We start from the raw sequence: 72,089 nt of genomic DNA on the forward strand, positions 1-72,089 counted from the left end.
CATGATCATCAGTAACATTAATGATCCTTACGCAGGTTTCATTGTACTCGATCTCTGCACAGCATCTGACAGTGGATCACTGCCTTCCTAAGACTCTGCTTTCATAGTCTCTCCTCCACCAAACCAACTGTTATCTCACTTTTCTTTAAGAGTTTCTCCTTAGCTATCCAGCTTTAAATTCCAAAAATATGATGATGACCACTATACACATCTTTCTCATGAATTCTAGGCTCCTATGCCACACCTGGCATCCTATGCCACTGCCACCGCTCTACTTAAATGTCTTGGTCACCTCACACACAGCATTCCAGATTGACTCTTTATCTTCATCACCCCCTCTCCCCACCCTACAACCAATCTCTGAATTATAACTTCATCCTCCCGGTCTCTGGTACAAAACACCAGATTCATAACATTTTGGAAACATTTTCTCTCATATTTACATCCAATCTGTTAACAAATCTGGATTAGCTCTGCCATCATAAAATTGCTAGATTAGATCATCTCTCCTTCAACTTTTACCACCCAGGCCCAAATCACCATCTTTTGTTTATGCTATGACTCTAGCCTCTTTACTAGTCTCAGTTCTGTTCTTGTCCCATTTTAATTTATTTTTAACTGATTATCCAGAATTGTCTGGTTAAAATACAGTCATCATTACCATCCTCTTCTCATAACCCTCAATAACTTCCATTTTACTTAAAGTAAGAGCTATAGTTTTTCCTTGTTATCTATAAAGATCCACACAACCATCTCTATATGCCCCAACTCCTCCCCTCTTCTCCCTCTGATCTCTTATCCTGTTACATCCCATCTCACTCACTCAGTCCTACTGGCCCCTTGACCGTAGAATATGTCAAGTTGCCCCACCCCTCCCAGGACCTTTGATTTGCTATTTCCTCTGTCTGGAATGTGCTTTCCCAAGATATTGATTGGCATGACTCACTTTATAATTTGTTTCAGTCCTTTCCTCAAATGTCACCTTCTATATGAGACCTTTTCTGACCACACTACTAAAATTTGCAACCCACTCCCACAATACTCCATATCACCCTTCCCTACATTACTTTTGTCCATTTCCATCACCTATTAACATGATGCATATTCCACATATTTATTTATTGCCTTTTTCCACTATGGCATATAGTATTCGTGAAAGCAGGGAGTAGTTTGTTTTGTCTACTCTCTGGCACAAAGCAGATGCTCATAAATACTTATTAAATAAATGAATTAAAGAGTACTGTGAGGCCCTGGCAGGCTGGCTCAGTGGTAGAGCATTGGCCCAGTGTGTGAAAGTCCCGGATTCAATTCCCAGCCAGGGCACACAGGAGAAGCACCCATCTGTTCTCTACCCTTCCCCCTTTCCTTCCTGTCTATCTCTCTCTTCCCATCCTGCAGCTGTATAATTTTCTACACTTTGAACTCTGCATTTTTGATGCAACTCCTGCCGGGTCCATGTCCTTTCATTTGGTGCCGAAACCTGGGAGACCTGTGGTAGTGGATTGGGTGGCGATTACAGGCCCCCAGACTCCATCCAGGTCTCCTTTGAACTGGGCAAGAAGACCTTCAATCGCTGGATACTGGGACTTTAGTCTCTCCCTCTCATCTTCCCGCATCCCATCAACAGTGGTCACTAATTCAGAAGGTGAGTCTCTCTCTTCCCAACACCTTCCATTTGGGCAGCTCTGCCTTTTCAGGACCAGGTCCCCTATCACTTCCCGTGACTCCAAAAATCCAGCGCTGGTCAGAGCAAGCCCTCCGGAAGCCAGGCTCCCTCAGCACATTCTGCATTTGGGGACTCCTGGTGCAGATGAGTTACCCCACCCTTTGCACCTACTTTAGGAACAAAGGTGCTCTTTGAGCAAGGTGCTCTGTTCAAGGAGGGGAAGAAGCTTAGACTCTCCTCACCATGGGGAATGGTCCATCTGCTATTCCCCAAACTACACCCTTGGGCTGTCTCCTTAAAAACTTATAAACCCTTGGGTTGGCCCAAGACCTCCAGTCTAAAGGCCTAATTTTTTTATTGCAGTACAGCTTGGCTGCAATATAAATTAGACAGTGGGTCCCAGCGGCCAGAGAATGGGACTTTTGATTTAAACATTCTAATTGACCTTGACAACTTTTGCAGATGAGAATAAAAATGATCTGAGGTCCCCTACATCCAGGCCTTTTTTACACTCAGATCACAACTCACCTCCTTTGTTTCTTCCTTTGATCCAGCAGACCACCCACCACTCACAGCCCCTCCTCCTGTCTCTTCTGGAGGGCCACCATCATACTCTCTTTCTCCTCCTCCTCCTCCTCCTCCTCCTCTTCCTCCTCCTCCTCTCTTCTTCCTCCTCCTTCTTCTTCTTCTTCTACTTCTTCCACCATACTCCCTTTCTTCTCTTCCTCCTCCTCCTCCTCTTCTTTTCCTCCCCCAGTCTCCACCCAGGCCACTCCCTCACACACTAGGTTAGGAACCATTTTTGGTCCCTATCCCTCTTCCACTTCTGCCCCAGTCCTAGAGTGCCCTCTTAGGAAAGTAGCCAGAGTAGAAGGGATTGTACGAGTACATGTCCCCTTCTCCTTATCTGATCTATCTCAAATAAACAAAAGGCTAGATTCCTTCATGGAAGACCCACCACCCATATCAAGGAATCTGAATACTTCACCCAGTCATAGGAGCTAACCTGGAATGACTTACATGTAATCCTATCCTCAACCCTACAGCCAAAGGAAAAGGATTATGTCTGGAGACATGCTCAGGCTCATGCCAATGCCATGTGCCAACATACTCCTAATAACCCAGTCAGTGACGAAACTGTCCCCATTAGGATTGCCCAGTGGAATTATCAGGATGACAGCATTGGTTGCCAAGCAAGGGATCACATGATCCCTGTCTCACTGAGGGCCTTAAGTAGTCCTTGCATAAAATGATCAATTGTGAAAGCTCTCAGAAATCATCCAAGAATGCCACAAAAACCCAGTCGCCTTCCCATCCCACCTAACGGGAGTCATGAGAAAATACACTAACCTTGATCCTTCTAGCCCAGAGGGTTCAGTAATTCTAAATCTTAGATTCATCACTCAGTCTTCCCCTGACATCAGGCAAAAGTTACAAAAGTTAGAAGACAACCCTCAAACTCCACAACAGGAACTCCTTAACCTGGCCTTCAAGGTCTTTAATAACTGGGATGAGGAAGTCAAAAAGCTGTGCATAGCTGAATACCAAATGCTTGCCTCTGCCATCCTGGGTCCTCAAAAAGGCTCACAGAGCTCTTGAAAGGGGCAGAAGAAGGGCATGCAACAAAAAAACACCAGTGGGACCACCCAGTCCCAGCTTCAAGTGTAATCAGCCTGGCCACTGAGCAAATAGTGTCCTAACCCTTGACCTCCACCTAAGCCATGCCCCCAATGTGGGGGCCATATTGGAAATTAGACTGCAGACAGGTCACACAGGGCCAGTCCTCATCCCTTGCACAGGTTGGCAAAGGAGAGAACCTTGGCCCTGACCTCATTGGTCTAGCAGCTGAAGACTGAAGATGCCCAGGAACAGACACTCCAACCATCATCACTACTTCCACACCACAGGTAACCCTGATAGTGGCAGGTAGGCCATTTCAGTCCTTACTGACAAATGGGCAACCTACTCTTTCCTCTTCAAATATTGGGTTTCACTCCCGTCGTTGGGGATCTCAGTTGTGGGGACTGATGGCTGCATTTCCCAACCCCAGGTCATCCATCCCCTGGCTTGAACACTCAGTGCTCACACTTTTCTACATGCCTTTTTAGTGCTCCCTACTTGCCCAACCTCCCTACTAGGTCATGATATCTTGTCCAAGGTATAAACCACCTTCTCTTTCACCCTGTCAATTAATTCCAATGCATTGACAGCTCCTCTCACCTACTCTGCCAGTCATGAGGAGGAGTCCCTCCCAGTATCCCCTGAACTTGTGAATCCCCTCGTATAGGACACCATCTCCATCTCCCTCTCCCTTGCCACTCATCACAAACTCATCCAAAAACAGCTTAAGAACCCTTCCCAATATCTTGACCCAAAGCAGTATTCAATTCATATAGAGGCCCAGCATGGTCAGCCTGTGATTTCTCACCTTATGCAGAAAGGGTTACTGTGTCCTACTAATTTCTCTTACAATACATCCATTCTCCCTGTCTGTAAGTCAGATGAAACCTACAACTAGTGCAAGACCTTTGCATCATTAATCAGGCTGTAAGGCCCATTCACCCAGGTGTTCCTAACCCTTATATTATGTTATCCCAAATCCCCCCAAACACTACTCATTTCACAGTACTAGACCTCAAGGATGCATTCTTTACTATCGCTCTGCATCCCAGTTTCCAAGACCTCTGTCAGTTCATCTCCTCAGGTATACAAGCAGTACTACCAAAGCTCACTTGGCTTTTACCCTTTATTGAGCCCATGTTCTGTGCCTTCCTACTCCTCTTCTTCGGGCACTGCATCCTACGATTACTTACAGGGTTCCTACAGGATAGTGTAGGAGCCCTAATCAATCAAACTGTAGGCCAGTTTGTCCTCATGCAGACTCAAGGAGGATATCAGCCAAAGCCACAACAGGATTAGAGTTCTGTCCAGGTTGTCCACAAGGCCTGATGTCCTGCAGGAAGTAGCAAAAGAGAAACTCTGCCCCCTTTCTTTCTTTTTTTTTTATTATAACCAACAAAACAGGAATGTTAGGGCAAGATGTAGCCTCAGGGCTCAAAACTGCTTCCTCCCAACCCTTCCTCAGTCAGAATGTGATAAATTGTACTGAGCCTTGAAGTTGACCAAACAGGAGCCCTTTACCAATGGAGACAGAAGGCAAAAGAGCAGAAGGAGCCTATTACCAATGGAGGCGGGAACCAAAATAGAAGAAGACCACAAGCCCAGGCCGTTGCCTGGTAACCAGCATCCACAGAAACTGCCAGAAAGAGGCAGCAGGGTATAAAATTCACCCTCTCACCCCTGCTTGGGGCTGATTCCCTTATTGAAGTCAGTCCACCTGCACCCAAGTGCTTACAATAATATCTCTTTTCTACACTTTGGGCTCTGCGTTGTTGATGCACTTCCTGCCAGGTCTGGGATCTTTCAGGTTTTACTTGCTAATTTTATAACTAACCACTGTACTGAATTAATTACCTGGTTTTGCTTTTTAAAACTCTACCTTATAAATTATCTTAAAGTAAAATTAATATGGGTTTGTTTTTTTTTGTTTTTTTTTTTGGTATGCAGTTCTATAAATTTTTGCACATGTATAAATTCATGTAAGCACCACCACAACCAAGTTTAGAACATTTTCAGCCCTGGCCTGTTGGCTTAGCGGTAGAGCGTCGGCCTAGCGTGCGGAGGACCAGGGTTCGATTCCCAGCCAGGGCACACGGGAGAAGCGCACATTTGCTTCTCCACCCCTCCGCCGCGCCTTCCTCTCTGTCTCTCTCTTCCCCTCCTGCAGCCAAGGCTCCATTGGAGCAAAGATGGCCCGGGTGCTGGGGATGGCTCTGTGGCCTCTGCCTCAGGCGCTAGAGTGGCTCTGGTCGCAACATGGCGACGCCCAGGATGGGCAGAGCATCGCCCCCTGGTGGGCAGAGCGTCGCCCCATGGTGGGCGTGCCGGGTGGATCCCGGTCGGGCGCATGCGGGAGTCTGTCTGACTGTCTCTCCCTGTTTCCAGCTTCAGAAAAATGCAAAAAAAAAAGAACATTTTCATAATATCCCAAAACTCCTTCTGCTCTTTCTTTCTGAATCATCTTTTATTTCTATTATTTTTCTGTTAATTTGCTTGCCTTTACCATAACTCCAGTAATATCAAAATCATATACACTTCTTTTGTTTTAAACCAGGAAAAATACTTTAGAACTTTAGATTTACCAAATCTTTGTGTGTATTGATTGGCTTTTCTATTTTTTTTTTTTGTCATACCTTTCTGTTCAACAGATGAGATTTTTTTAAAAAAAAAATCTTAAAAACAAAGTTCCTTATTTTCTTATTTCAAAGCTGTAAAGGAGTGCAGTCAGCTGGGGGAGAATTTCCTGGGCTCCATTGCTAGTCCTGTGGGGAATACAGAGTAGGTATGGTAGTTGTAAAGAGTTTAAATCTCTGAGCTATTTGGGAAGAAAGCTAGGTTTGGAGAGCAAGCCAGAGATAAAAGATTGGCCTTCAAGTAAATATGGCAAGATTCTCAGTTATGGTTTTAGGTGTAGAATCCACATCTAATATATTCCTGGATAATGTGTCATGGATATTTTTAAAAATAATGTTAATAATTATAACCACCTCTCCTCGTGCTTCTACTATATTTTATTCAGCAGTTTCTCTGTACCAGGCATTGTGTTGAATGCTTTACATTTATTTATATAATTTAATTCTTATACCATTCCTCTAGGGCAGTGGTCCCCAACCTTTTTTGGGGCCACGGACCGGTTTAATGTCAGAAAATATTTTCACAGACCAGCCTTTAGGGTGGGACGGATAAATGTATCACGTGACCAAGACAAGTGTCAAGAGTGAGTCTTAGATGTAACAGAGAGAATCTGGTCATTTTAAAAAAATAAAACATCGTTCAGACTTAAATATAAATAAAACAGAAATAATGTAAGTTATTTATTCTTTCTCTGTGGACCAGTACCAAATGGTCCACGGACCAGTACCTGTCCGCGGCCCAGGGGTTGGGGACCACTGCTCTAGGGTACTTGCCTAGTAACGGTCTTCACTTCTTCCAGTTACTTTGGGCTTTTCAACTTCCCCTTCCCTAGATTTCATCTACCTGTGGCAGCAGCTATCATTATACCTATTAGCCTAATTTTTAGTGTCCTGTAAGACAGTTTAATGCATGATTCTTCCTTTATATGATTCTTTCAGCAAGCAAGAATTTGCTGGTGCCAAAGTACCTTAACCTAAGTGAGTACTTTTCCAACTTTGGAACATAGAACACTGGGATGTAAAGTTCCATATTCAAAGGAGCAATTTTCTTTGCATTTTATATAACTTCTCATAGTTCTCCTTCTCCTAGGCCAGTCCCAGTTGTGCTCTTTCTGTAATAAACACTGTTTCTTCCTTTTTTTAAAAAAAAATCTTAAAGATTTTATTTATTGATTTTAGAGAAGGGAAAAGTAGCAAGTAGCATCAACTTGTAGTAGTTGCTTCTCGTATGTGCCTTGACCAGGCAAGCCTCAGCAAGGTGATTTGATGGCAACCTCAGTATTCTAGGTCAACACGTATCCACTGCACCACGATAGGTTAGGCAACACTGTTTCAACATAAATGTGCATCCTCATTTTATTAAACACTTATTTTTTTTAATAATTTTATTTTTTTAATGGGGCAACATCAATAAATCAGGATACATATATTTAAAGATAACAAGTCCAGGTTATCTTGTCGTTCACTTATGTTGCATACCCATCACCCAAAGTCAGATTGTCCTCTGTCACCTTCTATCTAGTTTTCTTGGTGCCCCTCCCCCTCCCCCTTTCTCTCTCCCCCTCCCCCCTCCCTCCCGTAACCACCACACTCTTATCAATGTCTCTTAGTTTCACTTTTATGTCTCACCTACATATGGAATAATGCAGTTCCTGGTTTTTCCTGATTTACTTATTTCACTTCGTATAATGTTATCAAGATCCCACCATTTTGCTGTAAATGATCTGATGTCATCATTTCTTATGGCTGAGTAGTATTCCATAGTGTATATGTGCCACATCTTCTTTATCCAATCATCTATTGACGGGCTTTTTGGTTGTTTCCATGTCCTGGCCACTGTGAACAATGCTGCAATGAACATGGGGCTGCATGTGTCTTTACGTATCAATGTTTCTGAGTTTTGGGAGTATATACCCAGTAGAGGGATTGCTGGGTCATAAGGTAGTTCTATTTTCAGTTTTTTGAGGAACCACCATACTTTCTTCCATAATGGTTGTACTACTTTACATTCCCACCAACAGTGTATGAGGGTTCCTTTTTCTCCACAGTCTCTCCAACATTTGCTATTACCTGTCTTGTTATTAATAGCTAATCGAACAGGTGTGAAGTGGTATCTCATTGCAGTTTTGATTTGCATTTCTCTAATAGCTAAAGAAGATGAGCATCTTTTCATATATCTGTTGGCCATTTGTATTTCTTCCTGGGAGAAGTGTCTGTTCATGTCCTCTTCCCATTTTTTTATTGGATTGTTTAAACACTTATTTTAATTTATTAATTTTAGAGAGAGAGAGAAAAATCATCAATTTATTATTTACTTATTTATGCATTCTTGTGTGTGCCCTGATGAGAACAGAATTCACAACCTTTATGCATTTGGATTATGTCCCAACCAATTAAGCCACCCTGCTGAGATGTATCCTCACTTTATATAGCAAAGGCACAGCTCAGTATTCTTCTTGAAACTTTGGGAAAAGTAGCCCAATATTTTAATAACTCCCACTGCAAATAGACTGTAGTGTCTAATCCCTGATCTAAATGCCTCTGTCTTTGAGAGGTTTTTATACCAAGATGAGGGAAAATATTTATATATATACAAACTCCACACTTGTACTGCTAGCTAAGGTCTGTGGTGATTTCAGTAGGTTTGTGAATCTTGAAGGATATGATGTTTTTGATTACTGACAAGTAACTGGTAGGTTAACACCTGGAAATAATACTAAAGATATTGAGAAGCAATTGTAGTGTGTTTTCTTCAGGTAGCAAAAATTTTATCAAATAATTATATAAAACAAAAATAATAAAAGAGTAGTAAAAATATGTGTATGTAAATTAAAGACATAAGGATGAGTAATTCAATTAAATAGGTATTAGAGATGCCCTTCTGGAAATAAAAGGAGTAAAAAACCTGACAGCTGTTTATTCACTGAAAATGAATACATAATATATTAATTATATATATGTAAATTAGGTATAGTAATAGTTTTATTAATGACTACATTATTAAGTCAGGAAAATAGAAGAAATATTCAAATATATAAGGCTTAGAATTTTCAATGCATTTCAGCATATTAATATTTAATATATTAAGGTACTTATATAATTTTCATATGATAAGTAATTTAACTTCAAAGAGGTAAAATAATTTTGTAGCATTTGTCTGTTTCTAAACCCTGAATTGAAACTATTAGAATATTTTTACTGCAACTAATATTATTACTACTACTATTAATAAAATAAAAGTTATTTTTGAAGAGTATTCTTAAATTTGTATTGTGAAATCTAGAGAGTTCTTAAATGTTATCCAGAAAATATTTTTAGTGCTGTATATAGACCATCTATATGCAGGCAAAGAGGTCAAATCTTAGAGAGATTATTGAGCAATGATCAAGGTCACTCAGTAAGACAAGAACACTTTAACCTCTTAACCATTTTGCCACAGTTCAGTTTTGTTTTTAAAGATTTGATTTATTCATTTTTAGAGAGGGGAGACAGAGAAAAGGTGGGAGGAGGTGAAAGGAAGCATCAACTCCCACATGTGCCTTGACCAGGCAAGCCCAAGATTTTCATACAGGCAACTTCAACATACCAGGTCAATGCCTTATCCACTGTGCCACCACAGGTCAGGTCCACAGATTTCTAGAATATTGTTCTTTGACAAATTTTAAAAATATTTATCAATGTTGACTAGAACAATTTGTATAAGTAAATGAGAGTGGAGTCATATTTTTTTCCAAATGGAAAAACAAGAGGTCACTTAGAGGAAAAACATCATAGGAGATATTTTCAGAACTTGAAATGTGCTATAAATTGAAAAATCAATTATGAAAAATTGGTCCTTAAATTATCTTCAGTTGGCTCTGGGTGTCACTTTGACATACCACCAACAATGTGAGTTTTTTGTTTGCTTTATTTTATTTTGAGCATCTTATACTCTGTACTGCAAAATACCCAGCACCCACTTTGTATATTTCCTGGACCAGTCTTAAAATCTTTTTTTCCTATTCAATAAAAATAGATGTTTGAATAATGAGGAGAGATAAAAGAGGGATTTTCTCTCTTTTCTAAATGTTTCTATGAGATTATAAAATAACAAGGTTGAGAATAACTCTCATATGTTACAGGTATATCATTTGATCATCAGTATTCTTATGAAACTAAGAAAATTAATTTATTATTTATATATTAATAGTTAAAATAGTACTTATCAATACTGACAAAACAATTTGAAAGTATGCAAGTAAAATGAGGATGAAACTGGCCTTTTCTATAGCTGAAAATGTTGGGAGTTCACTTAAATGAAATATTATTTATCACCCTTATAAGGTACTAAGTGGATGTTCTGAAATTATGTTAAAGTGTTAGTTAAATTCAGTGTTCAACAATAGTGGATTCAACATAATTGTATTTATTTTTGGTTTAACAGAAACCTTTAAGATTTCAACCCTTAGTTAATTTTTTTATTTACCTGACTTATTAAGTAGAACACTTTAAGTTAGTGTAATATTCCTTTCTATAAAGATGGATTATGTAACTCCTTAGCATTCAGAACAAGAACATTACTTTATATGATGTGATGGGTATTGCATGCGATTGTACATGATGAATATAGCCAAACATGTACTGATTCAGGTCAAAACCAACAAGTGGCTCATTTAAGTGATATCGCATAGTAATTGTTAAGTGATTCCAAAAAGAAAAATTGTTACTGAGATAGTTATTATTTGGATTTTAGGTAATCAATGTTATAGTAATTTATTAACTGATATTATAAGTCCTTCATATGTACTTTCTAGCTCTATCATTCTGCTCCATTTTGTCATTATAGAACAAAGTCTGCAGCCCAATGGAGGGGTTCAATCATTCCAGACTGTTTGAATTTGTGTTACTTGGACTTACTGATTCTCCTGAGCTCCAAATTTTCTTCTTTGTTATTTTTTTCATTTTATATTTAATGACCATGTTGGGCAACTGCCTGATTTTGCTCACAGTCCTGTCCACTCCACACCTTTACTCCCCCATGTACTTCCTGCTCAGCAATCTGTCTCTCATTGACATGTGCCTGTCCTCCTTTGCCACTCCAAAGATGATCATGGACTTCTTTGCTCAGTGCAAGACCATCTCCTTCGAGGGCTGCATTTCTCAGATCTTCTTATTGCACCTCTTCACTGGGACTGAGATTGTGCTGCTGATCTCCATGTCTTTTGACAGGTACATTGCCATATGCAAGCCTCTCCATTATTCAACAATTATAAGCCAATGAGTATGTATTGGGCTTGTGGTAATTTCTTGGACAGTGGGCTTCCTGCATACAATGAGTCAGTTAGCTTTTACACTTTATTTACCCTTCTGTGGTCCCAATGTTATAGACAGTTTCTTCTGTAACCTTCCTTTGGTCATCCAGCTGGCTTGTAAAAATATATATGTCCTTGGAATCTTTATGACATCAACCAGTGGTGTGATTGCTCTTATAAGTTTTCTGCTTTTGCTTACCTCCTATATCATTGTCCTTGTTACTATCAAGGACTACTCTTCCACAGGATCATCCAAGGCTTTTTCTACCTGCACTGCACATTTCATTGTTGTGTTAATGTTCTTTGGGCCATGTATTTTCATCTATGTGTGGCCTTTCACTGACTTCCTGGTGGACAAAGTTCTCTCTGTTTTCTATACCATCTTCACCCCCTTTTGAATCCACTTATTTATACTTTGAGAAATCAGAAAATGATAACAGCTGTGATGAAGAAACTAAGTAATCAGTATTTAAATCTTGAGAAAACTACTCCAAGATATTCAATGCACTGAACAGAGACCTCCTGTCTGAGATTTAGTATCATCAGTTTTGTTCTTAGTGCAATAGAAAATTAAACTTAGTAGCTGCCTTTCAAATCATTTAGTCTAAATTCATGAAAATAAAAAGCCATCATTGAGAGATATGAAATATCTTTCCTAAAAGTCAGTGCAGTGTTTACAATCCTTTTGAGATTATTAATCCATTTAAAAATCTGTGGAAATCTGTAAGTTATTTTCACAGAAAAAAATATATATCATCCAATTTGTAAACATAAACTAAGGACTTTATAGATCGAATCTTATAAACATACCTTAGATTAAGATTACTTGGAGATCCTGTGATAAAATATTGTTCACTTGTCTTCTAACCCAGAACATATCACTCAGCTGCACAACCTTGTGGTACTCTGATGGTATCCACGTGTAGAACTTTAATTTAGTGTTGGGCATAACAGTTTTTTTTCCATAGCAATAAAATATTTTTATGGAAAAACATATTGTGAAAAGATTCTTCTGAATATTGTTGAAGAACTTTTATTCACTAGGTCTAATAGTTTGAGTTCTGAGTCAACTTTAGAACAGTTTGGAGGATCTAAAATTTAACAATATGATTTTTTCATAGGTATGCAGATCTCTATTATACTTGTTTATTGATACAGCAGATAATCAAATGGAAAATATTAAAGTTTAAACCATCAAAACCTAGCTGAATATCATAGTTATGATGAATTCATTTATTGCTAAGAAAAACATTTGGAAAATTATTGACTATTAAATTTATGACAAGTTTTTCATTTCTAAATAAAATATTCAAAGGTATTATTAGTCTTTAGTATGAGTTTGCAGTCTCATTTTCAAAATAATATAACCTGTGGGAAGAAAAGATGAAAATAGCTTAACAAATATATAGGAGAACTTGATTTCTTACTGATTATGTTAAATATATTTTTTAGTACAAGATAGTCTTTAGAAATCAATTGGCCAATCCATTTTTCTAACACCTGAAGAACCTAATGTCCAGAGAATTTAAAGACCTAGCTCAAGGCTGAATCACTGTAAGGGACAAAGATCATTGCTCCAAACATACATGGGCCTTAAAATTAAATCTCAGATATGTCATTTCCTAGTTGCGTTATCCTGGGAGATTCACTTTACCACATTATCCCTTTTTAATATCTAATATGATGATAATAAAAGTGGATTAATTGTTTGTTGTGACTATTTTATGTAAAGTAGACAGAATGAATTCTAAAAATGTCATTTCCTTATCCCTTTATATTCCTAAAGACTTCTATATAAAGTGCATGCAAAAATCAGGTATACATCTGATTTTTAAGTAGTATACCCTTGAGAATAATTGCATTCAGGCCAAACTACTAGTACATAAAATTTGATATTTTAGTTTTAGGATATCTTTAAAACTGAGGCTTGTTAAGACATAGGGCAGAAAAATAAATACAACCCCTTCCAATTTTCCATTGCTAACATGAGGAAGGGGAATTATATTAAATTGCCTGATACTTTGAGATTTATATGAATAACAATGCTGATAAATTATATCTCTGTGAATTGACTGAAATATATGAAAAGAATGTATGTCATCATGTATTCAGACACTTTGTGAGTTCTTTGAGAAAAACACAGCCTCTGTCTTACAAAGACAGAAATGGCATTAAAACTTTCTTACATTTATCTTTGAACTTTAAGATCTCTACATGTTTTAGCTCAAACGACCTCCAAACCAAATATTTAATATCAAAGTTAAATAATGTGTGAAAGTTTATGAAGAAACGCAATGTTGGGGCTATGTATAAAACCAGTTTTAATTTGAAATACTAGTTCATTTTTAAGCAAATCATGAACTATTCCTTCTTGCTTCAAAGTCAGTTAGATTGTTGGTCCCCAACCTTTTTTGGGCCACGGACTGGTTTAATGTCAGAAAATATTTTCACAGACCGGCCTTTAGAGTGGGACGGATAAATGTATCACGTGACTGAGACAAGCTTCAAGAGTGAGTCTTAGACGAATGTAACAGAGGGAATCTGGTCATTTTTTAAAAATAAAACATCGTTCAGACTTAAATATAAATAAAACGGAAATAATATGTTATTTATTCTTTCTCTGCGGACCGGTACCAAATGGTCCATGGACCGCTACCGGTCCATGGCCCGGGGGTTGGGGACCACTGAGTTAGATGAATGAAAAAGGTTTAGGTAAAAATGTACTTTTGCTACATTTCTATTATTCAACAATATAAAACCAGTAGCTGCGGCCACCATCACAGCCACCTGGCTCATGCAGGTTCACATTTAATTCAGACAGACGGTAATGAAACAACGGGACCAAGAACTGGTGGGCCATTCTTTATTCCTGCTCGCAACCAGCGGGTGAGAAAATACACACAGGCACCAAAACCCATTCACATGTCCTCCCGTTCCACAACCAGGAGAATCTTTCCAGGTTTTTCCTAGAATCAATGGCCCACTAGTCTCATTCAATCCCCTCTGCACACCTCCATCTTGCTCCCTGCCTCCTCTGCAACCACGTGGTCTCCTCTCCCAAAATGGCCTCCTAGCTCCACCTTTTAAAACATTTAGGGGCAAAAGCCCTCCTCCAGCACACATTAGCATAACCAAGCCCCTTCCCAAGCAGAAAGGTAATTAGCTGTATCACCTGGTAGTGGCCATTTACATGGGCACCGCCATTTTTAACAATAAAAGTGAACAAAACCAGAAAATACAGATTTTACAAACTCATTTACCCAACAAACAAAAATTATCATCTTTGTTTTAAATATAAACCTTACTTCTAAAATTTCAATATTTACTTCAATAATTATATATTGAGCATCTCCTTTGTTTAAGCCCTTGGTGGGTGCTGCAGATTCATTAAAGTACAGTTACCAGATCTGCTTCTCTGTCCTGAGGGGGATACATTTAGCAATTAGATACGTTCAGTCTAGTCCAGGTTAAATTGCAGTCCCACCATTTTCTGGTTGTGCAGCCTTGAGCAAGTATTTTTAATATTTCTAAGACTCAGTTTTTTGTTTTTGTTTTAGTAGTTCTTAATTAATTAATTACTTAATTTTGGGGGTGACAGAGACAGAGAAAGGGATAGACAGGGACAGACAGACAGGAAGGGAGATGAGAAGCATTAATTCTTCATTACGGCACCTTAGTCTTCTTAGTTGTTCATTGATTGCTTTCTCATATGTGCCTTGACCAGGGGGCTGCAGCAGAGCGAATGACCCTTGCTCAAGCCAGTGACCTGTGGGTCATGTCTATGATCACACGCTCAAGCCAGTGACCCCACACTCAAGCTGGCGAGCCAGCACTCAAGCCAGTGACCTCAGTGTTTCAAACCTGGGTCCCCTGGATCCCAGGTTGATTCTCTATCCATTTTGCCATCACCTGCACAGGCTAAGAATCAGGGTTTTTTTTAATTTTTATTAATTTTAATGAGGTGACATCAATAAATCAAGGTACATATGTTCAAAGAAAACATGTCCAGGTTATCTTGTCATTCAATTATGTTGCATACCCATCACCCAAAGTCAGATTGTCCTCTTTCACCTTCTATCTAGTTTTTTGTGCTCCTCCCCCTTTCCCTATCCTCCTCCCTCCCCCCCGTAACCACTAACTCTTGTCCATGTCTCTTAGTCTCGTTTTTATATCACACCTATGTATGGAATCATGCAGTTCTTGGTTTTTTCTGATTTGCTTATTTCACTCCATATAATGTTATCAAGATCCCACCATTTTGTTGTAAATGACCCGATGTCATCATTTCTTATGGCTGAGTAGTATTCTATAGTGTATATGTGCCACATTTTCTTTATCCAGTCATCTATTGAAGGGCTTTTTGGTTGTTTCCATGTCTTGGCCACTGTGAACAATGCTGCAATGAACATGGGGCTGCATGTGTCTTTATGTATCAATGTTTCTGAGTTTTGGGGGTATATACCCAGTAGAGGGATTCCTGGGTCATAAGATAGTTCTATTTTCAGATTTTTGAGGAACCACCATACTTTCTTCCATAATGGTTGTACTACTTTACATTCCCACCAACAGTGGATGAGGGTTCCTTTTTCTCCACAGCCTCTCCAGCATTTGCTATTACCTGTCTTGTAGATTATAGCTAAACTAACAGGTATGAGGTGGTATCTCATTGTAGTTTTGATTTGCATTTGTCTGATAACTAATGAAGATGAGCATCTTTCATAATTCTGTTGGCCATTTGTATTTCTTCCTGGGAGAAGTGTCTGTTCATGTCCTCTTCCCATTTTTTTTATTGGATTGTTTGTTTGTTTGTTGTTGAGTTTTATGAGTTCTTTGTATATTTTGGATATTAGGCCCTTATCTGAGCTGTTGTTTGAAAATATCATTTCCCATTTAGTTGGCTGTCTGTTTATTTTGTTGTCGGTTTCTCTTGCTGAGCAAAAACTTCTTAGTCTGATGTAGTCCCATTCATTTATCTTTGCCTTCACTTCTCTTGCCTTTGGAGTCAAATTCATAAAATGTTCTTTAAAACCCAGATCCATGAGTTTAGTACCTATATCTTCTATGTATTTTATTGTTTCAGGTCTTATATTTAGGTCTTTGATCCATTTTGAATTAATTTTAGTACAGGGGGACAAATGTAGTCAAGTTTCATTCTTTTGCATGTGGCTTTCCAGTTTTCCCAGCACCATTTGTTGAAGAGGCTTTCTTTTCTCCATTGTGTGTTGTTGGTCCCTTTATAGAAAATTATTTGACCATATATATGTGGTTTTATTTCTGGACTTTCTATTCTGTTCCATTGGTCTGAGTGTCTATTTTTCTGCTAATACCATGCTATTTTGATTGTCGTGGCTCTATAATATAGTTTGAAGTCAGGTATTGTATTGCCCTCAGCTTCATTCTTTTTCCTTAGGATTGCTTTGGCTATTCGGGGATTTTTATAGTTCCATATAAATCTGATGATTTTTTGTTCCATTTCTTTAAAAAATGTCATCAGAATTTTGATGGGAATTGCATTAAATTTGTGTATTGCTTTGGGTAATATGGCCATTTTGATTATATTTATTCTTCCTATCCACGAACAAGGAATATTTTTCCATCTCATTGTATCTTTTTCAATTTCCCTTAACAATGCTTTGTAGTTTTCATTATATAGGTCCTTTACATTCTTTGTTATGTTTATTCCTAGATATTTTTTTGTTCTTGTTGCAATTGTGAAGGGGATTATTTTTTTGAGTTTGTTTTCTAATGTTTCATTGTTGGCATATAAAAAGGCTAAGGACTTTTGTGATATATTAATTTTGTATCCTGCAACCTTACTGTATTGGTTTATTGTTTCTAGTAATCTTTTTGTGAAGTCTTTGGGGTTTTCGATGTATAGGATCATATTATCTGAAAAAAGTGATACTTTTACTTCTTCTTTTCCGATATGGATGCCTTTTATTTCATTATCTTCTCTGATTGCTCTGGCTAGAACTTCTAGCACCACGTTAAATAAGAGTGGAGAGAGTGGATAACTCTGTCTTGTTCTTGATTTAAGGGGAAAGTCTTCAATTTTTTGCCATTTAATATGATGTTGGCTGATGGTTTATCATATATGGCCCTTATCATGTTGAGATATTTTCCTTCTATACCCATTTTGTTGAGTGTCTTAAACATAAAGTTGTGTTGTATTTTATTGAATGCCTTTTCTGCATCTATTGATAAGATCATGTGGTTCTTGTTCTTTGTTTTGTTGATATGGTGTATTACGTTAACTGTTTTAGGTATGTTGAACCATCCTTGAGATTCTGGGATGAATCCCACTTGATCGTGATGTATTATTTTTTTAATATGTTGTTGTATTCAAATTGCTTGTATTTTGTTTAGTATTTTAGCATCTGTACATGCTAAAATATATTAGAGATATTGGTCTGTAGTTTTCTTTTTTTGTGCCGTCATTGCCAGGTTTTGGTATGAGGGTTATGTTGGCCTCATAAAATGCGTTTGGAAGTATTGCTTCTTCAATTTTTTGGAAGACTTTGAGTAGAATAGGAATCAAATCTTCTTTGAATGTTTGATAGAATTCACTAGTGTAACCATCTGGACCTGACTTTTAATTTTGGGAAGGTTTTTAATAGTTTTTTCTATTTCCTCTCTGCTAATTGGTCTGTTTAGGCTTTCTGCTTCTTCATGACTCAGTTTAGGAAGGTTGTATTGTTCTAGGAATTTATCCATTTCTTCAAAATTGTTAAATTTGGTGGCATATAGTTTTTCGTAGTATTATAAAATAATTCTTTGTATATCTATGATGTTTGTGGTGATTTCTTCTCTTTCATTTTGGATTTTGTTTATATGAGTCCTTTCTCTTTTTTCCTTGGTCAGTCTTGCCAAGGGTTTGTCAATTTTGTTGATCTTTTCAAAGAACCAGCTCCTTGTTCTATTAATTTTTTCTATAGTTTTTCTGTTCTCTATTTCATTTATTTCTGCTCTGATTTTTATTATTTCCTTTCTTCGGCTGGTTTTGGGTTGTCTTTGTTCTTCTTTTTCTAGTTCCTTAAAGTATGAAGTTAAGTGGTTTACTCGGGCTCTTTCTTGTTTGTTCACGTAGGCCTGAAGTGATATGAATTTCCCTCTTATTACTGCTTTTGCTGCATCCCAGATATGTCGTATTGTCATTTTCATTTGTCTGTATATATCTTTTGATCTCTGTGCTATTTCTTCTTTGACCCATTCATTTTTTAAAAGTATGTTGTTTAGTTTCCACATTTTTGTGGATTTTTTTCCCTCTTTTTTGCAGTTGAATTTTAGTTTCAAGGCTTTATGATCAGAAAATATTCTTGGTGCAATTTCAATTTTTCTGAATTTGCTGATGTTACTTTTGTGGCCCAAAATATGGTCAATTCTTGAGAATGTTCCATGTACATGAGAGAAAAATGTATACTCTGCCGCTTTGGGATGAAATGTCCTGTAGATGTCTATCATATCCAGGTGTTCTAGTGTTTTGTTTAAGGTCAATAAATCTTTATTGGTTTTCTGTTTGGATGAATGCTCTAGAGCCATCAGAGTTATATTGGGGTCTCTAGATATGATTGTATTTTTGTCAGTTTTTGTTTTTAGGTCAATAAGTAGCTGTTTTATATATTTTGGTGCTCTTTGGTTTGATACATATATATTAAGAATTGTTATGTCTTCTTGATTCAATGTCCCCTTAGTCATTATTAAATGACCGTTTTTGTCTCTGAGTACTTTTGCTGTCTTGTAGTCAGCATTATTAGATATGAGTATTGCTATACTTGCTTTTTGGGGGGATATTATTTGCTTGGAGTATTGTTTTCCAGCATTTCACTTTGAATTTGTTTTTATCCTTGTTGCTTAGATGTGTAGGCAGCCTACAGTTGGATTTTCTTTTTTAATCCATTCTGCTACTGTCTTTTTATTGTTGAATTTAATTCATTTACATTTAGTGTAATTATTGACACTTGTGGGTTCCCTATTGCCATTTTATAAATTGCTTTCTGTTAGTTTTGTATCTTGTTTGATTCTCTCTTTTGTTTTTCTATCATTCGTTTTTGTTTGTTTGTATTCCATACTTCTTTCCTCTATTGTTATCTTTTTTAAGTCATGTGCTTCTGTGGTGGTTTTTTCAAGTGTGGTTACCATTAAGTAATGAAAAGGGTTCCTACCATGTTCATTGCAGTACACTATCTTATGAGTGCTTCTGCACTCCATTGTTCTTTGCTACTGTTAATCTCCATCCTTTCCCTGCCCCTTTTTTTTGTTGTCACAGTTTAAGTTTGGTTTTATTGTGTTCTTGGTGGAGCTTTCACTTGTGGTATTGTTTTCTTTTGTTCTTTGTATCTGGTTGGTAAACCCCCTTTAGTATATCCTGGAGTTGGGATTTTCTGATGATAAATTCCCTCACTTTTCTGTATCTGTGAATGTTTTTATTTCTCCTTCATATTTGAAGGATATTTTTGATGGGTATAGTATTCTTAGCTGAAAGTTCTTCTCTTTCAGGACTTTAAATATTGAGATCCACTCTCTTCTAGCTTGTAGAGTTTCTGCTGAGAAATCCAATGATAATCTTTTTTTTCCTGTTTTATTTTTTTTAATTTATTTTTTTAGGAAATTTTTATTTTTATTTTATTTATTCATTTTTAGAGAGGACAGAGAGGGAGAGAGAGAGACAGAGAGGGAGAGAGAGGAGAGAGAGATGAGGGGGGGAGGAGCTGGAAGCATCAACTCCCATATGTGCCTTGACCAGGCAAGCCCAGGGCTTCAAACTGGCGACCTCAGCATTTCCAGGTCGACGCTTTATCCACTGCACCACCACAGGTCAGGCCCCAATGATAATCTAGTAGGTCTTCCTTTATATGGTGTATTCTTCTTTTCCCTGGCTGCCTGGAGAATTTTTTCTTTGTTGTTGGTTTGTGCCAATTTCATTATGATGTGCCTTGAAGTAGGTTTGTTGTGGTTAAGAAAACTTATTGTTCTGTTTGCTTCTTGAATTTGGGGCTTTAGTTCTTTCCACAGGCTTGGGAAGTTATCATCTATTATTTGTTTGAATATGTTCTCCATTCCATTTTCTCCTCTTTTCCCTCTGATATACCTATTATTCTTATGTTAGTCTTTTTGATGGAGTCAGACAATTCCTGTAGAGCTTTCTCATTTTTTAAAATTTTTGAGTCTCTCTCTTCTTCTCTCTGTTGTGCCTCAAGTTGCTTGTCTTCTATTTCACTAATCCTACCTTCTATCTGGCCTGTTCTATTAGCTAAGCTTTTTACCTCATTTTTCAGTTCATGAACTGAGATTTTCATCTCTGTTTGATTTGTTTTTATAGTTTCAATTTCCTTGGTAATATATTCTTTGTGTTCATTGAGTTGTTTTCTGAGCTCCCTAAATTGCCTTACTGTGTTTTCTTGTATATCTCTGAGTATTTTTAGGATTTCTATTTTAAATTCTCTGTCGTTTAACTCCAAGGTTTCCAATATATTAAATTTTTTCTCCATAGATTTTTCCTCATCTATCTGTGTTACCTCTCTTTCTTTTGTATCCATGATATTCGATTTCCTTTCCTTAATGGCATCTGAGGGTGGTTTTGTTAATAGCACTAATGAGAATTAATAAAGAATGAAAGATAAAAAAAGAAAGAAAAAAATAGAATAAAAGAAAAAAATTTATTATTTCCCTTTTTTTCCTCTCCTCTCCTCTCCCCTCCTCCTTAAGAAAATATCATGATGAACTATGAATTATATTGTGCTAAATGGAACAAAAACTATCTATAATGGAGGGCCTGAGTTGGGGGGAAGTGATAAAGGGGAAAAAGAGGTAGGGACCTACAAAATGAAAAAAGGAAAAAATTTTGGTCAAGAATAAAATGATTTGCTTGTAAGTGATGGTAGACTAAAATATAATGAGAGGGATAAGAGGGAAACAGGAAAAAGGAAAAAAATTACTATTGTATTAAGTGGAGCAAAAACTAGATAGACTGGAGAGCCGAGGTTGGGAGGAATGCTAATGAGTTAAAAAGCAAAGTAAAAAGCACCCAAAATGCCACAAAGAAAAAGTTTGAGTACCAAATAAAATAATTTGTTCATGATTGAGGATTGAATGAGAGGAAAAGTAGAAGGAGAAAAGAAGAACAAATAGAGAGGGAGAAAAAAGAAAAAGAGGAAAAGGAAAAGAAGAAAAGAGAAAAAAGAACAAAGAGAGAGAGAGAGAGAGAGATACTTAAGGGTTTTGGAGTGTAACCCTCATAGAGAGAAAGGAAGAAGAAAAAAAAAGAAAATGGGAAATGTAACATTTACAGGTAGTGTAGTTCAAGAAGAGGAAAGAATATGACAGGCAAAGAATAAGAGGACCAACGTGGAGGGAAAAAAAAGTAATAATAAGAAAGACAGGAAGATGAAAGAAACAAACAAACATAAAAAAGTGGAAAAAGTTATAAAGTCTGGATTTTTCTTGATTTTGAGATGTTATCTTCTTCCTTTTTCTTTCCTCTCCCTGTTCCTGGTTGGTGGCTCTGTACCCTAGGCTCTGCCCCTGTGCCATGCTTAGGTAGAGATTTGCAGTTGATAAGTCTCTATGGCAATGTCATATATTAGGCTTCAGTCTCGTTGGTAGTTGAGGCTTGTTAGCATTTGCAGGCTCTGACAATGAGAGAGTCTGTTTTCCTGAAGCCTCTCTCCTAGGCTCTCCTTCCTGAATTAGCAGCCTGATGATCCAGCTATGAGGTTGCCGCTGCCTCTGCCTTGTTTTTCAGTGTGTGGGACTCCCAGATGCTCCAAGGATAGATTTTTCTGTCTCTGGTTGAATAACTAGTTGAAATTTTGGGGAGATTTATCAGTAGTGCTCCTGACGTCATTTCTTTGACATCACTCAAGACTCAGTTTTTTAACCTATAAAAAGTACACATAGTATTTAACCACTAGAGATTTTGTGAAAATTTAAGTGTAAGCCCAGGGACCGCTGCCATGGCCATGCAGGTTCTCATTAGATTTGGGCAGGTGGTAAAAAAACAGTGGAGCCAGAAAGTGGCGGGCCATTCTGTCTATTAGAGTCTCATAATGGCAAATGAGCAAACAGGCAGGAATGACCACTACCACTTCCCTCTCACTCAGGGCTCCCAAAACCCTGACTCATTCTCCAGCTTTACCAGAGTCATAGGTCCTCACAAGCCTCAGCAGGACTCAGCCAAATGGACCTGGCCAAAGCACCCCCTTCCTTCCATAGACTATACATACATGGCACTGCCCCAATACAAGCAAGCAAACCTAAAAAACATTTGTTTACCCAACATTAGGCAAAACACATGTAACATAACTAGCAGTACTTGGTGCTCAGTAGAGTTCTAATAAATACTAATAATGTTATTGTTATTTTTGCTGTTATGGTAAATTTTATGTAAAAATCATAGGGTTACTGGAATGGAAATAGATGTGCTTACTTAAGCTTAAAGGCCATGTTTTTAAAACTGTAAGAGGATGTGTCAATTAATATTAAGTAATGTTGAAATATTGGATCTATGCCAATTATTAATCTTTTGTGCATTTCTATAGTTAATATTGTCCTTTGTATGCCTGTTTTTCAAAAGAAGTATTATAATTTTAAGGTTTCTTATTCATTTTAAGTTAAAATATATTCCAAGATTGCACAAAAAGGGAAAATAATAAATCACAATGTTTAATAGTCAATGTCTTATTTTATTACAATACCATTTTAAAATAAGGTTACATAATTAAAAAGTGATAAAATATTATTTACATATTTTGTGTCTTTTACCTATTCAAAATATAGTAATGAAATGTTTTAAATTCTTATAAACTAAATTTATTAAAAATATAAACTGGGAAATGAATGATGAAAATTATCTATTCAATTTATATATAACATATTAATAAATAAGTTTCAACTGTAAGCAGAAAAACTTCATTCACTGAGATATATGAAAAGATTAAAAAATTATTTATTGGAGCCATGATAAAGGTATTGTCCAGGAAATTGTTAGAATTGGAACCATGAAATTGTAGCATCAGACATTTTATCTGGCTAAGCCGGTGTTTCCCAACGTGGGACCCACGCCCCACAGGGGGGCAATTCCATAGTTAAGGGGGGCAATTTGAAAATGGACTCGACATAACTTTAACTCTTTCGCCCCGGGCCATTTAAATGCAATGCTAGATATCGATGCCAAATTTAACAAAAAATGCAATTCTTAAATAATTGCGGTAAATAATTATTAAGTATAATTTCATTTGACGAGACCAAAATATCAACTGGGTGATTGGCATCATAAAGTAAACTTCGTCCTGGGTTTACCGCAGAGCGTGCAGTCTACCGCGGGGAACCCCCGACGTTTTAAAAACTCGCTAAACAACGCAGTTATTCTCACCTAATTGGTCCATCGCAACTTCTGTAGTGTTTCATATCATTCAGTTGGTGTTAATTTGAAATAAGTGTCAGTCAAAACTGTTGTAAAAGCTCATTGATTTAATAAATATACATATATATATTGTATAGATATAATTGGTAAGTATTTGATTTTATTTTTATCAATATTAAACTCTTTATTAAGTACTTCTTGCATCAGGGCTAGAAAGCACTAATATTTTATAAATATTATTGGGGCTATAATAGTGCATGCATGACAATTTTAATTTTAGAAGCATAACTTTCCAGAAAATTTTGTCAAGTGGAAAAAATATAGATACCTTTTGATTTGCGGTGGTAGTGTAGTAAATGTGTTATATACATTTAAATAAATATGAATTTTTAGTACACGTTTACTCTATGTCACATTGAATATATTTTAACACATATTTTAATATTAGTTTTTAATTGATCTTATTTTTATTATAGCCCATAGTAAAATGAGTGGTGCAAGCAAGAAAAAAACTCGTCAATATTTGGAGGAATATTTAAAATTTGGGTTCATACCCACTGTTCACGATGAGTGGATTCCTTTTTGTCTTTTATGCCAGCAATGCTTGACCAACGAATCAATGAAATGAGGTCGTCTTGAGGTGCATTTGAGGGCGAAACATAGTGCTCATATTAATTTAGATTTGAGTTACTTTAAAACTTAAAAGAAAAATTTTGAAAAAAAAACAACATTAAACTCTCTATTTACTGCTCATACTTCAACTAATAATCGTGTTCTTGAGGCTAGTTATCAAATTTCTTTATTTATCGCTAAAACTGGAGAAAATCACACTATAGGAGAGAATTTAATAAAACCGTCAATATCAACATTTCTTAAAATGGTTCTTGAAAAAGATGACAAAGATGTAAAAGCTATGCCACTCAGTGACAATACTGCTAGCAGAAGAATAGACGAAATGAGTGAGGATATTGAAAAACAACTTATTGAAAAGCTGAAAACAAGAAAATTCTCCTTGCAAATGGATGAATCAACTTTGAGAGACAGTGAGGCAGTATTGATAACTTACATAAGATATATTGATAAAGGACATTTTGCTGAAGAAATGTTGTTCTGTAAAAGATTAGAAAGCACCACTACCTCCAAAGATATATATAATAAGCTAAAAAACTACTTAGATATCAATGATATACCAATGAAAAAGATAACATCTTGTGCTGCAGATGGTGCTCCCAATATGATGGGCAAGAAAAATGGCTGCTTAAAATTGATGAAAGATGCGAATCCAGAAATGATTCTTGTGCATTGTGTTATTCATAGGGAAAACTTGGTAGCTAAAAACATCTCGCCTGTTCTGAATGAAGTATTACATACAGTAATAAAGTGTGTTAATGCTATTAAAGCTAGTGCCAAATGTGAGCGTCTTTTCAAGCTATTTTGTGAAGAACAAAATGAAGACTATGTGAGACTTTTACTTCATATTGAAATAAGATGGCTATCTAAAGGAAACTGTTTGAAAAGATTTATGGAACTGTTTGATACTCTTAGTGATTTTTTAAGCGACAGACCTGAAATGAAGTATCTGTTAACAATAGATGGTAAAGCATTTGTGAGTTCTTTAGCCGATATCTTTGAAAAACTAAATCTATTAAATAAGCAACTTCAAGGAACAAATAAAACTCTTGTCGATGCAAAAGCAAAGATATTTGGTTTCATTACCAATATTGAGTTATGTCAGAAACATATTAACAAGAAAAACTTTAAACAGTTTCATTGGCTCCAAAAATGTGAAGTAACTGATACCGCTTTACTTGTTCTTGTCAATCATTTGAATATTCTATTGGCTGATTTAAAAGGAAGATTTTCTGATTTAAAACAAATTGATTTCCCAACATGAATGATGCAGCCAATGTTAGTGGATTTGTCTGATATATCAAATATGCAGTATCAAAAAGAACTCGCAGAATTGCAAAATGATGAGTCAGTTAAAGCTTTATTTAATATCAAAGGAGCGATGGCATGGCTTTGTGAGGAAACAGAAATCAAATACCCAAATTCAACCAAATGTGCAAGAAAACTATTGCTACCGTTTCCATCTTCATTTTTAGCTGAATGTGGATTTAGTGCTGTAAATGATTTACTGGTAAAAAAAAGAAATCGGCTGGATATAACACAACGTGGAGACTTGAGACTAAAGCTAACCAAATTGGAACCTAATATAAAATCTCTGTGCAGCAAGCATTAAGCGCAAGGATCACACTAAATTAAAATAATAAATTAATATAGAAAAATCTGTATTAAAATTATTTGGAATTTAAATTTCTGTTTTTCATTATATGTTTTGAAATTTTACTTACTGTGTTTTGTTAACAATTTCATAGTGATTTCTTCCTAGAACCTATCATTTATGTTTATTAAGTGAACAAATCAATTTTTTAATGTTAAAATTTATGTATGTTACATAGGGGGGGACATAAAAATTTTAGAAAGGTTAAGGTGGGGCATGGCACAAAAAAGGTTGGGAAACACTGGGCTAAGCTATTGCTGAGCTCTGGATAAACATATCATCTCTACCCGGGCACTTCTGGTGGTAGAGTCCATTCCTATGTCCTCATAGCACAGCTTGGTAACTATATTTCAGTATTATAGGTTTTCTTTGAGCTCTTATGTACTTTATTTTGTGTTTTTTAAATATCATTTTAATGAGAAAACTATAGGCTTCACTGAACTTCCAAAGGGGTTGAAGGTACATTGTGTGTGTGTGTGTGTATGTGTGTGTGTGTGTGTGTGTGTATACGTGCGCAGGTGCACATACAACTCAGACCTCCTGGAGTGAGGACTGTGAATAACACCATTAAAGACAGACTGCCTAATCTGAATTCAGCTGTGTGTTACTTACTAAGTTTGAGGTTTGGAGCAAGTTAATTAACACCTTTTCTAGTTTTCTCATCATTCTTAAGGAGGCTGAATTTTCAGGTCGACAGGCTGCAACTACCTGCATTCCCAACACATTTTGTCTTCCTTCAAAGGTTTATAAAGAAATTAAACTAATTAATTAAGTTATATAGTAGGAGTTCTCACAAAAAATATAGCTTAATGGATTTTCTGTAAAAACCAAACAAACACAAACTCTCCAACATTGGGCCACAGCTCTAAGCTATAGCTGAGTTTTCAGATCAGGTGAGGCCCAGAGATCTCATCTCTGCTTTGTTTTGCACCAGGCCGCTCCATCCATGTGTATTACCCCAGCAGTTGGTCATCCTTAATAAAGAACTTAAATGTTTAAAATGCCTTGTCCAACTCTAACCCTCACTTTGAGATAATCCATTCTTGGCTTCAACTTTTGAAGGCTCAATCTTAAGAAACAGCATTTATTGAATCACTTGGAAACATTGATATTCCTACAGATTATTCTTATCTGAGGATTTAAGCCAAATTGGAGTATAAAATATCTGTTATACTTCAATTTTCTACTGCCTTTCTCCTGCTGTGTCCTGATTCTCTTTCCTTGCATGCACTCTAGTAGAAATCTATTTTTAATTATTTGTATTTCATTAAATATTGTAAAGCAGTGTTAGCTCTTCCAAGTATCTCTTTAATTGCAGCGGGATAGGATTGGCCTCTTGTTGAAGTGGTTCAGCATTAGTCAGTAGAGAGATGAATTATCATAAGAAGGATTTTCTACCTTTGTCAAACAGGTGGCACTTTATTATTCTCCTCTCTCAGTAAACAATCCAAGAAAGGTTTTTCCCCCTTTTTACATATCAGGACTTTCTCTGCCCTTTCTAAACAGAAAGAATAAAACATTTTACCTTTAAAGAGGTTGTAAGAGGTTATATGTTAAAAAAAAAAACCATAGCTAATCAAAATGCAGTGTTATAACTAAAATGATGTAAGTTTGCAGTAATATGAAGACTTAGGAAAAAGCATGTCCAAATGTCCCCTGGAGAGTCAGGGAAGGTTTCTCCAAGTGCTGAATGGGAGACTTGAAAGGCCAGGTTGGGGGAAAGGATGCCAGAGGGCAGGAAGAACATGGGCAAAAGCAGAGAATGATAGAAGTGCCTGGTGAGTTCAGTAGTTTTTTGTCCTTTACTATTTCTAGAGAACAAGATGTAAAATTTCTATTTGTGGAGAGATTGCGTTGAAAGAAAGTGGCCAGAGTGTTGGATGCTAGATATATATTGTAGCGATCATGGGGAAGCACTGAGGCAGACTAAGCAACAGGGCAGCTGTTGTGAGAACTTTTTTACAGCCTTTCTCAGATAATTTAATGAAAGTTTTATTTTGTTTATTTTTTCTATGGTGGATTAAAGTGTGCTAAAATATAATCTACACCAGTGGTCCCCAACCCCCGGGCTGTGGACCAGTACCGGTCCGCAGGCCATTTGGTACCGGTCTGCAGAGAAAGAATAAATAACTTACATTGTTTCCGTTTTATTTATATTTAAGAGTGAACGATGTTTTATTTTTTAAAAATGACCAGATTCCCTCTGTTACATCCGTCTAAGACTCACTCTTGATGCTTGTCTCGTAAGTTTGACAATTATATTTAAAAATACCACAGTTTTTATGCCGGTTGCATAATTTTATTTTGTGCATTTATCTGTCCCACCCTAAAGGCCAGTCCGTGAAAATATTTTCTGACATTAAACAGGTCCGTGGCCCAAAAAAGGTTGGGGACCACTGATCTACACCTTATATGGGAGCCACTGAAGAAAACTTATACTAGTTCTTCTTATCTCTTTCCAATCTCTCTTATATAACCTTGAATATGCTTACTTGATTAGCATACTGAAACTTAGTGAGCCAACTTGCAACTGTTAGCCCAGCAGTTTCTGGAAATAGAACTCCCTTTTGCTTTTGCTTTTTTTCTCCCATTATCTTGTACATTGAAGCTATTTCTCAGAATCCCTTCTCCTCTCATGCCCTGAAATGACTTTATTGGCCTATTGATGCCTGTTCCCCTGAATGGCATGTGGATTAACTATTATTGGGGGATGATATGGAAGTTGGTGGAAGCCTTTACATTAAGGTGACCAAGAATACTTGGTGGTTAGAGGAAAGAGCAAGAAGACTACAGAAGAGATCTGGACATCCCTGGTGAGGCACATATTGCTTAGGAGACTTGTCTCTCCATAAATGACGTATTCTGATTTGATAAAAGTTTTAGCATTGCTGTTGGTGAAGATCATATATGCATTTATTCTTAAATATTTATTACTAACCTTATCATGTGCCATGCCTCATTTCTATAGACTCCAAAATAGAATACCAATGTGGTTGGGGAATATACAAAAACAAGTTATTACAATGTATAGTAGGACATGAATCATCTGGACCTTGCTTACCTCCTCAGCCCCATTTTACATTTCTCTCCCCTTTGACAGCGATTTTTCTTTTTCCTACAATGTGCTAAGCTTAATTCTGTTGGGGCTTTTGCACATGCTATTTTATCAGCTTAAATTTTTTTTAAATTTTGTTTAGAAAATTAAACTTAATGGGGTGCTCTACAGTGTGTGTCTGTGAGAGTAAAAATGTAGGGTTTTTGTATGCAATGAAGTTAAGTTGTTATCAGTTGTAATGATCAAGATACTGCATCTTGCCACTCATCTGTCTACCCATCTATCTGTTTATCCATCTATCTCTTTTTAATTTATTAATTTTAATGCAATGACATTGATAAATCGGGGTACATATGTTTAGAGAAAACATCTCCAGATTATTTTGACATTTGATTATGTTGCATACCCCTCACCCAAAGTCAAATTGTCTTCTGTCACCTTCTATCTAGTTTTCTTTGTACCCCTCCCCTCCCCCACCCTTTATCTCTCCTTCCTTCCTCCCCCCCCCATTACCATCACATTCTTGTCTATGTCTCTGAGTCTCATTTTTATTTACCATCTATGTATGGATTCATGTAGTTCTTAGTTTTTTCTGATTTACTTATTTCACTCAGTATAATGTTATCAAGGTCCTACTCAGCCATAAGAAATGATGATATCCATCTATCTTTTCATTCATTTGCCTAATGATTAATTTATCTTTTCAACTCTTTATAATCTGTTTATCCATCAGTCATATATATAAATCTGTCTTTATCTAAACCCAGACTAGCACAATGTTAAACACAATATTATGCAAACTTTGATAATGCCAGAAAATTGTATAATTATTTTTGGTTACAATAATGTTTAAAGTTTATTTTTCTGAATTAATCATTTCTCCTATGTGTGCTCTCAGAATGACAAAATGCTCTTGAAGAGAACCTATGCCTTATTCAGTGGAGAGAGGGAGAGAGGAAGGAGGCATCTTTTAGGCTATTAGGTTAGATTCTATCATTATATAGTTGTATGGACCTGGGAAAGTCACTATATATATATAGTGACTTTATATATATATATATGCAAATATATATATTGCATTTCTTCTATCCCAATTGAATTATTTCACATTTCTCATTTTTCTTTTTTCCAGGATTTTCTACCTTTGATTTTCTGTAGTGTGACAACAATATGACCAGATGTATTTTTTTTTAAATTTGGTCATTTATCTTGCTTGGTGTTCTCTGAGCTTTTTGAATTTGTCATTTGGTATTTGACATTAATTTGGGGAAAACAGTCATTGTGGCTTCAAATAGTTTTATTTATTTTTTTTGGTGTCTTCATTACTTCATTATATATATATTATACCTTTCTTAGTTGTCCCACAGTTCTTGAATATACTCTTTCTGGTTTTTTTTTTCATTCTTTGTTCCTTTTTTCTGTTCAATTTTGAAGGTTTCTATTGAGATATCTGCAAGCTCAGATGTCTTTTTTCAGCCACATCCAGTCTATCAATAAACCCATGTAGGGAAAATGATTACATTTGGGCTTGCTCACTTTATTGACTGTGTAGTCAAAATGCCTGACACAGGACCTTGAGCACTGCCTTAATGTAAGCACCTAATGTAATCAAGGGCACGATTTTCTGTTTGTTTGTTTGTTTGTTTTTTGACAGAGACAAAGAGAAACAGAAAGAGGGACAGACAGACAGGAAGGGAGAGAGATGAGAATCATCAGTTCTTCATTGCGGCACCTTAGTTGTTCATTGATTGCTTTCTCATATGTGCTTGACTGGGGGGCTACAGCAGATCGAGTGACCCCTTGCTTAAGCCAGTGACCTTGGGCTCCAGCTGGTGAGCATTGCTCAAACCAGATGACCTCTGGGCTTAGAACCTGGGTCCTCTGTGTCAGTCCAACGCTCTATGCACTGCGCCACTGCCTGGTCAGGCGACACAGTTTTTGGCTAAACACCGCTTTTGTTTAGCAGCCCATAAAAATCTGGGGGCACCTCTCCCGTTCACAGTCCCAGAGAGAAGTGGTCTCTGAGGAAGGGGTTTCTCTCCATTTGCTCAAGACCCCTGTGAAACTAGAGTAGCTTCTTCTCCTGCCTGGTCTCTCACATGCTCTGTGAGACTAAATAAACGGGGATGAAACACTGCCCTCCAGCTCCTCAGTCTGAGGGAATCTAGTGTGAACCTGCAGGGCCTTGATCACCTGCACAACAGCCCATCAGAGACATTCTTCATTTCTGTTTTTTATCTCTAGTTTTTCTCTTTGGTGCTTTCTTAGGATTTTTATTTCTGGTTATATCGCCCATCTGTTTTACATGCTTTCTACTTTCTACTTTATTCATTAGAGCCCTTAGCATGATAATCATAGTTGTTTTGAATTCTTAGTCTGATCATTTCAACAGCTCTGCCAAAATCTGTTTCTGATATGACTTTGTGTGTTCAAATTGTGTTTTTGCTTTTGGTATGCCTTGTAATTTTTTCTTGATAGTCAGACATAATGTGATATGTAAAAGAACTGCTCTAGATATATCTTAAGTAAGGTGTTAGTGAAGTATTGGGGTGAGCAGAAGCATTCCATAGTCCTATAATAAGGTCTTAGTGTTTTAGTAATCTTATGCTTCTGTGTGAACACCATAAGTGTTTCTTTGTCAGAAGCCAATCAACAGCTGCTGGTTGACAAAGTCACAGCAAAGAAGATCAATAACTGCTGGTTGACACAGTCACAGCAAAGAAAAGGCACAGTGATACTTCCCCCTTTTGACTTTTTGAATTAATTTGGGTTTTTATCCCCATTTTTCTGGGTGTGTGCGCTATCATTATGATACAGGGATAATAGCACCATGCTTTCCCTGCAGATTCATAGTAATTTCTTTGGAAATGAGACAGAGGGTGTGAGTTTCACAGAAAAGCCTATAAGGCCCCTTTACCTGGGCCCGTAGACATAAGAGGCTGGCTATGATATCCCCCCGAAAGGGGTTGTCTGTAGGAAAATTCCCTCCTATAAATCATGTTAGAAAAAATTAGATTGTGATTTATGAATAAGTAGGAAACAGTAACTATACACAGAAGCACCTTTCAGCCTTCACTTAATCCATTACTTTACCTCCCTAGCCTTTTCATGTTGTAGAGTAGAGAAACTTTCCTTTCTTCTTGCATACCTGATCTGCAGGTGGTGGAACACTCTGAGAAAAATAAAGTTAGAACTTAACTAGTATATGAATATAGTAGGCAAATAAAATTTGACTAGACAATAGGACATTAGGTAAGATAGAGTTATTAATCAATACTGACTTCATAGAAGTTTGCACCAATATTGTTATTACTGCTCAAGTTATTGTATAACTATACTTAGAATGACTTACCACCTGATTTATAGCTTATAGAAATGTACTAACCATTACCTAGAAATATGTAACCATAGAGAAACAAAAACAATTATTAATCAATGTATTCTGTATACCATGTTATTGTAACTTAGTGTGTGTATAAAAATAAAGCTATACTAGCCATTGGTGGAGATGCCTGGAAGTGAATGCTAAAGAATTCGGCTCTCTCACTCATTTTGTGCCAACGCCGTCTCTTTCTGTGGGACCCCTGGATTCCCCCCAGGGCTGGACCCCGGTATTTCTTCTTTTTTTTCTGTTCTTTTTTTGTTGGGAAACGATGGCTAGAGTGGGATAAAGCTGGTAGTTTTTCTTACCCCATATGGAAGGTTTGTGTTGACCAGAGTTGGGCTTTTCCCTTCAACTTGTCAAGTCTCTGATAATACCCTCATAGGTTAGACTCTGGTTAATTTATTTCTCCTGAGTGTAGAACTTACTAATAGCAGAGTGCTCTGGCATTTTCAAAATGTACTTTCTCCCTCCCCCTGTCAGAAGCAGGAGGGAATTTTTCTCCAATATCTACTGTGAGAAACTAGTTCAACTCATGGAAGTAAATGCTACAAAATTGTGCCCCTATGACTGGCTCTTCTATAGTTTTTAACTCTCAGAGTTGTTGGAGCTGAACCCCAGCAATTCATCAATTGCAGTTCAAGTTTTCCTACTTATCACTGGTTCCCTGGGCAGTTTCCCCTTCTGAGTTTCTGGTCTTATACATGGTGATTCCCTATATTTCCCTACACACCTCTCTTATCTTGGGGGCAGTGATTTCCCCTTTGTCCCCACCTCTCTTACAGATCTTAGAAGACTTGTTATGTTTCATGTCTGTTCTGTTAGGACAATGTGGTGACCTCCAAGCTCCTTATGTGTGGATCTGGAAACCAAAAGTTCCCATCTTACCTTTTTTTAATATGAATATATATATTCAAAGTAAGACATGTCTAACATCTTTCATTCAGAATGTTTTCAAGGTTCATCCAGGTTATAGCATGTATCACTATTAAATACTTTAACCCATTTTATGACTGAATAATGTTCCATTGAATGACTATATCACATTTTATTTTTTATTAGTTGATAGATGTTTCTAACTTTTAGCTGTTATGAATAGTGTTGCTGCTATATATTTGTGTATAAGTGGACACAAAAGGCTGTATAATGTATAATTTTATTTATATGAAATGTTGAAAATAGACGAACTCATATAGACAGAAAATGAATTAGTGATTGCTAAGGATTGGGAGAGGGGAGATTTGGGAACATATGATTAATGAGTATAGTTTTTCCTTTTGTGGTAATAAAATATGCTGGAACTAGATGATGCTGATAGTTGCCCAATGTTCTGAATGTACTAAATATCACTAATGGCAAATTTTATGTTATGTGTATTTTATCACAATAAAAAATAGAAGTGAAAAATATGCAAATACACATAAAAAAAAGAAAATATGTCATGTCCATCTCTATTCTCATTCCCTGAGGCAACCAGTGTTTAACAGTTGAGTCTGCTTTGTTATTATTTGATTTTACAAAATTAAGATCATATAATACACATTCCTTATCAATTTGCTTTCATTTGACAGTACATTGTGGACATACTTTTCAGGGCAGTATATTCTAATCAAACTATTTCTTTTTATGACAGCTGCATTTTTATTGACACGTGGGTATTCTGTCACTTACTTAATTCCTTTACTGAAAGATCATCATGATTTTTTCCTTATATTTCCCACTGCTTATTCTGCTAAAATGATTATCTTGGTAAATAGTTTCATGAAACAGTGCTTGAATTGATTTTAAAAAGAAAGATTTTTGGGTCAAATGACAGTAAGGAAAAGTATATGTTTAATTTTAGCAGATATCTCCAGGTTTTTTGGATTTGTTTGTTTTTAATGCAACGATTCATACATTCATCAACAGTAAGAAAAATATGCTGCCTGACCTGTGGTGGCACAGTGGATAAAGCGTCTACCTGGAACGCTGAGGCTGCCGGTTCAAAACCCTAGGCTTACCTGGTCAAGGCACATATGGGAGTTGATGCTTCCTGCTCCTCCCCCCTTCTCTCTCTCTCTCTCTCTCTCTTTCTTTTCTTCTCTAAAATGAATAAATAAATTAAAAAAAATTTTTTAAGTTTTTTTTTTAAAAAAGAAAAATATCTTTTACTAATTTAGAAAATTTTGAATATTCTGTTGGGCAAAAGTGACATTAATTTTTATTATAATTTGCAGTTCTCATAGGTTTATTCATTATGCGGTATAATTTTTTCTAGGAATGGCCTATTTAGATTCTCTGGCTAGGTTTTTTTGCTGTCAAACCATTTTTAAAAAATTAATTTACAGGAGCTCTTTATATATTAGAAACATAGAAAAATACACTAGTTATAAGGTAAGTGCAAATTAAAACCATAATTAGATATCACCTCACCCCTGTTACAATGATATTACCAACAAGAAAGATAATAACAAGTGATGGAAAGGTTGCAGAGAAAAAGAAACTCATATACACTGCTGGTGGGAATGTAAACTGGGATAGCTACTATGGAAAACAATATGGAGATTCCGCAAAATTTAAGAATAGAGTTACTATATGATGGAGCAATGTCTCTTCTGGGTATCTACCTCCTAAAATTAAAAACATATATTTATAAATATATATGTGTATCTACATTCATTGCAGCATTATTTATGGTAGTCAAGACAAGGAAATACCCTAAGTGTTCTTCAATAAATGATTTGATGAAAAAGATGTGGTACATATATACAATGGAATATTACTCAGCCTTAAGAAAGGTTGAAATAATGCCACTTGAGACAATAAGGATGAATCTTGAGTATGTCATACTAAGTGAAATAAGTCAGAAACTAATATACAGAGACAACAATATGAATGTTAGCAGAGGGGAAGAGGGATGAGGAAGAATAAAGAGGGTAAAGGGGGTCAAATATATGGTGACAGAAGAAGACTAGCCTATGGATGGTAGGCACACAATGCAATATACAGATGATGTATTATAGAACTGTATACATAAAACTTATATGTCATTAACTAAAGCCACCCCAATAAATTTATTAAAATATTTTAGCTGTATTGCAAATATTTTCTCACCTATTATTTTCTTTGTATTTTGTATATAACTTATATTTGAATGAAGATAAAATATCTTTACATTTTAATCAGCTTTATTGAAGTATAATTTATATTTAAGTGTTTAATTCAATTAGTTTTGACAAATGCATATAGTTGTACATCGACCACCACAATAATGATATAGCACATTTCTAACATCCCAAAAAGTTTCCTCATATTTCTTTACCATAAGTCCCCTCACTTCTAATCCCAAACTCTGGAAACCAATGATCTCCTTTCTATAATGCAATTTTATAGTTTTTCCTTTTCAATAATTTTAGAAAAGCTGACCTGTGGTGGCGCAGTGGATAAAGCACTGACCTGAAATGCTGAGGTTGCCGGTTTGAAACCCCAAGCTTGCCTGGTCAAGGCACATATGAGAGTTGATGCTTCTTGCTTCTCCCACTTCTTTCTCGTTCTCTCTCAAAATAAATAAATAAATTAATTAAAAAATTGTATTATACAGTATGTAAACTTTGGTGTCTGGCTACTTTAATTTAGCTGAGTGGTTCTCAATTAGAGATGATTTTGCTTTCTCAGGCAAATTTGGCAATGTCTGGAATCATTTTTGTCACGACTCAGGTAAGGTAAGGGGTGCTATTGGCATGTCATGGGGAGAGGCCAGTGATGTCGCATTACTTTGATTATGCACAAGACAATCCCCTAAAACAAGAAGTTATATGTTCCAAAATGGTGTAGTACTCATAATGAGAAACCTTGGCTTTTGAGGTTTATTCATGTTTCTGCATGTATCAATCTGTGCTGAGTAGTATTTCATTATATGGATATGCAACAATTAATTTATCCATCTACCAATTGGTGAACATTTGTTTTTCTCTTTATTTTTCACCTTTTGGACTATCCTAAACAAAGTTGCATAAATCTTCACATATAAGTTTTTTTTGTGGACTAATAGATTAATTTCTTTTGGTAAATACCTAAAAGAAATTTTACTAAGTTGTATGGTAATTGTATGTTTCATTTTATGTAAATTGTCAAGTGGTTTGCCAAAATGATTGCACAATTTTGCAGTATGACCAACAATGTATGAAAAGTTTCATCCTGTTTTATCTTGATACAAATATTTTCCTCTAGTCAGCAACATAACTTTTTATTTACGTAACAGTACTTTTTCAAACAGAAGTTTTAAATTTGATTCAGCACAAATTATCAATTTTTAATTTTTTTTGTTTTTTCTTAGAAAGTTTTGCCTAACTTGAGGTCACAGTTTTTTCCCCCTGTATTAGTCTGTTTTAGTTTTATCTGTTATATTTATGTCTATATCCATTTCAAAATAATTTCTGCATAAAGTACAGAGAAGAATTGAGGTGATTAACTTGCTTTTGTACATTAGATATTTAATTACTCTATGTTGAAAAGGTTATTCTTTTTTATTGAATTATTTTGACAGCTTTATTTATTTTTAAATTAATTTTATTTTTAAATTAATTTTAATTTATTGTGTTAACATGGATTCAAGTATTCCACTCAATACTGACAGCTTTATTGAAAATCAGTTATCAGTTATGTATATTTATTTTTGACCCTCCATTCTGTTCCATTCATTTACTTATCTACTCTTAGGTAAACACCACACTGTGTTGATACTGTAGCTTTTACTTTTTCTATTAACCTGATGAAAACAGTGTGACCCTAATAAATAAATCTCTTGAAAACAGAATGACCCTAATGAGGTCCTTTGCAATTCCATATAACATTTACTATATAATCAATGTGTTGATTCTACAAAAAGCTTGGTAGACTAATGATTAGCATGATGTTAAAAGTATGCAACAATTAGGGGTAACTGACATCTTCATAATGCTGCGTGTTTCTATCCATGAATGCAGACTGCCCACCATCCCCCTGCTTATCTTTTTATCCCTAAATCCAAACTGATGGAAATAGAGCAATGGTGAAATCATGCACTGAATCTAATCTTCTGCTCATACATAGCACATAATATTTCTGTTCATATTACATTGAATAAAGCAAGTCATTTTCCAAGGCTTTGGTAAATAAAGTGGGAGTTATACTTCTCCCACAGCAAGGGAGGGTCCCTGAAGAGATGGTCCAGGTAGAATAAGATGGCCAATTGTTTAATAAATAAACTATTCATAATGCCTGAGTTAGTTGGAATTCTATTTTTTTTTCATTTTATTAATTTTAATGGGGTGACATTGATCAATCAGGATATCATGTTCATTGTAGTACATTATCTCATGAGTGCTTCTGCACTCCATCCTCCTTTGCTACTGTTAATCTTTGTCCTCTCCCCTTTTTTGTTTCTTTGTCACAAATTAATCTTGTTTTTACTGCAATCTTGATGGAGATTTTACTTATAGTTTTGTTTTGTTTTGTTCTTTGTGTCTGGTCGGAAAACATTCTTTAGTATTTCCGGAATTGGAGGTTTTCTGGTGATAAATTCCCTCATCTTTTCTATATCTGTGAATGTTTTTATTTCTCCTTTGTATTTTTGAAGGATAGCTTTAATGGGTATAGTATTCTTGGCTGGAAGGTCCTCTCTTTCAAAACTTTAAATATTGGGGACCACTCTCTTCTAGCTTGTAGAGTTTCTGCTGAGAAATCTTTTTATAATCTAATAGGCCTTCCTTTATATGTTGTATTCTTCTTTTCCCTGGCTGCCTTGAGAATTTTTTCTTTGTCATTGGTTTGTACCAATTTCATTATGATGTGCCTTGGAGTAGGTTTGTTAGGGTTAAGATAACTCAGTGTTCTGTTTGCTTCTTGAATTTGAGGCTTTAGTTCTTTCCACAGGCTTGGGAAGTTCTCATCTATTATTTGTTTGAATATGTTCTCCATTCCATTTTCTCTCTCTTCTCCTTTTTATGTTGCTCAGACAATTCCTACAGGGCTTTCTCATTGTTTTTTAATTCGTGAGTCTCTTTCCTCTTCTCTCTGTAGTGCCTCTAGTTGCCTGTCTTCTATGTCACTAATTCTCTCCTCTATCTGGCCTGTTCTATTGGCTAAGCTTGTTACCTCATTTTTCAGTTCATGAATTGAGTTTTTCATCTCTGTTTGATTCATTTTCATAGTTTCAATTTCCTTGGTGAAGTATTCTTTCTGTTCATTGAATTGTTTTTTGAGCTCCCTAAATTGCCTTTCTGTGTTTTCTTGTATATCCCTGAGTATTTTTAGGACTTCAATTTTAAATTCTCTGTCATTTAACTGCAAGGTTTCTAAGCTATTAAAATTTTTTTTCTATAGATTTTTCCTCATCTATCTGAGCTACATCTCTGTCTTTTGTATGCATGATATTTGATTTCTTTTTCTTTAATGGCATTTGAGAGTGGTATTGTTAATAACACTAATAAGAGTTGATAAAAAAAATTTTGAGAAAATACAGTGAAACACTGAAAATTCTATTGTGCTAAGTGAAACAAAAATATGTAGAATGGAGGAGGGCCTGGGTTGGGGTGGATCGTAAAGAGGCAAAAAACAAGGCAAGAACCCACAAAATGCCACAAGCAAAAAATATGAATCAAGAATAAAATAATTTGTTTGTAAATAATGGTCAAATGAGAGAAAGAGTGTAAGAGAAAAGAAAAAATACAGTAAAAAATGAAAATTCTATTGTATTAAGTGGCAGAAAAACTATAGAATAGAGATCCAGATTTGGGGGAAATGCTAAAGAGATAAAAAGCCAAGTAAAAAGCACACAAGATGCCACAAAGAAAAAATTTGAATCCAGAATAAGATAATTTGTTTGTGGGTGAGATTTGAATGAGAGAAAAATTGAAAGAGAAAAGAAGAAATAAAAATAGAGAGAAAGAAAAAAATTGAGTTAAGTTTTTTTGGAATGTAACACTCATAGAAAAAAAAAGAAAGAAAATGTAACACCTATGGGTGTTCAAAATGAAAAGAAAAGAATAAAATGAAAAGAGGATAAAATGAACAAAGTAGGAGGGAAAAAAGGATAAAAAATACAAGAAAAAATAGAAAAAGTTATAAAGAATGTGGATTTTTCCTGGTTTTGAGAAGTTATCTTCTTCCTTTTTCTTTCTCCTCTCTCTTTTTGGCTGGTGGTGCTATACCCCAGGTTCTGCCCCTTTGGCACTCTTAGGCAGAGATTTGCTGTTGTGTCACTATGGTGATGACATACTCTAGGCCTGTCCTGTTGGTAGGCAGGGCTTGTTAGCATTTGCAGGCTCCAACAATGGGAGAGTTTGTTTTCCTGGAGCCTCTCCCCAAATCTCTCCTTCCTGAACCAACAGCCTGGGGACCCAGTTGTGAAGTTGCCCCAGCCTCTGCCTGGAGAGCAAGAGGCTCTCAGAGCTGCCAAATCCCCTTCTATCCCTACTCAACACAGGGTTCTGGGTAAGGCTTTGCCAACCAGAGCCATCAGTTGGCAATCAGGCAGGGGAGCCGATTGCTTTTCAGGTGTCTTTCTATGAGCCTCCGGGTATGTCTAGTATGCCTCAGCACTCCACAGGTCTGCTCTCCAGAGGCTGTCTGCTAACTGCCTATGCACCTTCCCCCACCACCACTTTTGCAGTTCTCTTTGTTAGCCTATATGGCTGGCGGAGGCACTGCACTCAGACAGGTCCAGGTGTAGGGAAGCCAACTTTTGTGCACTTCCCATGCATTGTTGTTTGGGAAGCCAGGATTATTTAGAAACTCTGGTCACAGCCCACACAGAGGGCCACTACTGACAGTCTCCGAACCAGCCCCTCCATCTGGGAATGTGGGCACTCATGCCTGAAGTGGCAGGTGGATCCACTCTCACACTGCCTGCACTCACCAACCAGGATACCAGGAGTAAACAAGGCCACTGCTGCCAGGGTCTGCCGCTGGCATTAGCTCCACATGGGCTGAGTCATGGGCACACTCTCTCCTCGGCTTGAATGTCTCTGCCCTAGCCCAACTCTTTCCACAGCCTCAGCCCTCCCTTCCTCTCAGTTCCAAGTGAAAGCAGCCCTTCCTCAGATCAGTGATTTGTTCTCTGTCTTATTTCCTTCAGAGTGGATTATATATTCAGCCACCTTTTCACCCAATTGTAGCTTTGTTTGATGTATGTGTATTTCAGATGCTCCTGAGATTGTTTTTCTGTCTCTAGGTGTTGAAGTTGTTGAAGTTTCAGGGAGAGGTATCGGGAGCACTCCTCACAGCACCATTTCTCTGACGTCACTCTAAATTCTAATTTTATTAATCACATTCACATTGTTAATACCTAAAGAGTCAAAATGATATCTTTATACTTTTTTTTATTCAGTGAAAGGAGGGGAGGGAGTTGTAGACTTCCACATGTGCCCGGGCCAGGATCTACCCATCAAGCCCACTAGGAGGTGATGTTTCACCTATCTGGAACATTGCTCCATAGCTCAGCAACAGAACTCTTCTTAGTGCATGAGGCAGAGGCCATGGAGCCATCCTCAGTGCCCCAGGGCCATCTTGCTCCAATCAAGCCATGGCTACAGGATGGAAAGAGAGAGAGAGAGAAGTGAAGGGGGTGGGGTGGTGAAGCCAATGGGTACTTCTCTTGTGTGCCCTGAACAGAATTGAACCTGAGACATCCACATACCAGACTGATGCTCTACCACTGAGCTAACTAGCCAGGACATTAATACCTATTTTTAAAAATAATCTTCAGCCTTAAGTTTTTCTTTTTTCCAAGCCATCTATATCCTCACAAAATAAATTCTGACTTCACATCATCATAACCCTGCTTACAGTCTTACATAGGACTTTTGCTGTCTTTCACATCAAGTTATGTTTTAGAGTGACATTCTTGTTCTTCTAACCTGCTAACTGAATAGCTTACTCCTGCAAAAAGTTCTATTTTATTACCTACATACTTTGTTCCCTGCCAATAAATTTTTAATTTTTATAGGTCAAGTTCATGACATTTCTCTTGCAAGAACACTTTCTTGATTAATTAAGCATATTATACATTTTTCTCTATCTAAAATCCAGTTCACTCATTATTTCTGAGAATTGATTGAATACTTAATGGATTTGGCTGTATTCTTTTTAACAATTGTTCAATGTCTCTTAAGAAACTATAAATTAGTTGAAGCAGAAGTGAATGTTTTTGGATTTTATTCTCCACTGCCTCTAGAACAGGGTTAGATTACCAAGAATGCTTATTAAAATTTATTGACTTTATACTTCATTCTACTTCTTAAGTGATGGCTTTCCTAACTTCTGTTTCCTGATTCTCTCAGATCCAGGTGAAAACAATCATTATAAATTCCCATAAAACTTTAAATGTCTTTCTGTTGTGAACCAAATAATACCATCTTTATTGCTTAATAAATCCCATAGCAAGATTATTTCTAAGTCAATTCCCAAGTCACTACCACATCCATTTTATCTACAGCTTCTAAACAACTAATGATTCAAGTAGGTCATTTATTTATACTTAAAATTGTCTCTTATATGTGCTCTGTCAGAGTCCACTTGACATTCTGAATAATCTAAATCCCTGATTCTGCCTGACCAGGCGGTGGCGCAGTGGATAGAGCATCGGACTGGGATGCAGAGGACCCAGGTTCGAATCCCACCAGCTTGAACCCAAGGTTGCTGGCTCCAGCAAGGGGTTACTCGGTCTGCTGAAGGCCTGCGGTCAAGGCACATATGAGAAAGCAATCAATGAACAACTAAGGTGTTGCAACACGCAATGAAAAACTAATGATTGATGCTTCTCATCTCTCTCCATTCCTGTCTATCCCTCTCTCTGACTCACTCTCTGTCTCTGTAAAAAAATAAAAAAATGTTTATAAAAAAAATAAAAAAATAAAAAATAAACCCCTGATTCTGCTATAGATCTGGTAAGCAAAAATATTTTACCAGTGATTTCTATAAAGAAAAATTGAGGAGAAGTTAAGTAACATTCCTTGAACCATATGGTTGGCTATCTTGTAGTAAACTTGAAAATAAGTCAGTTTATCTGCTAGATAAATATCAGCAATACTATTTTTTTTCTGTGTTTCTGATGGGTTTCAGCCAGATAACTGCTGTTCATGAATATGTTAACAATTCTTCTCTGGATTTTATAAATTTTGCAACTGTTCACTGAAGTTTTCCTACAATGTTGCTCAAGAGCCCATGCCACTTATATGTGACATAATTTTTATGTCCTTTCAGTAAGGATATTGTTATGAATAAACTCTAATTAACTAAATGTGTGTGTTTAACCACTGTCAGCCCAGAGTAAGTACTTGCTTGATGTTAGTTATTATCTTTAGGATTATATAAACAAATGTATGAACAGATATGTAGATAAGTAGATCTGTTCAGGATGATATAATTTGAATTTGTTTGCTCATTAGTACCAGAAAGGAAAATGTTATTTTCAACATCAATGACTTAAGTGTTATTTCACTATGATCCCTAATGTCCTATAATTATTCTTTCAAACCAATATAATAAATAAGGTTGGAAAGAATAGTATAAAGAAGTTTCATAGAGGAAACAAAGCTGTGACAGTGAATTCTTGAAAATAAAACTTTTGTTTCAATAGAATTATACTTTCTCTTAATTTTTCTTTTTTTTGATGCAGGCTTCTACCTATTACTGAGGACAATGTATATGGCCAATAAGTCTACAGTTTCTGAATTTGTTTTATTGGGACTCTCTGATTCTTGGGAACTACAGATATTTTTCCTCACCATGTTTTCATTGTTTTATGTGGCAACAATGGTGGGTAATAGCCTCATAGTCATCACAGTTATAGCAGACTCTCACCTACACTCTCCTATGTATGTCCTGCTTACCAATCTTTCCATCATTGATATGTCTCTTGCTTCCTTTGCCACCCCTAAGATGATTACAGATTACCTTACTGGGCACAAAACCATCTCTTTTGATGGTTGCATCACTCAGATATTTTTTCTACACCTTTTTACTGGTACGGAAATAATTTTACTTATGGCTATGTCCTTTGATAGATATATTGCAATATGTAAGCCTCTCCGCTATGCTTCAATTATAAGACCCCAAGTGTGTGTTGCCCTTGTGGTGGCTTCCTGGGTTGTAGGAGTCATGCATTCAGTGAGCCAGGTCATATTTGCTCTCACTTTACCGTTCTGTGGTCCCAATGAGGTAGACAGCTTTTTCTGTGACCTTCCTGTGGTGTTTCAGTTGTCTTGTGTGGATACTTACATCCTGGGCCTCTTTATGATCTCAACAAGTGGCATAATTGCCTTGTCCTGCTTTATTCTTTTATTTAATTCTTATGTTATTGTTCTTATTACCATTAAGAATCATTCTTCACGAGGGTCATCTAAGGCTCTCTCTACCTGCACAGCTCATTTCATTGTTGTCTTTATGTTCTTTGGGCCCTGTATCTTCATCTATATGTGGCCACTAAGCAGTATTTTAGTAGACAAGATCTTGTCTGTGTTTTATACCATCTTTACACCCATCCTGAATCCAATAATCTATACTTTGAGAAATCAAGAAGTGAAGCTAGCCATGAGAAAATTAAAACGTAGGCTCCTAAACTCCAACAAGACAACTCCTTTGCATTATTTTTAGTAAATTCTAGTTTTAGTTAAGTTCTAGTTTTAACACTCTAGTCATTAAGTACCACAGTTTTTGTGTACACAGCATGTGTAAGGCTCTTATTTTTTTATCAAACTGTGCCAAAATTTGTGAACATACAAGGTAAGTTCATTTTTAAACCTATTTCATACATATGTTTAAAATATGTTTTAAATTTTAGTAAAGCAAGTTGCAAAAGCAATTTCTTCCAGAAGCAAAAAATATCTATAAAAATGCCAAAAGTGACTGTTCTAGTTAGGAAATCCAAGATTAATTTCCTGTTCATTGAAAAAAAGGAGAAAAATAAAAAAAGAGATGAGGAAGTGTAGATTAATGCCCTGGCTGGAGAACTCAATTGATTAGAGCATCATATTTATGTCCCATCTATGTATGGATTCATATAGTTCTTAGTTTTTTTATGATTTACTTATTTCACTCAGTATAATGTTATCAAGGTCCATCCATCTTGTTGTAAATGATCCAATGTCATCAGTTCTTTTGGCTGAGTAGTATTCCATAGTATATATGTACCAAAGCTCTTTAATCCACTCGTCCTCTGATGGACACTTGGGCTGTTTCCAGATCTTCGCTATTGTGAACAATGCTGCCATAAACATGGGGGTGCATTTCTCCTTTTGGAACAGTTCTATGGTGTTCTTAGGGTATATTCCTAAAGGTGGGATAGCTAACTTCTCTACAGGAATATCATGCCAGAAAGGATTGGTGGGAAGTATTCAAAATGATGAAGAGAATATACCTACAACCAAAACTACTCTTCCAACAGAGCTATCATTTTAAATTGAAGGCCAAATAAAGACCAAGAAAAAGGATAAAGTAGTTCATTACAAAAAAACCAGTATTACCAAAAAAAAAAAAAAAAAAAAAAAAAAAAAGTTAAAGGCCATGTTTTACAAAGGAATAGAAAAAAAGAGAGTGGAACACAGATATAAAGAATAAGAGGGGAATAATTCAGTATCTATCAATAAGAACCTTAAATGGAAATAAATTAAATCATCCAATCAAAAGACATAGGGTTGTATAATGGAAAAGAAAATATGAACTACGTCCCCGCTGTACAGAAGAAATGCACAGAAGAGGAATACATATGCACAGAGTGAAAGTGAAGGGATGCAAAAAATTATTCCATGCAAGTTGGGAAGAAGAAAAGAACCAGGGTGGCTGTGCTCACATCAGAAAAAACAGACTTCAAGACAAAGGCCATAACAAGAAGCAAAGAAGGTCACTACATAACACTAAAGGGATTGGTGCAGCAAGAGGATAGAACCATTGTAAACATATGTGCACCCAACACAGGAACACCTAAATATATAAAGATGATCTTGGTGCATATTAAGTGAGAAACTGACAGCACTGCAGTCATAATAGAAGATTTCTCCACCCCACTGACCTCAATGGATAGATCTTCCAGACAAAAAATCAACAAGGTAATAGCAACTTTAAATGATGCACTGGATCAGAGGGATTTAATTCATATTCACAGAATATTTCACACCAAAGCAGCAGAACCTACGTTCTTCTTAAATGCACAGGGAACATTCTCAAAGACAGACAACATATTAGGACATGAAATAAGTCTTCATAAATTCAAGAATATTAAAATCACATAAAGCATCATTTCTGACCACAATGGTATGAAACTAGAAATCAATTACAGTTAAAAAATATATAAAACATTCAAACATATGTACGCTATATAACAGTTATTAAACAATGACTGGGTTAAAAATGAAATAAAAAATAAATAAAAAGTTACCTGGAGACAAGAGAAAATGAACACACAACAACCAAAAAACTATGGGACAAAGCAAAAGCAGTCCTGAGAGGGAAATTCACAGCATTACAGGTTTACCTCAAGATGTAAGAAAAATCTCCAAAAAACAATTTCACTTTACACTTAAAGAAACTAGAGAAAGAACAACACACAAAGTCCAGGGGAAGTAGAAGGAAAGAAATAATAAAGATGAGAGTAGAAAGAAATGACATAAAGACTGAAAAATATAATTAATACAAAAAAGATCAATTGAATGAAAAGCTGGTCCTTTGAAAAGATGAACAAGATTGACAAACCTATAACTATACTCATCAAGAAGAAAAAAAAGAGAGGATCCACATAAATAAAATCAAAATGAAAGAGGACAGGAAACAACCGACACCAAAGAAATACAAAGGATTCTGAGAAAATACAACAAAAACTATATACCAACAAAATGAATAAATTCTTAGAAACATATTATCTACCAAAACTGAAAAAGAAAGAATCCAAAAATCTGAATTAACAAATTACAAGTAAAAAATAGTGAAGCAGGAATTGAAAAATTCCCGAGTAACAAAGGTTCTAGACCAGTGGCTTCACAAGCAAATTTTACCAAACAGTCAAAGAAGAACTAACTCTTAGCCTTCTCAAACTATTCCACACAATTCAAGAGGAGGGAAGATTTTCATGCTCTTTTTTTAGGAGACTAGCACTTTCCTAATTTCAAAACCAGATAAAGATACTACAAAGAAAAAAATTATAGGCCAACATCTGTGATGAACATAGATGATGAAATTCTCAACAAAATAGTAACAAAATGAATCCAGCAATACATTAAAAAGATCATACACCATGAACAAATAGGATTTATTCTGGGATGCTAGGTCAGTACAGTATTTGCTAATCTATAAACACGTGATATCACATAAACAATACAAAAGATATCACACGATCATATCAGTAGATGTAGAAAAACCATATGAAAAAAATCCAGCACACAGGTACGATAAAAACACTCAGGAAACAGAGAGTAGAAGGATCATAGCTCAACATAATCAAGGCCATATAGGACAGACCCACAGCACACATCACACTCAATGGGCCAAAACTGGAAGCAATTCCCTTAAGATCAGGAAAGAGACCAGGAAAAAGCTTTCACCATTCTTACTCAACATAGTACTGATCATCCCAGCCACAGCAATCAGAGAAGAAGAAATAACAAGCATCCAAACTGGAAAGGAGACAGTTAACCTGTCATGATGTTGTATAAGGAAACCCTAAAGACTCCACCAAAAAACAACCAGGTAGAATGAATAAATCTGGCAAGGTACAGGATACAAAATTAATATTTAGAAATTGATGGCATTTTTATACACCAATATTGAACTATCAGAAAGAGAATTAAGAAAACAAACCCATTTACTATTGCAATCATGACAACAATGACCACAAATACGATGCCGACATATAACTTTAACCAAGGAGGGAAAAGATGTGTACTTAGAAAATTATAAGATGCTGAAGAAAAAAACGAAAGAACATACAATAAGGGGAAGCATATACCATGTTCAACAACAGCAAAAATTAACAGAAAAGAAATTCCTACAACCAAAGGAATCTACACACATTCGATGTGATTCTTTTTTTTTTTTTTTTTTTCATTTTTCTGAAGCTGGAAACAGGGAGAGACAGTCAGACAGACTCCCGCATGCGCCCGACCGGGATCCACCCAGCACGCCCACCAGGGGCGGTGCTCTGCCCCCCAGGGGGCGATGCTCTGCCCATCCTGGGCGTCGCCATATTGCGACCAGAGCCACTCTAGCACCTGGGGCAGAGGCCACAGAGCCATCCCCAGCGCCCGGGCCATCTTTGCTCCAATGGAGCCTTGGCTGTGGGAGGGGAAGAGAGAGACAGAGAGGAAAGCGCGGCGGAGGGGTGGAGAAGCAAATGGGCGCTTCTCCTATGTGCCCTGGCCGGAAATCGAACCCGGGTCCTCCGCACGCTAGGCCGACGCTCTACCGCTGAGCCAACCGCCCAGGGCCTCGATGTGATTCTTATTAATATACCAATGGCATTACTCACAAATATAAAACAAATATTTCACAAACTTATACAAAACCATAAAAGGTCCCAAATAGTCTCAGCAACATTGACAATAAAGAACAAAGTTGGAGGAATCACGTGACAAGGCCACAGGGATGACAACAGCATGGTATTGGCACAAAAACAGCCATATAGCCCTGGTCGGTTGGCTCAGTGGTAGAGCGTCGGCCTAGCGCGCGGAGGATCCGGGTTCGATTCCCGGCCAGGGCACACAGGAGAAGCGCCCATTTGCTTCTCCACCCCTCTGCTGCACTTTCCTCTCAGTCTCTTCCCCTCCCGCAGCCAAGGCTCCATTGGAGCAAAGATGGCCTGGGCACTGGGGATGGCTCTGTGGCCTCTGCCTCAGGCGCTAGAGTGGCTCTGGTCGCAACATGGCGACGCCCAGGATGGGCAGAGCATCGCCCCCTGGTGGGCAGAGCCTCGCCCCATGGTGGGCGTGCCGGGTGGATCCCGGTCGGGCGCATGCGGGAGTCTGTCTATCTCTCCCTGTTTACAGCTTCAGAAAAATGAAAAAATGAAAAACAAAACAAAACAAAAAAAAACAGCCATATACATCATTGGAACAAAATAGAGAACACAGAAATAAATCCATGCCTTTACGGTCAGTATTTCACAGAGGAAGCAAAAATACACAATGGGGTAAAGAAAGTCTCATCAATAAGTGGTGTTGGAATTTGAAATTGGACAGATCCTAGAAAAATAAAAGAAAATTAGACCACCAACTTATACCATTTGCAAAAATAAACTCAATAATTGATTAAACACTTAAATGGAACTCAGAAAAACCATAAAAGTCCTAGAATATATAGACAGTAAAATTTCAGACATTTCTCACAGCAGTCTTTTTGCTAATATAGCCCCTCAGGAAAGGGAAACAAAGAAAAAATTAATAAATGGAACTATGTCAAACTAAAAAGCTTTTGCACAGCTACAGAAACCATAAACGAAATGAAAAAGGAAGCCACTGAATGGGAGAACATATTTACCCACTGATACTTTGGATAAGGGGTTAATTTTCAAATTGTATATGAAGAACTTAAACACCTAAACATAAAAAAAAATGCAATTAAGAAATCCGCAGAGACCATGAATAGACACTTCTCCAAAGAGGACAGACAAATCACCAATAGACATATCTTATTTCTCTTTTTCTTAAGTGAGAAGTGGGAGGCAGAGAGACACACTCCCGCATGCGCTCTAAAGGGATTCACACAGCAAGGGTTCTATGGGGCGATGCACTTCCCATTTGACACCTTTGCTCTGCTGCTCTTATAGCACCTGAGGGGAGGCAATGAAGTCATTTTCAGTGCCAAGGGCAAACTTGCTCCAACCCAGCCCTGGCTGTGGGAGAAGAAGAAAAAGACAGAGAGACAGCCTGACCTGTGGTGGCAAAGTGGATAAAGCGTCGACCCCTGGAACACTGAGGTCACCTGTTCGAAACCCTGCACTTGTCTGGTCAAGGCACATATGGGAATTGATACTTCCTGCTCCTCACTTCTTTCTCTCTCTCACTGTCTCTCCTCTCTAAAACGAATAAATAAATAAAAATCTTAAAAAAAGACAGATACAGAAGAGAGAGAGAGGGGGGTGGAAAAGGAGAGGGTTGCTTCTCCTGTATGCCCTGACCTGGAATTGAACTTGTGACATCCACATGCCGGGCTGACGCTCTACCACTGAGACAACCGGCCAGGGCCACAGACATATCAGAAAAGGCTCAAAGTCACTCATCATCAAAGATGCAAATTAAAACAACAGTGAGGGATCACATCATGCCTGTCTGCATGGCTATCATCACTAACTCAACAAACAACAAGAGGTGGGGAGGATGGAGAGAAAAGGGAACCCTCCTGCACTGTTGGTGGGTGGGATGCAGACTGTAAAAAGTCTATCAAGTTTCCTCAAAAAATTAAAAATAGAACTGACCTTTCACCCAGCATTCCCACTTCTGGGAACATTGAAAAACCCAAGACACTAATTCCAAAGAATAGATGAACCCCTGTAACAGAGGCCTGGTTACTTAGAACAGACTGACAGCTGTCAGAGGAGAGGTGGTTTGAGGGGCTCGATGAAAGAAGGTGAAGGGATTAAGCAGAAAACGATGTCTAAATAATACATAGACATAGACAAGTGTGGGGATAGCCAGAGAAAAACAGGGGAGGGGGCAGGTGCACACGGGCACAGTTGGGATAAATGAAGACAGAAGGACTTTGCTTTGTGCAATGGGTGCAGGATATACAGTGCAGAGATGATGTTTTGTTGAGTTGTATACACTTCAAATCTGTGTGATTTTGTGAGCCAACATCACTACAATAAACTCAAAAAATTAAAAAGAAAAACACAAGCAAATCACAACACCTGAAAGAGCTCATGGGGAGAGGGACATTGGCCACTGTAAGAGGTGGAATCAGCCTGTGGGCAGGTAGAGGAGAGCCTGCAGGCAGGATCTGCTCAGGAATGTGTATCCTTTTCTTTCCTTTTTCCTTTTCTTCTTATCTTCTTTCCTGAACAAGTTGAAAACAGAATCTCCCATCTGTCCTCCTTCCTAGCCGAAAAACAAAACAGCATGGAGCACATCTTGCAAAGAAGCCTTGAGCAGACAGGGTCCCTAGTCACAGCAACGAGTCTTCCCACTGATTCCCACAGGCACTGGAGAGTGAGCAAGACAAACTTTTGTCACGTGAAGCCAGTGAGCATTAGGCCCGGAACTGCAGCCTAATCCACCCCAGCACTCCACTCACCACAGCCCTGGAGTCAGTCCTGCCCATCGTTTATTTGTCTACATAAATTTTACTGGGAAACGGCTACACCCATTATTTACGTATCGTCTGTGGATGCTTCTGTACTACAACAGCAAAAGAGTAGATACAACACAGACCACACTGCCTGCAAAGCTGTAAATATTTACTATCTCGCCCTGCACAGAAAGTTTCCCTGACCTCTGATTTAATCTACCTTGACTGACACAGTCATGATTTTAAAATAGTGGTAGGACCTTGGGAAAGATACTGTGTTATTTTAGTGGTTGTATGTAAAATGGGTGTATGGCATGTGGGTGTCTCAAGGCACACAGGAGAAGCACCCATCTGCTTCTCCACCACTTGCCCTATAGCTGCTTCTCTCTCTCTCTCTCTCTCTCTCTCTCTCTCTCTCTCCCCCTCCTTGCCTCCTGTAGCCAAGGCTCCGTTAGAGTGAGCTGTCCCCAAGCACTGAGGATGGCTTTATGGCTTGTGCGTCAGGAGCTAAAATGGCCCCAGTACATAGGGCACACCATCACCACCTTGGGGTTTGCCGGGTCGATCAAGGTCTGGGTGCATGCAGGACCCTGCCCCTGCCACGCCTCCTCTCACTAAACAAAATTTTTTTTTTTAAATTAAGATGTTAACAGGTAGGATTTGAAGGGCTTTTTCCTTTTTTATAGAATTCTCTGTTATAAATTTTTCATGATGAACATATATAAATTTTATAATTACAAAAGGTTTTTTTTAATTTTTATTATTATTATTTTTTTTATATTTTTCTGAAGCTGGAAACGGGGAGAGATAGTCAGACAGACTCCCGCATGCGCAGGACCGGGATCCACCCAGCACGCCCACCAGGGGGCGAAGCTCTGCCCACCAGGGTGCGATGCTCTGCCCCTCTGGGACGTTGCTCTGTCGTGACCAGACTCACTCTAGCACATGGGGCAGAGGCTAAGGAGCCATTCCCAGCGCCTGGGCCATCTTTGCTCCAATGGAGCCTCGCTGCGGGAGGGGAAGAGAGAGACAGAGAGGAAGGAGAGGAGGGGTAGAGAAGCAGATGGGCGCTTCTCCTGTGTGCCCTGGCCGGGAATCAAACCCGGGACTTCTACACGCCAGGCCGAAACTCTACCACTGAGCCTACCGGCCAGGGCCAATCACAAAAGGTTTTAATGGTTTTAATAAGTGTTGACATTTTTTAATATTTCTGTCATTTTACAAAACATCTTTTGTTGACATCCTACAAATGACACCATTCAATAATGCCCCAGTACTTACTCTTCATAACACAGCTAATATATTCATAAGAATAAAAGACAAATTATGACATGCTCATTATTCACACACTACTATAGTATACAAACATACACAAGGGAAATTCATTACTATTCAATAACTGTGAAACTCATATGAAATTACAAATGTGATTAAAATAATGCACAGTAGATGGCAATTCCCCACTTAGGTCAAAAGTGCCCTTTAAATTGCAGTTATGGTGGTAACTCTCTAAACAAAGACATCAAATCTGTACCTGTTTTAAAAGCTTGCATCTAGAAATTAACTTCACTTCATTTATTTATATTATATTATAAATGAACTTACCCTGTAAGATTGATATTTAGTTATCTATTCTTTCTTAGTAAGAGAATGCTTTTTAGCAAGTAAGTTTTCTTCCTTTTTTTGAGTTTATTGGGGTGACACTGGTAATCCAAATCAGAAATGTTGCAGGTACACAATTCATTCTACAACACATCATCAGAACACTGCATTGTGTGCTCACCACCTAAGTCAGGTCTGTCCATCCGCATTTATCACCCCTATTCCCTCCACCACCATTTTACATAAACCTACCTCTTCCAATTTTTTACATCTGTAATTATTTTTGAACTAATTTTTAACTACATTAATCTTTCTTAAATCTTCACACACAAGGAAATAGCAGCATTGGTGAGCAACAGCCATCAGAATTGCGACTGGTCCTCATCTATCACACTCTACAAATGTGGACTTACCTTTTTGACTTCTGTAATCTTTATTTCAGGGAAACATTTCAGAGAAACTGAATAACCTTCTACCTGAGGTCATCTTCATCTATTTTTTCTTCTCCATCTTCAGTGTAAACAATGAGAATTGAAATGTCATTTGCTGAGATACCAAATTTTTTCAAAGCCCATGAAATCTAAGAAAAAAAGAAAAAGACAGAAAACCCAGCAGTTTTTATATCAGAAGCACCTTCCCATTTGCTGTCTTCCCTACTGGGGTTCTTATTTTCATATCCTAAGGGTCTCTATGCCTACAGTTTATATCTTACGACTCCTTCCTAACACCCACCAGTTCCCCTCTAGAGCACTCTGCTCTAAGGGGCACCTCATTCCTATGGAATCAAGCTCAGACTTCCAGCATGGCACACAAACAACCCCTGCCTCTGGCCACACAGCACCCTCAGCCATGTACTCCCGAGTCCCAGCCAGTCAGGACTATTTGGAGATCCCATAATCAGTTCACACTTCTCTGCCTCTGCTCACACTCTGTTCTCTGCCTGGAGTGTCCTCATTCTTCAAAGTCCAGTTCAAATGTCACTCCCCACAGCACCCTCCTTACAGAATCAGTTGTTCTTTGCTGTTCCCAGAGATGTGAATCATTCATCCTAGAGCATTAGAATTTCTGTCTTGTCATCCTTTTGTTTTTGTTTTTGTTTTTTTGTGACAGAGAGAAAGGCAAAGGGAAGGACAGATAGGGACAGACAGACAACAGAAAGGAATGGAGAGAGATGAGAAGCACCACTTCTTCGTTGCTGGACCTTAATTGTTCATTGACTGCTTTCTCATATGTAGCTTGACCGGAAGGCGGGGGTACAGCAGAGTTAGTGACCACTTGCTCAAGTCAGCAACCTTGGACTTCAATCCAGTGAGTGACCTTTGGGCTTAAGCTAACATAGGGATATATCTATGATGCCACGCTCAAGCCAGCAACCCTGTGCTCAAGTAGATGAGCCTGCACTCAAGCCCATGACCTCAGAATTTCGAACCTGGGTTCTCCGCATCCCAGTCCGATGCTCTACCCTCGGTGCCACCACTCAGTCAGGCTCATCTGCCTTCCTTAGGAATATAGTTATTACTTCAGTTTCCAGAAATGTTAGTGGGACAGGAAATGCAAAATAAATGTTTATTGAATTAAATGGTTTCTAAAATTATTTCAAATGATCACAACCCCCCCCAATAATTATTTGATAATTTTTTCCTCCCCGAAAGGAAGAGTTCTATTACCACACATTTTATAAATATTTCAAATCTAGAGATTAAACCATACCACACGTTTCCTAATTTTACTTTTAATGATATTAATACCCAATGGTGCGATTAATAGTAGCAGTAATATTAAAACTTCATTAGCAAGGTTTCTGTTATTTTTTATTTTCATGTCATACCTCAATCACTTTGACTACTATCAGTACCTCAACCACAAACTCTTTCTGTGCACTGAGTGTGTGAATAAGCATGTGAGAAGGGCAGTTCTACAAATAAGGCTGGCTCTGTTATATGGAAAAGACATGGATTCTATACTCAAGGAGTTTATTGGAAGAATACAAGATGTGTAGGACAGCACAGAAATATCCACACCTACTGTTTTATCTGTTGATTTTGGTATAATTTAGAAAAATCCTCCTGATCCGATGCACATAAAACTGTCATCACTTAACTTAGCGAAACTTTTGATTACTAATATGTTACTGACTCCAACCATATTTTTCTAGTAAGAGGCAGTACCACACTTTAACTCTATGTCTAGACATCTCTTCACTATTATTTTGGTTTCTTATAAACAGCAGGCTGAGGCCCTGGCCAGTTGGCTCAGCAGTAGAGCGTCGGCCTGGCGTGCGGGGGACCCGTGTTCGATTCCCGGCCAGGGCACATAGGAGAAGCAAATGCACCCATTTGCTTCTCCACCCCCACCCCCCGCCCCTCCTTCCTCTCTGTCTCTCTCTTCCCCTCCCGCAGCCGGGGCTCCACTGGAGCAAAGATGTGCCGGGAGTTGGAGATGGCTCCTTGGTCTCTGCTCCAGGCGCTAGAGTGGCTCTTGGTCACGGCAGAGCGACGCCCCGGAGGGGGAGGGGCAGAGCATCGCCCCCTGGTGGGCAGAGCTTCGCCCCTGGTGGGCGTGGGGCACATGCAGGAGTCTGTCTGACTGTCTCTCCCCGTTTCCAGCTTCAGAAAAATACAAAAAATAAAATAAAATAAATAAACAGCAGGCTGACTGGAATTTAGCCTCCAACTCAACAGTAAAGTTCAACACATCCCTTATCGTGACAAGGTCGAGAGAAGTAAAATGAGTAAAATCCATACTAATCACGTTGTTGTACAGACGAGGCGAGCTCTGATGCACGGCTGATGGACAGCTGCCCTGACGGACAACTAGAAGCAGAACACCAGGAATTCTATAGACCAAAGGTTTCCACGCTACGAACAAAACCATACTTCCATTCAGCCTTTTTAACTTTTGATCTCACCGTATTACTTTTATTTTAGCGTAACCAAACCACACACAGTCAGGAAGAAAATAACTTTACACAAAATGTGTGACATGACTCAAAGATCAGCATTTCGCACATGGAATTTAAGCAGAGAGAGCACATTATTAAATTACAATGCACTGCAAAAATTTGATTTTTAAAACAATTTCAATCAAAGTCTTAATGAGATCTGTTATTCTTCAAAGCACCTAACACCATCTGACATTCTGCATATTTATTTATGTCTCCCCCACTACTATATAAAATATAGAAAAGCAAGAACATTCTTCCGTTCCTCCTTCCTAGAATGGTGCCTTCACGTTCGAAGGTGCTATATAAATATTTCTTGAAAATGAACATATAACTTCTATGTCCTTTCACACTAGCCTCTAATGGCACCAGAGGCCACTTATCCCGGACACAAGTTCAAGCCCAGTGTTTTGTACCTGTTCACAATACCTGAGCTGTCCTTTACTTAATCTGGCCAAATCCTGCTCCCCACAGCCAGCCCAAACACTGACTCCCTAGTAAGGCCTTCCTCAGTATCTCCTCTATAGTCCCAGTGCACTTTATTTATTCTTTTATTACAATTAACTCACTGACTCATGGTTACGGAACGTTTATCTTCCTAGATAAATCCCCATACCCTAACAATGAACCCAAAAGACCCTCAAGTGTTTATTGAATCAATTTATCTCCTGAGTCTACCAGTTCTAGGGAGTGGATTGTGTCGGGTCTCCTCTTCTTCAGCGAGCCTGGTATCTGTGGGAGGGACTTACAGTGGAAGTAGCAAGTGCATCATAAGCCAGGTCCTGAGATCACAATGGCAGGGAGCTTGGCAACACACAGTTAAGTCAGCACAACACAAGCCGAGACCAACATGGGGTCAGCCTGTGCAACAGGAGAACCACCAGGATTTAGAAACACATTCTCACACTCGCATTCACATCTTCTAGCCCTCATGGGAACAGATGAAACACCGTGTATCAGAACCACACACAGGAGCCTGGAAGCAGCTAGCAGGCCAGCAGCTGCACCCTAACATCTTCGATGTAATGATTCTTTGTCTATAGTTTATACAAAAAAGATAATTTACCTGCTCTATAGACGCTGTGGTTATCTCAGGCAAAGTCTATTCTTTCAAGGTAAAAAGTACAGGGGAGATCTGTGACCAGGGCTTAAGATATTTACAAACTAGTGCCTACATTAAGAGACAAGAGAATAGTTCAAAAATTTACCTTAAAACCCACTGAATCATCCCGCTTTCTTTCCATCCCCAAGTTCCCATATCATCTTTATTCTTTCTCCTCTACTCTTTGAGTATATATTCTTTCTCTCTCTCTCTCTCTCTCTCTCTCTCTCTCTCACACACACACACACACACACACACACACATACACACATATATTTACAATATGTCTGATTTTAATTTTTTTATTATTATTATTCCGTGAGAGGAGGGGAGGCAGAGACAGACTCCCCCATGCGATCCCATGAGGATCCACCCAGAAAGCCTGTTAGGGGGGCGATGTTTTGCTCATCTGAGAATCACTTGGTTAATCAGCAGTTGAGATCTTGGAATCTGAGGTGCAGGCCATAGAGCCATCCTCAGTGTTCGAGGCCAGCTAGCTTCAATCAAGCCCTGTCTGCAAGACGAGAGAGAGCGCAACAGAGAAAGAGAGAGAGAGAGAGAGAAGGGGGAGAAAGAGAGAGAGAAAAAGAAGAAAGAGAGGTGAGGGGTGTATAAGCTGAAGAGAGCTTCTCCAGTGTGCCTTGACCTGGAATCGAAACCGGGTCATCCACATGCCAAGCTGATATTCCACCACTGAGCAAATTGCCGAGGGCAGCAACAGATTCTTCAAAATACAAAAGATATTACTATCTGTTTTTATTTTTTAATTAATTAATTAATTAATTCTTTATTTATTTATATTGTATTTTTCCGAAGCCAGAAACGGGAGGCATTCAGACAGAGTCCCACATGCACCCGACCGAGATTCACCCGGTACGCCCACCAGGGGGGATGCTCTGCCCATCTGGGGTGTTGCTCTGTTGTGACCAGAACCACTCTAGCACCTGAGGCAGAGGCCACAGAGCCATTCTCAGCACCCGGGCCAATCCTGCTCCAATGGACCCTCGGCTGCAGGAGGGGAAGAAAGAGACAGAGAGGAAGGAGAGGGGGAGGGGTGGAGAAGCAGATGGGCACTTCTCCTGTTTGCCCTGGCCGAGAATCAAACCCGGGACTCCTGCACACCATGCCGACGCTCTACCACTGAGCCAACCGGCCAGGGCCTACTATCTGTTTTTAAACAGAATAAGGTACCTCGTAAAGTAGGAACAAGAAATCACCTGCTTTCTAAAGGTCTTCCTGTCTGAAACTTAAGAATAAAATGTGATCCAGACCTTCCTTGCTATTCCCAAAGTGGAATAATAGCAGAAAGATTGTAAGTATGGATAATAAAGTGCAACTCCAATAATCACTCTAGTTCTGCTTTCAGGGTTCGACTCACTCCGAACCTTTGCATTTCTCCCCTTATAACTCAAAGACATAGAGACTCTAAACTTTTCTTCCACCCACCATTCACATCCTAAGCAATAAACACCGTCTTGATATGCAAACATGACCAGTTCTATCCCCAGTCAGGGCAGATTCAGAAACAAACTCATAATTCTGTCTCTCTGTCCCTTCTTCTCTCTAAATTCAGTAAAGCACAGAAAACAAAACTCAAAGGGGAAATAAAAGAAAGGGAGACAGACGTGAGGGAGAACCTACAGACTAAACTATAAATATGACTTCAGAGACCTCACAATCAAATGCAAAGTGTGGACCTCATTTGCATCTAATTCAAACTCTCACATATAACTTTGTAATGAGATTTAGAATATAAATAAAAACCTGCATGTCAACTGGATAGTTAGCATTAAAGAATGACATTAAGAAATAAATTCCTCTATTTTAGATATACATATAAAAATTTACAGGTAAAATGGTATGACTGATATCTAAAATCTACTTCAAAATAATACGGAATAGGGTGACACAAGTACAGATGAAACACACAGGGATAATCCATCTCCCTAACTCTACTGCAGGAACAGGTACTACATTGGAAGCAGTTATACAGCTCTCTTGTGTCTACTGGGTCTTAAACAATCCCAACACTGAATAAAATTATATAAGTACAAAGAGCTAGAATAAGCTGTTCATAATTACATCAGCATACAGGAAAGATCTGGGGCTTTGTGGAAGAAAATAAAGAAAGAATAACCCTGTTTTCTCTCTTGCTGATGTACTTTCAGGCAAGAGGATTAACAGAGACCTTTGTAAAATCTCAGGAATCCACTTCCAAAGGCCAGAGAGTAGGGACTCGAGGAGTTAGAAAAACTGCACAGACAAGAGGAGGAATATATGAGAACACTCACAGTAACTGCAACTGTGGGTGGTGAGTCTATTCAACTATTCAACAAAGATTTGTTAACTAGTTATTGTATATCAAACACTTAGATTGGTGTTGGTAGATGTACGACCCATGTGTTTATCTTTATGAAACAACTAACTTTTAAGTCCAGAGAGGTAGAAAAAATGACACTGTAGGTGAGAAAGAAAGCCTGACCTCTGAGTCACATAATAAATAAATTCCCAATACATTTAAATTAGGCTCTTTCTGAGGCTAATCCACAGTACAATGGGCAGTTTAGTGAGACTCTTCTCACATGTATAGATTGGCCAAATGCATTCCCCACCGAGTCTTTTCTTAGTTCAAACAAAAACATAATCTTAAGAACATCCATGCTGAAATCCAAAACCTGCTACTCCAGGGCATTTTTTGGTTGTGATGATGGATGGGAGCAAAGGGTTTCTGGCATTTGGTGGGTGGGGTCATGGGTGCTAGACAGCCTGTCAACCTAAGACCTGGCTTACAAATGTGTCTCACACCTGAAGGACTCTTGAATGTCCTACTCAACATTCACAGAGGTGAAACAACTGTTTATAATTATCTAAGCCTTACAAACTAATTCCATTGCACATAGAAATATCAGGATTCTTTTGCAGTTATAACGCACACTGAATTCTCAGACAGTAATCACTTTATTAACTAAGGGAAGAATTAACTTGGTTTTATACAGAAATCTACTAAGAGCTGTTCACTGGCATAAAAACTCCTACCACTAAGGCAATATAACCATCTAAATCAGTCTGCATTTCAAGTATTAGCATTCATGGTGCAAGTAACTGACTATTTCTTTATCTCTAGTATATAAGTGATTAAACATTTACATATTGAAAGGTAAATACACATTCCTTTATAATAAATATTTAAAATGTATTTCCTGTATTATATTTAGAGCATTACACTGATTTTTTAATTAAGCATGGAAGTATATTATATTTGTCTATTAATGCAGGGCATAATACAAAGTATGTGCTATAAAAAAGTAAATGGAGGCCCTGGCTGGTTGGCCCAGCGGTAGAGCGTCGGCCTGGTGTGCGGGGGACCCGGGTTTGATTTCTGGCCAGGGCACATAGGAGAAGCGCCCATTTGCTTCTCCACTCCCGCCCCCCCTCCTTCCTCTCTGTCTCTCTCTTCCCCTCCCGCAGCCAAGGCTCCATTGGAGTAGAGATGGCCCGGGCGCTGCAGATGGCTCCTTGGCCTCTGCTCCAGGCGCTAGAGTGGCTCTGGTCGCGGCAGAGCGATGCCCCAGAGGGGCAGAGCATCGCCCCCTGGTGGGCAGAGTGTCGCCCCGGTGGGTGTGCCGGGTGGATCCCGGTCGGGCGTATGCGGGAGTCTGTCTGACTGTCTCTCCCAGTTTCCAGCTTCAGAAAATTACAAAAGAAAAAAGAAAAAAAAAGTAAATGGAGTATAACAAGACTAAGAATCAGTTTTCTACATGGTGACTTCAGACTTATGAAAAGAAGAATTAATGTTTGCTTACCTTTTAAAAAGGAACTTTGAAAGCAATGAAACCAGTCCAAGGCATCCTCTGTCCCACTGGGAGACAGTCTGTCCACCTGTTAATACATTGTTGTGAACAAAATCATTAGCTTCTCTGCATATAATGCAGACTCCTTAATCCTCATTCTACACTTTGCATTTTGCTGCTGCATTTACTCACCTTTCTCTAATAAACTGTACTTCCCTTCATTCTGTTTTCCCACCTTAAAATCGCATACCAGACAACAAACAGTACAAAGGTCTCAATAAATAAAGCATCTCTGAACCCGGAGATGACCAGACCTCCTATAAGCCTGGTAAAACCAACACAATAATGAACACGAAGGTGCCTTTAATACATACTTATGGACTGGCATAGTTTATATTCGTTCTTCTATTTCAGAGTTCATTTCTAGTTTCAATACAACTTGTACCACCAAACCGGTCAGGAGGGAAATTCAAGTTCATAACTGAATAGAAAACCTGAAAGAAAAGGAACAGGGACCTTCCCTTAATAATGCTAGGAGTCACAGTGAACAGTAATATTTGAGCTGACTTCTGTCAGATGAGTCAGAATTAACTAAGGTTAATCCAGTCTATCTGAAGCGTAGCAAGAGTGGGTAAAAGTAGCGCAAGTTGGGGCTGGTGAAGCCGACTGCACTCTAGACAGCACAAAGTCTTAAAGCAGGAGTCCCTAAACTACGGCCCGCAGGCCGCATGCGGCCCCCTGAGGCCATTTATCCGGCCCCCGCTGCACTTCTGGAAGGGGCACCTCTTTCATTGGTGGTCAGTGAGAGGATCATAGTTCCCACTGAAATACTGGTCAGTTTGTTGATTTAAATTTACTTGTTCTTTATTTTAAATATTGTATTTGTTTCCGTTTTGTTTTTTTTACTTTAAAATAAGATATGTGCAGTGTGCATAGGGATTTGTTCATAGTTTTTTTTTATAGTACGGCCCTCCAACAGTCTGAGGGACAGTGAACTGGCCCCCTGTGTAAAAAGTTTGGGGACCCCTGTCTTAAAGGCTCTTGTAAAGAGTTTGTTTTCATCCTTCAAGCAATGTTTTCCAGTGATGTTTATGAACAATGTTCCAATTTCCCACTCAATCCTTTCTTACGTGAAGAATGGATTAGAAGGAAACAAGAGTAGGCAGATATCTGCACACTACTTAGTACTTAACAGCAATGGATCCTGCAAGTTCAGTTTTAGTAAAAGGCGAAAGATTTATACGATCTGAAGAGAAATCAGAGCATAAGTTCAGTTTTAGGATACCGACAGAGAACAGCTGAAAGGCTCAACATGGTTTCAGGAGAGAAAATGAAGGAGACTTAATGAGGTATCAGGTGGAGGAAAGCAAGGGCTCAATAATAACGCAGCGTTCTCTGCACATATGAGCCGTCTCAACACTAATCATTTGAACCCACAGAAGAAGAGCTCTCAAATGAGGCCCATCACGATGCACAGTACGACCTCTGTGATTCCCGTTTCAGTTAAAATTTCAGCAGTACCTGTTGGTTTTTTCACTCAAACTTCCCACTCAATAACCACATTTTATGCACCAATATAACACAGTTTTCGGCATTCAAGGGGGCTCTGTTTTGGAGGAATAAGAGGTGTCTTTAACACTGGCAGACCCACGAATGAGGAAGCAGCCTCTCCCAATTGTATTCGTGAGGCAACCGCCCGAGCCCCGCTCTTGAAAGCGTGGGAGGCCTCAGAAAGCGCCGTGGGTGGGGCAGCGCCTCCCAGGGACCGTGGGGACCTAGGACTGCTCGCGACTGACATGGCGACAGGCAGGGGTGACAGGAGGGAAAGCCCCGGCCCAGGAGCTACCAGCTGGAGGGGCCGACCCCAGGGGCCAAAGACGTTACCTATCCGGGGTGTGGGTTCCACCCTTCTTCTTGGCCGAGGACTGTCCACCAAAGACGCGTCCCTGGTGCCAGCCCCCCAGGGATCTACGCCGTTGGCGGATTTCGGTCCCAAAAAACCGCCCACCCAACGCCAAAAGAGCCCAGGTCGCCAGTGCAGGTGCCTGCGTGCCAATTTCCTACCGCACCTGAAACTTCCACAGCATCTCAAGAAGCTCCACCTTCCGCCCCCCCATACACCCTTCCATGCTAATGCTCACGGGCCACCTCCGGGGGTGATGACATCACCACGCGGTCCTTGACTGGCATACAGGGCCCTAGTGGCTCTGGAGCCCACCTCACCTGTGGTGGGGAGCGCAGGTGGAGGAGTTCTTCTATGCACACTCCAGAGATTCGACTATATAGCACATGAAAAGTTAAGTCCCACTCCCCAGTTCCTGTGTGGTCCTTCCGATACATATTTTCCAAATGCTTACCTTCCCACTGAGTGTATAGTGCATATAAATATCTATTTGTATGAATATGGATATCCTCTATTTTATACAAAAACTCCATACTATACAACAATATATATAGTTGATATATATAGCCAATATATATAGCCATAGTCTACAATATGGCTACTAAAATTTTACTTTTTTCTAAGGATATGTCTGTATATAAATACATCTATCCTTTCTCTATAATTGAGTGTATTGGGGTGACTGGGGTTGGCAAAATCATACACGGTTCAGGTGTACAACTCAATAAAACATTATCTTCACGCTGCATGGTATGGCCATAGCCCAAGTGAAGTCTCATTCCTTCCCCAATTTCTCCTTCTTGCCAACTCCTACCAAGACACCACCCATTTTGTTTTGTCATTGAATTTATTGGGGTGACATGCATTGATAAAGTCATACAGGTTTCAAGTGTGCAGCTCAAGTACCATTAATTATGAGTATCATAATTTAGATAAGTGGTCCAACTTTGATGGACACTTAGTTGTTTTTAGTTTTGTTTTCCTTCTTACAGATAGACTGCAATATGAACATCCTGAAACAGGTAGGCAACTACATCTATATTCCTAGAAGTAGAATTTCTACAACAAAGGGTATGCAAACCTCAGTTTTTGAAAACTACTGGCTGTGTGATTACCCTCCAAAAATACTGTGTTAACAATGACACTTCTATGCAGTTCCTGTCGCATGACAAGTGGTAGCATATATTGACATTTTATAAAACAACAAAAAATAATAAAAAGAGAGTGGTACAAAGATGGCAGCGAAGTAGGCAGACACCCAGACACCCAGCTCTCACCACCAAACTGGAATACAAATCAATTTAGGAAAAATCAGCATGAAAAACCAACTCTGGACTACAAGAACAGCTCTCAAAGACCAAGGAACTGGGGGGTGGGAGGAGGGAGGATGGGGTGAAGAAGGAGTGAGGGGTTGGGGGAGGGGAGGGGCACAAAGAAAACAAGATAGAAGGTGACAGAAGACAATTTAACTTTGGGGGAGGGGTATACAGCGCAATCAAATGTCAAAATAATCTAGAGATGTTTTCTCTCAACATATGTACCCTGATTTATCGTCACTGCATTAAATTTAATAAATAAACTAAAAAAAAAACAAGGAGCAAAGAAGAAGCCACAACAAACCTGGTAGGGAGCACCTGAATCTCCCCTGCTTACAGGAACGAAGGGGGGGATTGAGGCTGAAAGCCCAGAGGGGTTTTCATTCCAGAAAAAAAGAGCAAAAACTACTGTTCACAGCCACTTGGCTGGCAACAAGAGAGCGAGGTGTGTTGAAAGGACTGGCTTATCTCCCAAATGGAAAGGAGAGAGAGAGGGACAGACTGTGAGGGGGAAAGGAATGCAGGAGACAACCTCAAAAGCTGACTCATTCGTGCTGGAGGCGTCATAGCTGGGGGAGAAACTGATCCTTCCACAAAACAGAAGACTGAATTACTTCCAGATCACAGATCTCCAGACATCTCTCCAGCTCCAATCAACTCAACAAGACACAGCTGAAAACAAGAAGTTGGGTGGAGGGGCAGTAACTCAGGTCTCCATGGAGATCTGAGATACACCTCTCCCTACTGAAGCTGAGAAAACACCCTGCCCCCAGAGAGATTAGTTGATGGAAGAGGCCTTCAGAGTCTCAGGTTACACCCATCCCATTCCTGGATACAGTTTCAAGGAAGCCCCCTGCTGAGATCAGTAAACAAGACTATCACCTGTTAAGAAAACAAACAAATCAAGACTTCAAAGCAGCCCAAATCTGAAAGTGGATTACAAATAATAGCTGATACCAACCCAAGAAGACCTAGAAATAACACAATTGAAAACTGGAGGCAGACAACACCAAGCCTAGACTTAACCAACTCTACAAACAAAACACCCAAATGCAGATAATGAGAAGACAAAGAAGTGCAATCCAAATGAAACCACAAGAGAAACCTTCAGGAGATGAACTGAGTGATATGGAAATAATCAAACTTCCAGATGCGGAGTTCAAAATAATGATTGTAAGGATGCTTAGGGATCTTAGAACAACAATGGATGGTCATTATGATTACCTAAATAAATAAATAGCAAGTATAAAAAAGGATATTGAAATATTAAAAAAGAATCAGTTGGAGATGACAAATACAATATCAGAAATCAAGACCACAATGGAAGGAATTAAAAACAGGATGGATACAGCTGAGGATCGAATCAGCGAGTTAGAGGACAAGTTCAATGAAGGCAAGAAAGCAGAGAAGAAAAAAGAAAAGAGACTCAAAATGTCTGAGGAAACACTTACAGAGCTCTGTGACAACATAAAGAGAAATAACATCTGCATCATAGGGTTCCTGAAGTAGAAGAGAATAAACAAGGGATACAGACTGTGTTCAATCATATCATAGCTGAAAACTTTCCTAAATAAATGCAGGAGAAACTGTCACAACTTCAAGAAGCACAGAGAACTCCATTAAAGAGAAACCCAAAGAAATCTACATCAAGATACATCATAATTGAAATACCAAAGGTAAGTGATAAAGAGAAAATATTAAAAGATGCTAGAGAAAAAAAAGTTATCACATACAAAGGAGCCCCCATAAGGAGGACATCCGACTTCTCAACAGAAATACATGAGGCCAGAAGAGAATGGTAAGAAATATTTAAAGTAATGCAGAACAAGAACCTACAACCAAGATTATTTTATCCAGCAAGGCTATCATTTAAAATCGAAGGAGGAATAAAACAACTTCCCAGACAAAAAACAACTCAAGGAATTCATCACAACCAAACCAGTGCTGCAGGAAATGTTAAGAGGCCTGGTGTAAACAGATCAAAGTGGGAAAAGAATATAGCAAAAAATGAATATAGCTTTAAAGAATAAAATGGCAATAAACAACTATATATCAATAAGAACCTTAAATGTAAATGGATTAAATGATCCAATAAAGACATAGGGTAGCCTGACCTGGTGGTGGCACAGTGGATAGAGTGTTGGACTGGGATGCGGAAGGACCCAGGTTCGAGACCCCGAGGTCGCCAGCTTGAGTGCGGGCTCATTTGGTTTGAGCGAAGCTCACCAGCTTGGACCCAAGGTCGCTGGCTCCAGTAAGGGGCTACTCAGTCTGCTGAAGGCCCGCGGTCAAGGCACATGTGAGAAAGCAATCAATGAACAACTAAGGTATTGCAACACGCAATGAAAAACTAATGATTGATGCTTCTCATCTCTCTCCGTTCCTGTCTGTCTGTCCCTGTCTATCCTCTATGACTTATTCTCTGTCTCTGTAAAAAAAATAAATAAATAAAAATTAAAAAAAAAGACATAGGGTAGCTGCATGGATAAGAAACAGGACCCATACATATGCTGTCTACAAGAGACACGCCTTAAAAGAAAAGATGCACATAGGTTGAAGGTAAAAGGATGAAAAAAAACATTTCATGCAAATGGAAATGAAAAAAAAGCTGGGGTAGCAATACTTATATCAGACAATATCGACTTTCAAACAAAGGATATAGTAAGAGATAAATAAGGCCACTACATAATGATAAAGGGAGTGATCCAACAGGAAGATATAACTATTATAAATATCTATGCACCTAATATAGGAGCACCTAAATATATAAAGCAGACTTTGATGGATTTAAAGGGCGAGATCAACAGCAATTCTATTATAGTAGGGGATTTCAATACCCCACTAACATCACTAGATAGATCCTCAAGAAAGAAAATTAACAAAGAAACAGCAGACTTAAAGGACACACTAGATCAACTCGATTTAATAGATATCTTCAGAACCTTTCACACTAAAGCAGCAGAATATACATTCTTTTCAAGTGCTTATGGTTCATTCTCTAGGATACACCACATGTTAGGGCATAAAAGTCGTCTCAACAAATTTAAGAAGATTGAAATCATATCAAGCACTTTCTTTGATCACAATGGCATGAAACTGGAAATGAATCACAACAGAAAAGCTCAAAAATTCTCAAACACATGGAAACTAAATAACAGGTTGTTAAATAATGAATGGATTAAGAATCAGATCAAAGAAGAAATAAAAAAATTCCTAGAAACAAATGACAATGAGCATACATCAACTCAAAATTTATGGGACACAGCAAAAGCAGTCCTGAGAGGGAAGTTCATAGCACTACAGGGACACCTTAAGAAACTAGAAAAAGCTCAAATAAACAACTTAACCCTGCATCTAGAAGAACTAGAAAAAGAATAGCAAGTAAAGCCCAGAGCTTTACTTTATAACTATTATAAATATCTATGCACCTAATATAGAAGCACCTAAATATATAAAGCAGACTTTGATGGATTTAAAGGGCGAGATCAACAGCAATTCTATTATAGTAGGGGATTTCAATACCCCACTAACATCACTAGATAGATCCTCAAGAAAGAAAATTAACAAAGAAACAGCAGACTTAAAGGACACACTAGATCAACTCAATTTAATAGAAGGAAGGAAATTATAAAGATCGGAGCAGAAATAAATGACATAGAGGCTAAAGAAACAATACAGAGGATCAATGAAACTAGGAGCTGGTTCCTTGAAAAGTAAACAAGATCGATGATCCTTTCACTAGACTCACCAAGAAAAAGAGAGAGAGGACTCAAATAAATAAAATTAGAAAGGAGAGTGGAGAAATAACAACTGACACAACAGAAATACAAAATATTGTAAGAAAATACTATGAAGAACTGTATGCCAAAAAACTAGACAACCTAGATGAAATGGACAAATTCCTTGAAACATACAATCTTCCAAAAATCAATCTGGAAGAATCAGAAAACCAAAACAGACCGATTACACCAAATGAGATCGAAACAGTTATCAAAAAACTCCCAAACAAAGAAACATCTGGGGCCTGATGGCTTCACAAGTGAATTCTACCAAATATTCAAAGAAGAACTAACTCCTATCCTTCTCAAGCTATTTCAAAAAATTCAAGAGGAAGGAAGATTTCCAAGCTCCTTTTATGAGGCGAGCATAATCCTGATACTAAAACCAGGCAAAGATAACACAAAGAAAGAAAATTATAGGCCAATATCTCTGATGAATATAGATGCTAAAATCCTCAACAAAATATTAGCAAACCGGATCCAACAATATATGGAAAAAATCATACACCATCGTCAAGTGAGATTTATTCTGGGGAGGGAAGGCGGGTACAATACTCGTAAATCAATCAATGTGATTCATCACATAAACAAAAAGAAGGAGAAAAACCACATGATAATTTCAATAGATGCAGAAAAAGCATTTGATAAAATCCAGCACCCGGCCTGACCAGGCGGTGGCTCACTGGATAGAATGTTGGACTGGGATGCGGAAGACCCAGGTTCGAGATCCTGAGGTCGCCAGCTTGAGCACGGGCTCATCTGGTTTGAGCAAAAGCTCACCAGCTTGAGGCCAAGGTCACTGGCTCCTGCAAGGGGTTACTCAGTCTGCTGAAGGCCACGGTCAAGGCACGTATGAGAAAGCAATTAATGAACAATTAAGGTTTTGCAATGCGCAATGAAAAACTAATGATTGATGCTTCTCATCTCTCTTTTCCTGTCTGTCTGTCCCTGTCTATCCCTCTCTCTGACTCTCTCTCTGTCTCTGTAAAAAAAAAAAAAAGAATCCAGCATCCGTTCATGATCAAAACTCTCAGCAAAGTGGGAATACAGGGAACATACCTCACCATGATAAAAGCCATCTATGACAAACCCACAGCCAACATCATACTCAATGGACAAAAATTAAAAGCAATCCCCCTAAGATCAGAAACAAGGCAGGGGTGCCCCCTTTCACAACTCTTATTCAACATAGTCCTGGAAGTCCTAGCCACAGCAATCAGACAAGAAGAAGAAATAAAAGGTATTCAAGTTGGAAAAGAAGAAGTAAAACTATCATTATTTGCAGATGATATGATGTTGTACATAGAAAACCCTAAAGTCTCAGTCAAAAATCTACTGGACCTGATAAATGAATTCATCAAAGTGGCAGCATATAAAATTAATACTCAGAAATCAGAGGCATTTTTATATGCCAACAATGAACAGTCAGAAACAGAAAATAAGGAAACAATCCCCTTCACTATTACAACCAAAAAAATAAAATACTTAGGAGTAAATTTAACTGAGGAGACTAAAGACTTGTACTCGGAAAATTATAAAGCATTTATAAAAGAAATTAAGGAAGATACAAACAAGTGGGAGCATATACCGTGCTCATGGTTAGAAAGAATAAACATCATTAAAACGTCTATATTACCCAAGGCAATCTATAAATTCAATGCAATACCAATTAAAATACCAATGACGTACTTCAAAGATATAGATCACATATTCCAAAAATTTATATGGAACTAAAAAAGAACAAGAATAGCCTCAGCAATCTTAAAAAAGAAGAATAAAGTGGGAGGTATCACACTTCCTGATATCAAGTTGGCCTTTGAGTAAGGCCATTGTACTCAAAGCAGCCTGGTACTGGCATAAGAACAGGTACATAGATTAATGGAACAGAACAGAGAACCCAGAAATAAACCCACAGCTCTATGGACAACTGAGATTTGACAAAGAAGGTAAGGAAATACAATGGAGTAAAGACAGCCTCTTTAACAAATGGTGTTGGGAAATTGGCACAACTACCTGCAAAAATATGAAACTAGACCACCAGCTTACACAATTCACAAAAATAAACTCAAAATGCATAAAAGATTTAAATGTAAGCCGTGAAACCATAAGCATCTTAGAAGAAAACATAGGCAGTAAGCTCTCCGACATCTCTCAGAGCAATGTATTTGCTGATTTATCTCCATGGGCAAGAGAAATAAAAGACAGGATAAACAAATGGGCCTATATCAAACTAAAAAGCTTTTGCACAGCTAAAGACAATAAGAACAGAATAAAAAGACAAACTACACAACGGGAGAACATATTTGACAATACATCTGAAAAGGGGTTAATAACCAAAATTTATAAAGAACTTGTAAATCTCAACACCAGGAAGACAAACAATCCAATCAAAAAATGGGAAAAAGAAATGTGCCTGATCAGGCGGTGGCGCAGTGGATAGAGCGTTGGACTGGGATGCGGAAGGACCCAGATTCGAGACCCCGAGGTTGCCAGCTTGAGCGTGGGCTCATCTGGTGTGAGCAAAAAGCTCACCAGCTTGGACTGAAGGTCACTGACTCGAGCAGGGGGTTACTCGGTCTGCTGAAGGGCCACGGTCAAGGCACACATGAGAAAGCAATCAATGAACAACTAAAGTGTTGCAACGAAAAACTGACGATTGATGCTTCTCATCTCTTTCTGTTCCTGTCTGTCTGTACCTGTCTATCCCTCTCTCTGACTCTCGCTCTGTCACTGAAATAAATAAATAAAAATTAAAAAAAATCTATTAAAAATAAGAAAAGAAAGAAATGAATGGACACTTCTCCAAAGAGGACATACAGATAGCCAGCAGGCATATGAAAAAATGCTCAACATCACTAATCATTAGAGAAATGCAAATGAAAACCACAATGAGATATCACCTCACACCAGTCAGAATGGCGCTCATCAACAAAACAACACAGAATAAGTGTGGCGAGGAAGTGGAGAAAAGGGAACCCTCCTGCACTGCTGGTGAAAATGCAGACAGATGCAGCCACTATGGAAAACAGTATGGAGATTTCTCAAAAAATTGAAAGTCGAACTGCCTATTCACCCAGCTATCCCACTTTTAGGAATATACCCCAAGAACACCATAGAACTGCTCCAAAATAAGAAATGTACCCGCATGTTTGTGGCAGCATTGTTCACAATAGCGAAGATCTGGAAACAGCCCAAGTGTCCTTCAGAGGACAGGTTGATTAAAAAGCTATGGTACATATATACTATGGAATACTACTCAGTTATGAGAAATGATGACATTGGATCATTTACAATAACATGGATAGACCTTGATAACATTATACGGAGTGAAATAAGTAAATCAGAAAAATCTAAGAACTATATGAATCCATATATAGATGGGACATAAAAATGAGACTCAGAGACATGAACAAGAAAGTGATGGTAATGGGTGTGGGGGTGTGGGGGAGGGGGAAATGGGGTGAGGAAGGAGAGAAGGGGTGGAGGGAGGGGAGGGGCACAAAGAAAACCAGATAGAAGGTGACGGAAGACAATTTGACTTTGGGTAAGGGGTATACAGCATAATCAAATGTCAAAATAATCTGGAGATGTTTTCTCTCAATATATGTACCCAGATTTATCAATGTCACTGCATTAACTTTAATTTAAAAAATGATAAAAAAAATAATGCAAAAAGGCAAGAGTGGGATTCAAGTCTTGCGGTTTCCACAGTACCGCCAATAAAGATCCATATCGGTTAGAAAACCTCTCTATTCTGCTCCTTGTGAAACAGCAAAGGACAGAAAGGCCTCCATAGGTCTGAAGGCAGAATAGAATACCAAATATCAGGTTAAAATGTAGATTATAATATGTATCATATAAGCAAAATGTAATTATAATACCAAAAGACTTTTGATTTTTAACTTTTAGTTTCTAATCTCTGAAAGTATCCTATATACAGTGTTACTAAGCTTCACAACCATTTGAGATCCGGGTAATAGGGTCAGAAAGGTCAGTTATTGAATAAATGAATGAATGGGTAAAAAGATCACTAGTTTTCACATTTCTGTGACTATCATATTCTGACCAAGTGTATATCCACAGGCATTAACAATTCTAAACACTTCCATATAGTTCAAACTGGGTTCATATTCAGAAACTCGTATTTAAAAAAATAGCTGTAAGTTAGCACAGCACACTTTGACCACTTATGGTCAGGCACAAATTCAGTGCTAAAACGTAAAATATTCTGTTGGAATTCTGGCATGTAGTGGCCAAAAATAAATATTGGCACAAATATCTGTAGAAATAAAAATATACAAAATGTGACATAAATCTATCTCAAACTAGAAAAACATTATTTGGTCTTGTACTTACAATTTGCTAAATGACACAAAACTTGAGGTGGGAAAAATTTGTTTATGGTTAACACAATAAATCTAGACCTGGGACAACAGGGTTTCCAGAAAAGAAGACTAGCAAAGAACAGAACTTTCGATGGGAGTAGATCTAACACGAAGTAACAGAATGCCATAATAGGTATGTAGTACACTGGCTGGAAAATACAGGAGTGAGCGATTTCTGGAGCTCCAAACAACAAAGTACTTGATACTCTAAAATCTAGTAGCATCTGGTATCACCCAGCTACAATATAAGGGGGCTTTGAGAAAGTCGAGTCTTTAATTAAATCAAAAGTGAGAGTAATGAAGAGTCCAGAGGTAGATGAACTGGGTATGCTTCATCAAGACAGGTCCTAGTTATTATCCCATTGGGTAAAAAATGCAGGTAGTTGGTCTATGAGACAAGACAATATTCTATTAAAAGAGGGCTTAAGGTCAGGGTGGAGCTTGATGCTGTTTCTGAGTGTTGGACTAAACTTCTTTAGGTTCCTTTTCCTACACTGACGATTTCTGCAGAGGTTAAGATGATGGTGAGCCAGAAGCTGAAGTTAACTGGCTGGAACTATGGAGAGAACATATACATGCTGGGGACCAGGAAAGGCCTAATGAGGGTTTTTCAAGATTAAACCGAATGTTGGAACCGATACCTTATCATGTAACTATTTTATCGCCACCAGACTTGTGTTACCACAGTTCCTCCCATCTTCCACCACCAACCCTGCAGTACGTATGGATTCCCTTCTTTTCTGAGGGAAC

At 38.1% G+C, this 72,089-nt stretch overlaps 2 protein-coding genes across 2 annotated transcripts; both read left to right on the plus strand.

Moving 5' to 3' along the window:
- The first annotated feature begins 10,762 nt into the window (after positions 1-10,762).
- On the plus strand, positions 10,763-11,721 carry LOC136328630 (olfactory receptor 4K2-like). Its single transcript, XM_066264731.1, is given in 2 exon segments — positions 10,763-11,597; positions 11,600-11,721. Coding segments are annotated over 2 exon segments (957 nt in total).
- Positions 11,722-42,170: 30,449 nt separating this feature from the next.
- LOC136328763 (olfactory receptor 4K2) lies at positions 42,171-43,905 on the plus strand. Its single transcript, XM_066264781.1, has 2 exons — positions 42,171-42,197; positions 42,929-43,905. Exon 2 carries the CDS (start codon positions 42,952-42,954, stop codon positions 43,903-43,905), a length of 954 nt encoding a protein of 317 aa, XP_066120878.1. The 5' UTR covers positions 42,171-42,197; positions 42,929-42,951.
- The last annotated feature ends 28,184 nt before the right edge of the window (positions 43,906-72,089 follow it).

The sequence above is a fragment of the Saccopteryx bilineata genome, chromosome 3, assembly GCF_036850765.1.
Source record: "Saccopteryx bilineata isolate mSacBil1 chromosome 3, mSacBil1_pri_phased_curated, whole genome shotgun sequence".
Taxonomy (NCBI): domain Eukaryota; kingdom Metazoa; phylum Chordata; class Mammalia; order Chiroptera; family Emballonuridae; genus Saccopteryx; species Saccopteryx bilineata.

Coding starts and splice junctions, on each gene's coding strand:
- LOC136328763 (XM_066264781.1), top strand. CDS start 42,952: ATGTATATGGCCAATAAGTCTACAGTTTCTGAATTTGTTTTATTGGGA.